Genomic DNA, 72,089 nt, shown 5'->3' with positions numbered 1-72,089 from the left:
CTATGTGGCTGTTGAGGATGAGGCCACCTCAAAGAAGAAAGTTCTGAAGAAGGAATATGGCACAGCTGCTACCACTAAGTCTGGACTGAAAACTAAGATGCGAGCAAGAAGACAGCCCATGTCTAAGCCAAGAAAAGTTGCCACTGGTGAAACCATGAAGTTCACCATTGAGTCTGATAATGAAGCTGCTGGCCAAGATAAGAAGAAGAAGAGAGTCAGAACTACTACTGCCAAAGTACTTGGCAAGCCCTCAATAAGGAGAGACTCTGAAGATGAAGAGGAAGAGGATGCTGCACCAGCTCCTAAAGCTCAAAAGCTGATGGGAGATGCTATAAGGTCAGGGGCTGCTCCATCTAAGCCCAAAGGTGCTCCCAAAGCTGCTGCTCCTAAAGCCAAGTCTGCACCCAAGAGAAACACCAGAAATATTCCAGCTGCAGAGAAGAACAAGGCCCCCTAGTGCCTGAAGCTGCTGAAGAAGAAGATGGAGACTCACTTGTCTTGAGAAAGCTGAAGCCCAAGATCCTAGATCATAATGATGCTCACCCAGTTGCAGAAGATATGAAGCTCAGGAAGGATGCAGGTCTGAGACAGTGGAGATTGACTGACCCCTATGCAGTCAGGAGAAGGACTGCTGTGGACTACAAGTTTCACACTAAAGAACAGCAGGATTTCTATGGGACAGTGCTGCTTGACAAGAAGCCCATAGTTTGTGATATGAGATGGGTTGACTGGGAGTATATCAGGAAGAATGAAGAGCACTATCCTGGAGTTTATGACAGTTTCAAGTCTTGTGGAGTAGTAGGCTTTGTTGGGCAGAAGCTCACAAAGTGGAATGATGAGCTCATTATGCAATTTTACTCCACAGCTCATTTCTACCCAGATGGGAGGATAGTCTGGATGTATGAGGGTACAAGGTACCAATCAACAGTTTAAGAATGGTCTGAGTTGATAAATGCTCCAAAAGAGAATGAGGATGACTTGGATATCTATGCCAAGAAGAAGAAAGACCACAACTCTATGGCTCACATGTACAGAGGGATCCCAGATGCTGCACTTGAGACTCACAAGTTTGGATTTGTACACTATTTGTTGTCAGGACTGCCCACTATCAACTGGATTTTAAGGCATACTTTGCTGCCCAAGTCAGGTTATCACAAGATGATCAGAGGCCATGCAATTAATTTGCTTCACATATTTGATGTGCCTCAGAAGTTCAAAGTCAAGAGCCTGATTGTGGAAACAATGAAAAGGACTACTGCTGATCAAAAGAGGAGTTTTGGGTATGCCCCACAGATTCAGGAGCTTATAAACTCCAAGATGGGCACTGGCACATATCTCTTGGACAAGGAACACCTGCCCATCGACCCTGATTTTGAGGACAATACTGTTGTGATGGATGACAATGAACCATCTTCTGTGCAAGCACAAGAGAAGAAGGAGAAGGCTGCAAAGATGCTAACTGCTGAAGAGGCATCTCTGATTCTTCTGAGGAGCAAGCAAGATCAGCTTGGTTACTTGATTGCCTCCACTCTGAGGATTGAGAAGGGCTTGGCCACCCTAAATCAAAACCAGGAGAGCTTGGAGAGAATCATAGAGCAGAAGTTTTATGCTCTTGATGTCAAAGTGACAGAGATCCAAACTTCGGTTGAGCAACTTCAGGAGGATGTGGAGGAGAAGAAGGGCATGTCTACCACAGATGCTTTTGCTAGAGTGCCCAGAGGTCAGAGATCTGCTGCAGTGCCTGTTCCAGACACCAGAGCTACATCATATGCACCAGCTACAGCTTCAGTGCATCCAGCTCCAGCACTATGCATTTTTTATGAACTTTTTGGTAACTTGTTGCCAAAGAGGGAGAAAATGTATAGATCATAGGCTTCGAGAGAGAGAGAGAGTGTTGCTTTTGGTCTCTCTTGTATTTTTGGTGGTTGAATTTCGTTGTTTGCCCGTTTGCTTAATACTCCATGCCTTTTGTGATACTTGCATGATCATGTGTCTGATCATATGCTATGCTACATTAATGCTTGTTGGATGATATTATCTCCTATATCCTCATATGATCATTCACTTTGCTTGGTGATGAGTGCATGAATTTAATTATTTTCATTTTGAGCGCTCCACCAAGATGTATGTGACATGGAAGAGTAACCCATGATCCTGACTCATTGTGCATTTGCAGTCCAAAGCAAATTTTAAATAATGCACAAATTTAGGGGGAGCTCTTACTTTTCACATACTTCTCAAAGCGACAATGTTTCTCAATCTTATTATCATTTGTCGAAGCTTTGATCTATATGTTGTCATCAATTACCAAAAAGGGGGACATTAAATGTGCAACTATCCCTGGGTGGTTTTGGTAATTCCTAACAACATATATCTCATTGAGCTAATGCTACTTCAAGATAAATATTTCAGGAAAGCTCAATGATTGGCATGGCATGGATGAGAAAAGTGGATGCCCCAAAATGCTAAGGACAAAAGGATTGGCTCAAGCTCAAAGCACAAGACACTACATCTTCTATTTTAGTGATCCAAGATCACATTGAGTCTATAGGAAAAGCCAATACTATCAAGGAGGGATGAGGTGTTGATTAATGGCTTTCTTGCTCAAAGTGCTTAGTGATATGCTCCAAAGCCCTCAACTACTTTCTCATATCCACATATCACCCAAACCAAAAGTCTAACTCGGCCCTACCGATTCTTTCTATCCGGCGCCACCGAGTTCAGATGTCATAGCCACTGCCACAAACCCGAGGCAAATCGGTCTCACCGATAGGGATCTCGATCTCACCGAGATGGGGTTGTAATCTCTCTGTTTCCATTCGTAACGTTTCGGTCAAACCGAGATGAGCGATCGGTCCCACCGAGATTACAATGCAAACTGTCTGTTTCCCTTTCGTAACATTTCGGTCTTACCGAAATGAGCGAATCGGTCCCACCGAGTTTGCCTGACCAACTCTCTAGTTAGCTTATTACCAAAATCGGTCTCACCGAGTTTGAGTAATCGGTTTCACCGAGATTACGTTATGCCCTAACCCTAATTATATCGGTCCTACCGAGTTGTCATGTTGGTCCCATCGAAAATCCTAACGGTCACATTATTTGCTAAATCGGTCCGACCGAGTTTCACGATTCGGTCCCACCGAGATTGGTAAGTTGTGTGTGACGGTTAGATTTTGTGTGGAGGCTATATATACCCCTCCACCCACTCTTCATTCGTGGAGAGAGCCATCAGAATGTGCCTACACTTCCAACATACATTTTTCTGAGAGAGAACCACCTACACTTGTATTGAGACCAAGATATTCCATTCCTACCGTATGAATCTTGATCTCTAGCCTTCCCCAAGTTGCTTTCCACTCAAATCTTCTTTCCACCAAATCCATATCCTGTGAGAGAGAGTTGAGTGTTGGGGAGACTATCATTTGAAGCACAAGAGCAAGGAGTTCATCATCAACACACCAGTTGTTACTTCTTGGAGAGTGGTGTCTCCTAGATTGGCTAGGTGTCACTTGGGACCCTCCGACAAGATTGTGGAGTTGAAACTAGGAGTTTCTAAGGGCAACACTACAGGAAACAGGTAATTTGCCGTCTGTAGATTATAAACGGCAAAGACCTAAATCCAAACGGCAAAGATTTTGCTGTCAGGAAGCAAACGGCAAAGTCAGACGGCAAAGATAAGTCAGCAAAGAATACTTTGTCGTCAGCTTTTCATCGGCCAGACGGCAAAGACTTTGCCGTCAGCAAAATCTTCTTTGCCGCCAGCCTTATAAATCACAGACGGCAAAGAAATGCAGTTCTGCCGTCAGCTATTCGCATCTTTGCCGTCAGCCTCGTATATCACAGACGGCAAAGAAAGGGGTCAAATTAAAAAAAACACAGCAACTTTGCCCCCGAGCGATGCGGTCAACTCATTTGAGTGCAATGCCTATCTTTCTTCTTTTTTAACAAGGGGAAGGCCCATCCGTGTGTAGTGCCGTTTCATTCAACGTCAGTGGAGTACAAAATGCAAACATCACCCAAAAAAACCTAAACTTATAAAGTAGTCCTGGAAATTAACACAAAGGACCCTAACAAGTAAGACCAAAAAGCAATCGGGTCCTTCTTCTCCACTCCGTTGCTCTGCCCACCCCGCCGTCCAGCCAACGCTCGCCTCGCCCCTGTGCTGTTCTGCTCGCCTCGCCGCTGTGCCGTTCTGCTTGCTGCGCCGCCGCCCGGCCCTGCTCAGCCGCGCAACTCCGGCCCAATCGCGCTCAGAAGCTGACTCGCTCCAGCGCCGCGGGGAGGCACGCGAGGGAGGTCGGGGTTGGTCGGTGCTCGACCGGTGGAGCGCCCGGCTGCTCTAGCGGCGGAGCTCGCGAGGCGGAGAGGAGGAGCTCGGGGTGTGGACGGGATCGGGGGCGCGACCGGAGGAGCTCGAGTGCGCATGGCCGGCCGGTGAGGACGAGCTCGCGAGGGGTGGAGCTTCACGCGGCGCTGGCGAGGTGGCGGATGGATGGGCAGAAGGGCGCTGGGCATGGCGGCGGACGGACGGCCTCGCGGGCGCTGGGCGTGGCGGCGGACGGACGGCCACGCGGGAGCTGGCCACAGCATGCTGCTGCCCGGGGATGGGCGGGCGCCGGACGGGCGGGCGGCGTTGGCCGGCGGCGTGTGGTTGCTCAGGGGAGATGGAGGGATGAGGGCGCTGGCTGGAGGTGTGCTAGTGCTTTGGGAGATGGAGAGATGAGGCAGCACGGGGGAGAAGATGGGAATCGTGGGTGGGGCAGGTACGGGGGTGGCCTCATGGGTGGGGTCGTGGGTGGGGGCGCGTGCATCGTGGGGTGGGTTTGGGCATTCGTACGCTGGTCCAGAGTGGGGGATGTGCGTCTCATATGTTGCCAACTCATCAATCCGCGTGATCGATCCGCGTGGTGTGCTTCTTATTTGCCGTCTGCGGAAACAAATACAGACGCAAAGAGCTTAATCTGCCGTCTGCCAAAAAAACATAGACGGCAAAGATTCTTTGCTGTCTGCCAAAACAAACACAGACGGCATAGATTCTTTGCCATCTGTGATTTTTGTTGCAGACGGCAAAGTGAGCTCTTTGCCGTCTGTATTTTGTTTCACAGACGGCAAAGTTTATTTTGCCGGTAGTTTTTCCTTGCCATCTGCAGATGACGGTAAACCCTTTCTTTGCCGTCTGCCCGACGAAAAGCTGACGGCAAAGACGTCTCCTGACAGCAAATTAGCTGTTTCCCGTAGTGCAAGGAGATCGCCTACTTCGTGAAGATCTACCCTAGTGAGGCAAGTCCTTCGTGGGCGACGGCCATGGTGGGATAGACAAGGTTGCTTCTTCGTGAACCCTTCGTGGGTGGAGCCTCCGTGGACTCGCACAACCGTTATCCTTCGTGGGTTGAAGACTCCAACAACGTGTACGATAGCACGACCTATCGGAACCACGGGTAAAAAATATCCGTGTCAACATTTTGCTCCCTCAAACTCCTCCCCTTTACCTTCATATGCAATTGTTTTACATTCCGCTGCTATACTCTTAGAATTGCATGTTTAGGTTGATTGCCTGACTTGTGCTAAGTTTCTAAAATCTATCAAGAACTAAAATTGGGAAAAGGCTAGATTTTTACTTGGTCTAGTAGTCTAATCACCCCCGCTCTAGACATACTTTCGATCCTACAGCGGCTTCACCACCTTCTTCGCCGCCGCGGCTCTCGCCTGACGCGCGGACTCCACCAGAGATTTAGGCCGCCGTGTGGCCTCGCCGGGGCGGACTAGATCACCAGAAGTGGCCCGGCGCAGAACTCGTAAAAGTGGGTGGTGAGGTGAGGAGCGCGCCCGCGGTTATTCCTTTTTACGGGAAGATGCAGGCTGCCTCCTTTCCCATTAACTGCGACGTGACGCACGCGTGCAGGAACTACCCCACGCATGCCCCCCACGTCACGCACGACCCCCACGTCACGCATGCAACGCGGGTCGTGGGGAAACGCAGCGGACAGAAGTTTTACCGCGGTAAAAACCGCCCCGCCTGCCCGCGCACTGTTTTGGGCCTGGCCCAACAACGTGTTGCGCTTATGTGTGGCCCAGGCCCGGGGGCTCCTGTCGGTGTATAAAAGTAGGGGCTCTCCTTTTGACCCCTTTACTTGTGCACGGGCAGTCGGAGCCACGCGCCACGGCCGCACTGGGCAAGGCAGGGGAGATTAACCGAGGTAGAACCAAAGCACGAGACAAGCGAGACGACGCCAAGATCAAGACCACAGAGGGCAGAGGGACGAAGCAGGTTCCCCCAGCAAGGCCCTTGCCGGGGTAGCTCGCCCCAACACCAACGGAGCGGGCCACCCTTGAGCCCACGGTTTCCAACACCATCTACTACGTTGGGCCAGGGCTCGCGAGGCACCTCCATATGGTGGTATGCAGATCTTTGTAAAGACAAGAACAACACTCTTAATCAGAAGAGTGGAAGACGACGAGCCTCGGCGAGATCCTTGCCGAGGAAGCCCACAAGACCCCCGGCAAGATCCTTGCCAGGGACGACCGCAACGCCATGGCAAAACCCTTGTCGGGGCCCCGGCAAGGCCCTTGCCGAGGGCGTCCGCGAGGCCGCAGCCGGTCCCGCACCCGCCAAGCCTTTCGCCACCAATCACATGCAGCTGCCAGCCCACTAGCCGGGCAGGCACCTGCATGTCGACGCAAGGCTCCTCCGACAAGTCAGCGCGTGCCTATGTGGTGGCATGCAGACCTTATTGAAGGCTCAACCACCGCGCCACCTCAGCTGCTTGCTTGCCTACATGGCGCCACCGCCTTGCTGGCCCAGGCGCGTGTCAAGACGAGGCGAAGCGGTGGTGAAGTGGAGGGGACACGTCAGGGGCGCATTTAATGCGTCTTGTCCCGTAATGGCTAGCGATAAGCTTAGCCACAGTACCCCGATGCCACCTCCTGGTGCCACTGTGGCGATCCCTTCGCCTATAAAAGGAGACCCATGGCATCCAGGAGAAGGAGTCGGATTCTTGGACAAGTTACGCCCCCTGTAGCTAGTTCGAGCTCCTCAAGAACACAGATATACACATCCAAGCAGGACTAGAGTATTACGCATCTCTGCGGCTCGAACCTGGGTAAACGATCTGCGTGCTTGTACTTACTATTGATCCTGCTCTCCTCACCACTCCAGCGCCCCGCCACCACAGAAGGGATCCTCGTGGTCCCATAGGTGTCGTTTCCCACCGACAAATGCTAAAATATCCGATGCAAGAACATGAAAGATCAACTTTTGACGTGTAGTCACACGTATCAAAAGTGTATTTGTAGGTTTCTACTTAAATATTAGTGGGTTGCAATGGTCAACAATGCTGATAGATAAATTTTATAGATGATACAAATAGAACGTTCAAAACACGGATCTATCGTTTGACAATCAAGTTTAAGCAATTTCATCGACCAGATGGTGAATAACTGTTTGATATCATAATTTCGTCGATCAATCAATGATTAAAAAACAAACTTTACACACAAAAAAACATATTGTATAACAATCACATTTAAGTAAATTCATTGACCATTTAATATCACAACAGGTTCAATTTTTATTTTTTTGCCGGCACAACTGGTTCAATTTCTCTCTGTAACTTACGATTAGCAAGCAGTAAGTTAAACACACACACACACACATGAGTGCCCACAGTGAAGGTGGCCTGCACAAAATAAATCTATGTTTTTTATAAGACAAAATAAATCTATGTTAATTTGAATCAAAGTACGTAATTTTTTTAGCTAGCTCTAGACTAACTAATGTCAGTAAATAAAGCAAGCGATTGCACCCGGCTCTAGACTAGCTGATCCATGCATGCATGCTCGTAACTTCCTAGTAGTTGCCTAGAATGAGATATTATGCATGTCAGATTAGGAATGTACTCCCTCCGTTCATAAATATAAGTCTTTTTAGACATTTCAAATGAACTACAATATACGGATGTATGTAGACATATTTTAGAGTGTAGATTCACTCATTTTGCTCCGTACGTGGTCACTTGTTGGAATCTCTAAAAAGACTTATATTTGGAAACGGAGGGAGTAGCATGCATGGATTCATTATGCTTGTCTTATCTCTTCTTTCTTTGCTTAGCATGGCCATGACGACGATGATGGTGCATGCATGGTGGGTCCTTTCCGATGGAATTCAACTGTGGCATCATTACATGAGTGCAATTCAAAACACGGCAGACTCACCTCCCCGTCCACAATTTGACCTCCTCTCCGTGGTCTGCGGCAGCGGGGACTCGCACCAATTCTATGTCCTTCGATCAATTGAGAATATGGAGAGCAAGGCATACTCTTATTCGATCAATTCGACATGGACGTGACGCGAACTTCAACGGACATGGGTCCGATGCATTTTTTTTCTTGTGGGTTGATTGATCTTTTTCTTTGAAGGATTGTGGGGCTGATCGATCTAGCAGGGCTAGTTTTTATTGTCTTCACATGTACGTGCAGTTAGTTTAACCAGAATCTCAATCATCAGTCGAGATTGTTATCCTCTGCTCTCTGCCTTTCTTGCATCTACGCCTCTGTACGCCTTCGATTTGTTTCCCTGCCGCTCACCTCCCCTTCCGAGTTGAGTCAACATCTTCCACGGCATATGCAACATACTTCCTCCGTCCGTAAATACTTGTCGTAGAAATGAATGTATCTAGACTTATTTTAGTTCTAGATACAACCATTTTTATCCATTTTTTTAACAAGTATTTCCGGATAGAGGAAGTACATGACATACGAACCATCCTCCACATCAGAGACACCTCCATCGTCGTCGACCAGTACCGTGGCAGTTGGATACCCTACCTTGTCCTCCACCTCCTGTTTGCAGATTATGTCCGAACAACGTTTTCTATTCAGATTTTAGACATAGCGCTTTAAGACCGACATGAAGCAGCAGTGCTCCATGCACCGACCGACGCCCCTGCACTGAAAGTGTCCTGGAACTGCGATCATAAGAAACTAGCTCCACATAAAACCCATATATACAGTATATGGAAATGATTCTGCAGGCGCACGTACCTAGAGATCGATGCTTGCAGGGCCCTGGTTTTCGAGAATGACATGTACGACCAATCTGACTTGTGACTCAGTAAAACACGCAACCATCTGGTCCACGGATAAGGATGTCGTCCACTTTACCCGTTCGGCCCGCCAAACACGCACTATTGCATGTAGTATACGCGCCGTATCCTCTTTTCCCGTTGCTTCTACTGTTTAGATGTGTCTAACTGAATTCTTAGAATCCCAAGACAGGAACTCTCCATAGACGTGCCAATGATAGGTTGTGTACATGATTTATATTTCACATAACGTTATGTAGGTCTACTTTTAAATCTCAACGTTAATTTTTATGGTTAATAAAAAAATCAACGGATATAAAGGCAATGACGTATGAAGAACTAGGAAACCTCCGTCTTTTAATACTCCCCCCGTCCTAAAATTCTTGTCTTAGATTTGTCTAGATACGGATGTATGAAGACAAATCTAAGACAATATTTTTGGGACGGGTGGAGTATTAGGTATAGATATTTTCCAAATAAAACATCTATAATATGAGTAAAATGAACTTTAACAATATTTCGATTTTCTTATCCCAACCTCAAGACGAGGTCGGACGTCGAGCTACACTAGAGTCTGCAATGATAGATAGTAGCCCACGTTGCAAATCTAGCCATCCTTGGACTACCGACTAGCTATGATGCAGCGGGAAAAGATATAGATAGGTATCGTTCATCTCGTATATTAAAACATTTTTTAATATCTTGCTGGTGTTCTATCGTTATCGCATTCGCGTCTTGCTAGTACTATGTCGCTTTCACATGGCATCCGATGCTTTGTTAGAGGCGCCAAGAAGATTAGATTTGGAGCCACCGGTGCTCTCTATCTCTCTACATTTGGTCATGTAAACTGTATGAGCATCTCCAGCCATTCAGCGCACCGGGACCGAAATAGCGTCTCCTGGAGACTAACCGGCGCTATTTTCGGCATAGAGCGGTTGGATTCCCAACCGCCAACCCAGGTCGGCCTCCAGACGACATGTTTTGAAATGTAGTTCGGCTGGAAATAGACAAAAAAGCCATGAATTCGACTAAAATTTGGCGGTTTTCATTCCTATTGGGAGGTTTTTCATTCATATTTGTACATCATATAAAAGATATAATAAAAAGACATAACGAAAACTTAAAGAACTACACTGCCCGCCGCCGCCCGAGCCTTCTTGAAAGTGCTAGTATTCGACTAGAGGGGGGGGGGGGTTGAATAGGCGATTTTTTTGAAAGTCTTCAAAACATGGGTCCTTTGAAGACAAACAATAGAAATGAACCTATTGATATGCAGCGGAAGGTAGACTACACTAGACAAGCCATAGTCAACTAAGCAATGTAGTGAAAGCACGAAGACTATCAGCAACTAGGTAGTATGGATCAGGATGGAAGATAGTATGAAGCCAAACAGTAAACAATCTTCACACAGTGAAGTCAATCAGATCAGGCAAGTGGGCAAAGACTTCACGAAGACACACTGTAAGTAAAGAGAGAGAGGAAGGACAGAACCAGTTGCTCGGAGAGGACAAGGGATTTGTTGGACCAGTTTCAGTTGCTGTGACAACTGTACGTCTGGTTAGGGAGGCTGAGATTCAACTCAGAAGACCGCGTCTTCACCTTATTCCCCTTGAGCTAAGAACACTTAGTCCTCGTCCAATCACTCTCGTAAGTCTTCAAGGGAGACTTCCAAACCTTCAAAGACTTCGTTCACCGGCAATCCACAATGACTCTTGGATGCTCAGAACGCGACGCCTAACCGGATGGAGGATTCACAGTCCTCAAAGGTAATAAGTCTTCAGATCACGCGGACAGAAATACTTCAGTGATGCCTAACCCTCTTTGGCTCTGGGTGTATTGGGCTTTGTCCTCGCAAGGATTACTCTCTCAAAGGCTTCGGAGGTGGGTTGCTCTCAAACTACAAAATCTGTGCACTAATTCTGAGCAGCCACCAATTTATGGTGTAGGGGGTGGGCTATTTATAGCCAGGAGGCAACCTGACCCGATTTGTCCAAAATGACCCTGGGTCACTAAGGAACTGACACGTGTCCAACGGTCAGATTTCAAACACACGCGGTAGCTTAGCTTGGGCTACAAGCAAAGCTGACTCATCCAACTCTGGATAAGAATTGCTCTCATTGTCTTCGCTCGAAGACATAGGATTTGGTTGAGCATCACTTCAGTCACTCTGACTTTGTTCACTTGGACCCCACTTGACAGCACGGTGGTTCCTATGACTCAACAATGAAGAAAAGTAAACTACGAAACAACTATGTCTTCGCACTCCATAGTCTTCATGGGATGTCTTCTCTTGTCATAGTCTTCAATGTGAATATCTTCACAGACCACCATTGTCATCAATGTCTTCACACATTTTTAGGGGTCATCTCTGGTAGGTAAACCAAATTAATATGGGACTACTACCAGTGTTATCCTGCAATTCCCACAAACACATTAGTCCCTCAACCAAGTTTGTTATCAATACTCCAAAACCAACTAGGGGTGGCACTAGATGCATTTACAATCTCCCCCTTTTTGGTAATTGATGACAAACTGGTTGAAGTTTTCAACAGGGATAAAAGTATGAGAAAGTTTAGTGTTGTGATTATTGTCTTCATGCATATGAGGAGGCTCCCCCTGAAGATGTGCATATAAATGATTTGCTTTTGAATGCAAATGCACATGGCAGGTTTTGCTTTGTGGAGGCCATCTTCAAAGTGTGAAGACAATACATTATGCATATAAGTAGATAATGAAGATAATGATGTGCATAATGGAAAATGGACGTCTGCAGAATGACTTCATGCGGAATCTATCATCGCAACACAGAGTAGCAGAAAAGGCAGCAGACGACCATTAGTTTAAGTGTTACAACTCAAAGAACCAAATGTATCAAAAGACGAGAGTTGTAAAAACTTGGCAAAATAATGCAACCACCCATAAGGACCCGCTTGAAGACTATCAACTCATATGCTTCTCCCCCTTTTGTTAGTAACGAAAAAAAAGTTTTGAAGACATAGAGCGTCTACTCGTTCCCATAAGGAGCAGGGTCGGCGTCGGAGTTTGGTGGTGCAGAGTTGAGATGAAGTGTAGCCATGGTCGGTGAAGTGATGTCGTCTTCTTCATCGCCAGCTTACAGTTGCAGCCGGAGATGAATACTCAGAATCTTCAAGTGAGGGAGTGCAGCGCCAGCTTGCATTTGGTGGAGGCCTGGAATCAAACTTGAAGCTTTCGGTGAAGCCATCTGCTCGAATATCGTCTTCAGAACACAGCAGAGTGAGGCTCTTCCAGGACCGCTGTCGGTGTCAAAACCAGCGGATCTCGGGTAGGGGGTCCCGAACTATGCGTCTAAGGCTAATGGTAACAGGAGGCGGGAGACACAATGTTTACCCAGGTTCGGGCCCTCTCGATGGAGGTAATACCCTACTTCCTGCTTGATTGATCTTGATGATATGAGTATCACAAGAGTTGATCCACCACGAGATCGGAGAGGCTAAACCCTAGAAGCTAGCCTATGATTATGATTGTTGTTGATGGTCCTACGGAGTAAACCCTCCGGTTGATATAGACACCGGAGGAGGCTAGGGTTACACATAGTCGGTTACAAAGAAGGAGATCTACATATCCGAATTGCCAAGCTTGGCTTCCACGCAAAGGAGAGTCCCATCCGGACACGGGATGAAGTCTTCAATCTTGTATCTTCATAGTCCAACAGTCCGGCTAAAGTATATAGTCCGGCTGTCCGAGGACCCCCTAATCCAGGACTCCCTCAGTAGCCCCCGAACCAGGCTTCAATGACGATGAGTCCGGCGCACAGATTGTCATCGGCATTGCAAGGCGGGTTCTTCTCCAACTCCAGAGTACCAATTGCAACGAGTAGTGTCCGGCTTCCCATTAATGTTGCACTCCTCGGCTTCTGTACCTTAATAATGGCAATCTCCACGTGTCGAGCGAATGCGAGAAGTCGGGACATTTTTTACATTTGCCACCCGGACCATGTTAGTAAATCGTCTATTAAAGAGACGGGGATCCTCACATCCAAATCACACCATCTTCTCCATGCAAGGAATCACCAGAGCGCGCCCGAAAAACCATCCCATCATGGCCGGCCCCCGCAGCTCCTCCTCTCGCTCCCGTAGCGCTAAGCCAGGCGACTGGGTGAAGTGTACCGTACCCCACGGCCGATTAGTGGAGTTGCAGACCCAGGGGTTTCTCCCGCCCGCATACATGGTCCCTGTCCGAGCCGGACTAGCCACCTACAATGCCGGGGAGCAAGCAGAGAGTTTTCCCAACCCATCCAAGGGGAGCGTGTATGCCTCGTCCCTTACTTGCTGAGGGGCCTCGGATTTCCAATCCATCCGTTCCTCCGCGGGCCTCCAGCTGCATAACTTCACTCCTGCCTCCCTATTACACATCGCAGGTTATGTCGGTCTGTGTCAGCTATTTCTGGGCTGCGAAGCTCATTTCGAGCTATGGAAGAGGCTATTCTGCCTCATCCCTCGCAATCATGAGGGATCAATATATCAAGTGGGCGGAGCCGAAATATGGCGCATCGCCAGGACCGGATACCTATCCGGTACTCCGAAGAAGACATCCAAAGACTAGCCTTCAGAGTGGTTTTACATGGAGGACGTTCCCCTTCCGGACCCTATTCGGATGGGCCTTCCTGAGTTTGCTAATGCCCTGTTGAAGAAACACCTCAGCTGGCGCCCCCGGAGCCCCAGTAGGAAGATAACAGAGAAGTCCTTTACCTGATGGGCAGGATAAAAACGCTGGCCCAATCAGGACTGACAACAGTCGAGGTTATGTCAATATGTATAATGTGGGGGGTGCAACCACTTCAATATCGAGGGAAACCCATGTGGCACTTCAATGGAGAAGACCATGCCACCCGCTGCGGTCGTAAAGGTCCGGACTCCGCCACCGCTCTGGTGAAAATATTGTCCGATTTGTACAAAGGAGAAGAGGAGGAGTTCATCCGTATTAAGCCACGGGGTGGATTTTCCATGTACAACCCCCCAAGCTGGGTGAGCCGCTATCTTTTACTCAACTCCATTCATTCCCGCGTCCATCACAAATATTTACCTTGCTAATTCATAGCAGGAACTGCGAAGAGCTGTGAGGGAGATCCACAGCCCGTCTCCACAGCCAGAGGACCCTGACCGGGCCCTCGACCCCGGACTCGAAGAAGATCCGGACATATTTGTGGAGCTCGTCGACAGGACGTTTTATCAGTCAAGCCGTGATGGTGCCTTGGTGGTCATCATAGATGATTATCCCGGCCTACCCCTGCATTGCATGTAAGTAAAACCAGAGTCCCAACTTCCGAGAAGGATCCCTTGTTTGCACCTTACCCACCGCACATGTATTGCGTTTCACAGGGAAGGCAATCGGGGCGCCGTGGCGAACCCTCATTGACTTGCCAACAAGGGGTACCGAAGCCGGGTAGGCTTAAAAGGACGACAGTTAGGACCGAGACGCCGTCGCAAAGGTATGATTTAAAACCTGCTCCGTAATTGTCGTCTTTAAAATGTAACAGTGTCCCTTGTCCCCTAGCAAAAAAAGTGCTCGCCGGACTGTGACCCGAGATCCTGCCAGCCATGCCTCCACCAGCCGGACTCAAGAGCCGGACTCGAGGGCAGAGGCCAACGTGGGGACAACATCGGACGGTACTCCTACAGAGGATGCAGACAGAATATCCGGTACAAATTCCGAGGTGGAGAGCGCCATGAATCACAGGCGTCGTCGGGCCGTACTCCGTGACCCAAATTTCTCCGAAGAGGCGTTTAATGCCTTCAACTCGGGAGAAGCGTACATCCGAGCTGCTCAAGGTGGACTTGCTAGAGCCACATACCAGTATTTAAAGGATATACGGGTAAGAAAAATCTGACGATTATGTATATCAGTAGCCCCTGAGAACAGTTGGCGCAACTGATTTAAGGATCATTGTATGCCTAGGTCCTTACGGATAAGAATACCCATTTGTCTCAAGAGCTGGAGGAGTGCAAAGCCCAGCTAAAGGCCGCAGTTGCCGAAATCGAAGAATCCAAAAAGGCCTCTTCTGGTAATACTTGTCTTTGAGGAACAAGAATGTAATAACGTGTACGAGTTAGTACTCGGCATGCTCGCAAATCTAATAATAGATTCTGCAGGCAATCCCGGAGTGAATCCGGAGATAGTACCAGGGGATGGGCAACATGCTCAACGACAGCTGGAGGATGGCGAGCGCGTGCTTGCACGGGTTATTCGAGAGAAGAATGATCTCCAGGATGCCCATACCCGGTTGGGCGTTGAACTAAAAGATGTTCGGGCCCAGCTTTCTGACTCCGTGAAGGAGAATAAGAGGCTTCGACGCGGCATTTTTAGTAAGTGCTCGAACGAACCTTTATATAGTTTCGGCGAAGAAGCGGGCTAACAAAGTTATGTCTGTAGGTATGCTGACAGGTCGCCCTGGAGTAGAGATGCCCGAATCCGCGGGCGATCTGCTACAAGAGCTCTCGCAATTGCATGAACAAGTTCGACAAGTGATGCAAGCCTTGTGGCCATCCGCCTCTCTGCCAGGAGGCATGGGAGAGCTTCTAGAGAAGCTCAAGGGAGCGCGGCGGCGCTTCCGGTTATGGAAGATATCAGCCTGCCGACAAGGTGCGAGGGAAGCCTGGGCGATGGTGAAAACGCGGTACACCAAGGTGGATCCGAATCACATGGCACAGGTTGGACCTATAGGGTCAGATGGGAAGGAAATTCCCGTAAGTCTGGTATATGACCAGGTAGGATTAGCCGCAAAGTATTCTCATCAGGATTGTAGGCTAGACAGGCTGTTGGATGGTATAGAAGAAGAATTTAGTCAGTCTAAATGACTGTGTACTTCAATGGACATATTTTGTCCCTAGCCAGATTGTAAATCATTTGTCATGGCAGACCTTTTCGCTTCAACCTCCGGACCCGACAGTCCGAAGTGTATCCGAATACCCGCTCGGTTATTTAAACCAGGGTATGCGTGGAAACCAGGCGTAGGGGTCATAAGTGCTTGAACAGACAAGTACCCAACTAGTTATGCTATATTACATGGATAGTAAGAAACATCTTCCAGGGAGAATAGTTCCGTTAAGGGTTCCTTTCCCTAGGTACGCATGCGTGAATGAGCATGACCGAACTGCGAACAAAGACGCAGGACATAAAACATCTGGGGGCTTATGTTGTAATAAGTAAGAAAACATCTTTTGTTCACCGACCGAATATTCCCTTAAGAACGCTAGCTTTCGGCTTCACCCAGTCTGAGGTACACATCTGGCTGACCCGACAGTAACAATCGCAGAGGTGCTCCCCTTATGCCCTAGCCGAATTAATGGGAACATAGGGCATAAACACAAGAGCCAGGCAACCCAGCTTGGCCAAAACTTAAGTCATATCGATGCATATAATGGTGAAGAAAAGGTACATATGGAAAAGTGACACATATGTAATGGGCATGAAGCCCGGAAGATAATTAAATTAAGCTTCTCTATATGAAGCCCCCAGGTATATTGAGCGCGCATAGCGCGGCAAGACTGTGTGGTCGAGGCACACGTGAAGCCTGTAAGGCCATAAATAAAAGAAAGGACAAAAAAGAGAAAGAGGATAAAACTTAAAAAAAGAAAGGCGGAGGTAAGGGGACGAACACGGAGTTCCGCAGTAGGCGTAGAATCTTCGGAGTCTGGCCGCGTTCCATGGGTTCGGATCGAGTCAATTATCTGATGCATCTCGCAGACGGTACGCTGCTCTGGTGAGAACTTTATCAATGATGAAGGGACCCTCCCATTTGGGCTTGAGCTTGTCCTTTTTCTTCTCCGGTAGGCGCAGAACGAGTTCACCAACATTATAAGTTTTGGCCCGTACTTCCCTGCTTTGATACCTTCAAGCCTGTTGCTGATAGAATGCGGAACTGGCTTTTGCGACGTCATGCTCCTCCTCCAGGGCATCTAAACTGTCCTGCCGACCCAACTCGGCTTCTCTTTCTTCGTACATGCGCACTTGAGGCGAGTCATGAATGATGTCGCAGGGCAATACCGCCTCTGCGCCGTACACCATGAAAAATGGTGTGTATCTGGTAGTGCGGTTCGGCGTGGTCCGCAGCCCCCACAGTACGGAGTCAAGCTCCTCGACCCAGTGCGTATCTGATTCCTTCAGGGATCGCACTAGTCTGGGTTTGATGCCGCTCATAATAAGACCATTTGCTCGTTCGACTTGACCGTTTGTTCGGGGGTGATAGACGGAGGCATAATCGAGCTTAATGCCCATGTTGCCGCACCAAGTTTTCACCTTGTCGGTTGTGAAGTTAGAGCCGTTATCGGTGATGATGCTGTGGGGGACACCGTAACAATGTACGACCCCGGATATGAAGTCTATCACAGGTCCGGATTCGGCCATTTTAACTGGTTTGGCTTCTATCCATTTGGTGAATTTATCCACCATGACCAATAAGCACTTTTTCTTATCGCTTCCTCCTTTAAGGGGTCCGACCATATCGAGCCCCCAGATCGCAAAGGGCCAAGTTATGGGGATTGTTTGGAGAGCGGTAGGTGGCATATGGCTTTGATTTGCGAAAAGCTGGCAACCGACGCAACGTTGGACGAGGTCCTGTGCGTCTACTCGGGCTGTCGGCCAATAGAAACCTGTACGGAAGGACTTGCTTACAAGGGCCCGAGTTGCGGCATGGTGACCGCCGAGTCCAGCGTGAATTTCAGCCAAGAGCTGCCGCCTTCCTCTTCGGAGATGCATCTTTAGAGCACTCCGGTCGCGCTTTTCTTATAAAGCTCTCCCTCGTGAACCTTGTAGGCTTTAGAGCACCGCACGATGCAGCGTGCCTCATTTTGGTCCTCGGGGAGTTCTTGCCTATTTAGGTAGGCTAAGAAGGGTTCTGTCCACGGGGCAATGACAGCCATGATCACGTGGGCCGAAGGTGTTATTTTGGTGGCGGAGCCTCTGATTAAGTCAGAGTGTTCGGGATCAGGGGTTGTGTTCGGATCCGGACTGGTATTTCCGGTCTCTCCTTCCCACACCACGGATGGCTTGAATCTCCTTTCGAAAAAGATATTAGGTGGGACGGGGTCGCGCTTAGCGCCAATGCGGGCGAGGATATCCGCCGCTTGATTCTTTTCTCGAAACACATGGTGGAATTCGAGCCCCTCGAACCGAGCTGACATTTTGAGGACGGCATTGCGATAAGCCGCCATTTTGGGGTCCTTGTCGTCGAAGTCTCCATTTATTTGAGATATTGCGAGGTTCGAATCCCCACGCACGTCTAGGCGTTGAATGCCCATGGGGACTGCCATCCGAAGACCATGCAACAGAGCCTCGTATTCGGCGGCATTGTTGGAGTCTGTGTATAATATTTGTAGTACGTATTGGACTGTATCTCCGGTGGGAGATGTTAGGACAACGCCTGCTCCCATACCTGCCAGCATCTTAGAGCCGTCAAAGTGCATGATCCAATTGGAGTACGCGCCGTACTCTTTAGGGAGTTCGGCTTCTGTCCATTCGGCGACGAAGTCAGCCAGTACTTGTGACTTAATGGCTCGTCGTGGTTTGTATATGGTGTCGAACGGGAGGAGCTCGATAGCCCACTTAGCAATCCGGCCCGTGGCATCGCGGTTATTTATTATATCGTTGAGTGGTACCTCAAAGGCCACCGTGATCGAACACTCTTGAAAGTAGTGTCATAGTTTTCAGGATGCCATGAAGACCGCGTATGCTATTTTTTGATAATGCGGGTACCGTGATCTGCATGGTGTGAGGACTGTGGATACGTAGTATACCGGCTTTTGAAGCGGGAACTTATGTCCGTCCTCCTCTCGTTCGACGACGAGCACCGCGCTAACAACTTGATGTGTTGCAGCTATATATAACAGCATGATTTCGCCGATGTTTGGCCCGGCCAGGATTGGGTTGCTGGCCAAGAGGGCCTTTATTTCTTCCAGTCCGGCCGTGGCCGCATCCGTCCACTCGAAGTGTTCGGTGCGTCGAAGAAGGCGATAGAGAGGTAGTGCCTTTTCTCCCAATCGGGAGATAAAGCGGCTTAAGGCAGCCCCACATCCAGTTAATTTCTGGATTTGTTTGAGGTCTGTTGGGATAGCCAACTGTGACAAGGATCGAATTTTAGCCGGATTTGCTTCAATTCCTCTATTGGAAACGATGAAACCCAGGAGCTTTCTGGCAAGAACGCCAAAAAAGCAATTTTCAGGATTGAGCTTGATGTCATATGTTCGAAGATTGTCGAACGTAAGCCTCAGGTCGTCTATTAAAGACTCGACGTGTCTGGTTATGATGACTACGTCGTCTACGTATGCCTCCACTATTTTGCCGATTTGTGCTTTCAGGCATGTCTGAATCATGCGTTGATAGGTTGCGCTGGCATTTTTGAGCCCAAAAGGCATGGTGTTAAAACAGAAGGGACCGTATGGAGTTATGAATGCCGTTGCGGCTTGATCGGACTCCGCCATCTTGATTTGATGGTATCCGGAGTATGCGTCGAGGAAGCACAATCAGTCGTGTCCTGCGGTGGCATCGATTATTTGATCGATGCGAGGGAGAGGGAAGGGATCCTTTGGGCAGGCCTTATTGAGGTCCTTGAAGTCGACGCATAGGCGCCACGATTTGTCCTTCTTTGGTACCATCACCAAGTTTGCTAGCCAGTCGGGGTGTTTTATTTCTCTGATGAATCCGGCTTCGAGTAACTTGGCTAGCTCCTCTCCCATGGCTTGTCGTTTAGGTTCTGAAAAGCGCCGTAGTGTCTGCCTGACCGACTTGTATCCCTTTTGTATATTAAGGCTATGCTCGGCTAGCCTGCGTGGGATCCCTGGCATATCTGAAGGGTGCCAGGCAAAGATGTCCCAATTCTCGCGTAAGAATGCCCGCAGTGCGGCGTCGATTGTGGGGTCCAGTTGTGCCCCAATGGTTGCTGTTTTTGTAGAGTCCGTTGGGTGGACTTGGAATTTGACGATTTCCTCCGCTGGCTTGAAAGAGGTCTATTTGGATCATTTGTCGAGTATCACGTCGTCCTTATCCACTGTGGAGCATAGTGCAGTTAATTCTTCGGCCGCTAGGGCTTCGGATAATGCCTCAAGGGCGAGGGCGGCGGTTTTGTTTTCGGCGCGGAGTGCTATGTCCGGGTCACTGGCTAGAGTGATGATTCCATTGGGCCCAGGCATCTTGAGCTTCATGTACCCATAATGGGGTATGGCTTGGAAGCTCGCGAATGCATCCTGCACTAAAAGGGCGTGGTATCCACTATTGAACGGGGCCACTTGGAATGTTATCTCCTCGGACCTGTAATTTTCCGGCGTGCCGAATACCACATCAAGGGTGATTTTTCCTGCACATCGCACCTCCCGACTAGGGATAATCCCTCGAAATGTAGTGCTGCTTTGCTCAATGCGTCCTTTGTCTATTTCCATCTTGTTGAGAGTTTCCTCGTAAATGAGGTTTAATCCGCTGCCGTCGTCCATGAGCACTTTAGTAAGCCGGAAGCCGTCCACAATTGGACTAAGGACCAAAGCGGCTGGAGCTCGGACAGTTCGGAATGGCGGTTCGTCACTGGCATTGAAGGTTATAGCCGTGTCGTTCCAGGGGTTTGTCCCTGCAACGCCGCAGACTTCGGCGAGGCTGCGGAGTGCTCGCTTGCGCCTGTTATTTGAGGCAAAAGTCTCGAAGACTGTCAATATTGTATTGTTGTTTTCTACGGGATGATGCTCTGCGACATTGTTGATGAGGAGATCCTCACCGCTCTTGGCCACTTGCTGATGTACCCAACATGCTCTAAGGCTATGTATTGGTGTGGTATCCGGTGTGGTGTGAATTTTGCATGGCCCATTGAGCCATCCCTCCAGTACGGTTCCACGCCTTGTAGTGGGCTTTAGTTTCTTTTTGATTGGATCGGGTGACTTTTGAGAGTGCACCCTTTTAGTTCGGACAAGGGGTTTATTGAGGGCTGGTGGATCCCAGAATTTTGCTTGGGTTTTCCAGGCGCTTTCCATCGCACAGTACTTCTGTACTATGGCCGCCAAGGCAGCGTAGTGTACTATGTCACGGCGACGTGTGGCGTTGAGGATTCCCTTGTCCGTGCAATTTTTGCATAATAACGAAATTGCGTCTTCCTCGCGACAGTCCTTGACCTTGTTCATTACAGGGAGGAATCTGGCCCAAAAGTGATGTACTGTCTCTTGGGGCTCTTGTCTAATGTGGGAGAGATCACTTGTATCTGGGCGGGTGGGTAGATTTAAGTCCGAACCCTGACCCGATATAAGACTCGGAGGAGCTTCCGAACTTGACAGTTCGGGATCTGGGATATTGCCCAATTTTTCTGGCCCGCTGTCCGATTCTAAGTTCGGAACTTGGGGCCTGTCCTCCCGCAAACGGATATCCGGCTCGGAGAGCTCATGGATCCGGAGATAGTTCGTCCTCAGAATAGAGGAAGAATCGCTGCATTGCTCCTCCACCACCGCTATCTGATGGGTCACCGACGGAGAGTTAATCTCTCTTTGGTCGGGTTTAAGCCCGATCTGATCATAGTCTGTAGCGACTCCCAGGGCGGCGATGCGATCCAAGAGCTCGTTCAAGGACGAAAGCTCCATTGGATCCATCCGCTCGGCGTATTCCGAGCTGACGTGGAGGTTGTTTTTGATGACCCGAGAAGACATCATCGGCGCGGAGGCCGAACGGGCGGTCATGAGGAAGCCGCCTAGTCGGAGAGTTTGGCCTACAGCCAGAGCTCCCAGAGAGGTGATGTTGTCCTTGATAACATGGCGAGCCATCAAACCTTATCGTGACGACATAGTGGAACTCTCAATGGAAGCACCAATATCGGTGTCAAAACCGGCGGATCTCGGGTAGGGGGTCCCGAACTGTGCGTATAAGGCTAATGGTAACAAGAGGCGGGGGACACAATGTTTACCCAGGTTCGGGCCCTCTCGATGGAGGTAATACCCTACTTCCTGCTTGATTGATCTTGATGATATGAGTATCACAAGAGTTGATCTACCACGAGAGGCTAAACCCTAGAAGCTAGCCTATGATTATGATTGTTGTTGATGGTCCTACGGACTAAACCCTCCGGTTTATGTAGACACCTGAGGAGGTTAGGGTTACACATAGTCGGTTACAAAGAAGGAGATCTACATATCCGAATTGCCAAGCTTGCCTTCCACGCAAAGGAGAGTCCCATCCGGACATGGGACGAAGTCTTCAATCTTGTATCTTCATAGTCCAACAGTCCGGCCAAAGTATATAGTCCGGCTGTCCGAGGACCCCCTAATCCAGGACTCCCTCAACCGCCGCGCATTCTCATGGGCAACAAAGGAGTTCTTGGTGTCCAGATTACGAATGCGATTGACATCCACCAAGAGACTATGCATCTGACGCTTCAGCCAGTCGTGGTGCTTGTCCTGCTTCTGATGTCAGGCCACAAGCAGCTCTCAGTCATTGAGTACACGAGAACGCTTCTGAGGCCTTTGAGCAATTGTACTGGCAGTGGCTTCGGTATTTGCTCGATGATGCATACGCACATTCACAGCCAGAGGATAACCAGGAATAGCAGCATTTGGAACATGAACTCCTTCTATGGGCTGCGTGAAGCTTTGATGATCAGCGTTGTGAAGATATATCGGCTCCTTGGCAGGCTCGGGGTAGATGGCTTCAACTGATAGATCAACCTCAGGCAGAAAGACAAGATGATTGCGTGGTGAAGGCTGATAGTTGACAGAAGAATGATGTTTGATTAGGCGCATCACCCATGGAGCATAAAACTTCAGGCCAAACAAATCAATCCCAGATGCAGCAAGTTGTCTGATGAAGAAATCCTGGGAGTTGAATCTGATGCCATTGACAATATAGAATACCAAAGTCTTCATAGTGCCTTCAAGTTTGGCTTCAGAAGAATGTCCCTTGATTGACCATAGAGTATGCCTTAGTGTATGATAGATTGTGCGGGGCAAGTACTCGAGGTCCTGGACAAAGAATTCCTTGGGATATTCTGCATCTTGAGGCAATGGCTTCATCATGCTGAGCATCTGACTCATATTGGGTTCAGGCCTTTGAAAAATGCTCTGCAGTTCTTCTCTATGACGCTGACAACCAGGCTCATACAGTTCACCTGGAGTGGAATGGAAGGTAAGCTCGATGATGTCTTGAGCTTTAGCTTCATGGTGCACATCTCATGTCATCTACTCGAGGATCCATGTCTTCAAATCCCTGTTGTAGCCACGAATGTGAAGAGTAGCATAGAATTGCAGTAGAACCTCTTCATTCCAGTGCTCTTTGGCAGTGTCAAATTGCAGAAGACCAGCATCCCGAAAGTAGTCCAGAGCTTCTTCAAGACAGGGGAGCCCAGCAATAGCTTCACAATCAAGACGCATGTGAGGAAAGATTCTCTCTTGATTATAGAGGACACAGGAGTAATAGCTGCGTTGTTGACGGCTCCAGAAGCGATCTGAAGAGATCTTTGGCTTTGAGTATGGATTCTTGTCACTGTCAAAGAAGGTATTGTGTGCTCTAAAGCTGTTGACATTGAAAGATCCTGGTGATGTAGCAGCACCTAGAAGCCTTGGCAGCCTGGGCTTTGGCTTCTGAACCTGTGGTCGCTGCTCCACATGATAATCATATTGCGGTCCGGGACCAGTGGGAGGAACCAGGATTGGCTAGGGAATTGTGACCAACTCCCCACCATGATTGTAAGCCGTTTCCATAGTGTGAGGCCTCGGGGGAGGAACAGCGCCGTCAGTGGGGACCGGCGTCATAGAAGCTTCAGGATTCACATTAGCTTCAGGCACAACATTAGCTTCTAACTCCACATGATCTTCAGCCAAGACAGGGTCATTGGCTTCAACAGTGTTTGTGGCAGCCTCATTGTTATCAACCTCCATTTGGTCAACGACTGGACGGTCTTGCACAATCACATTCTGATCGAGAATCACTTGTTCTGGGGCAGGGCGTGTGGAAACTCTCTCTTCTCTTCTTTCTTCTACATCTTCATCGGCTGATGCAGCCGGAATGTCTTCAGCAGCTTTGGCTTCAGACTCTGGAACCGTCACAAAAGGATTCTCTTCAGGGAACACTTGACGTGCCACTGAGCTGGATTGTTGTGAATCTTCTTCTAGGATGGTTGACATGGAGACCAATGGCCTGAGACCTTTCTGAAGTCGTTGGAACACGGGCGACGCCTTTGGCGATGGAGTGGTCTCCATGTAGTTTTCGTCATTCAGTACTGGATTGGTGACTTGCGCTGGTGGAGTGCGGGGTGTTTCATCATGAAATGGTGTTTCTTCTTGCCGGCGCTCATCCCATGAATCATCTTGAGCAATTGGCGTGAAAGGACGACCAATGCTGATGTATTCGCTACTCGTTGGAGCAGGCGATGATACCAACTGATGCTCGAGTTGAGGAAGGACTTCATCATCAACAACATTGTCTTCATGACCAATGTCTTCAGCTGCGTTGGGGTCAATAGCTGGAACTTGTTCATCTTCATGAGCCTCTGTGGAAGCAGGCTGGTGGAGCACAACACGTCGTTCTTGATTTATGGCAGCAGGAGGAGCAACTAAGATGGGTTCAACAATGAGTGGCGGAGAGGCCGCAGCACGCTGTTTCTTTGAAGACTTAGTTCCCTTAGTCTTCAACTTCTTGGAAGGGGCATCATCAGATGCGTCCTTGTGCTTGCGCTTCCTGGCTTCGGCTTCAGCTTCCCTTGTCTTCTTCAACTCTGAACCTGCTGAGGGGACCTTAGGCTTCGAGCCTGTCATACTGGCAGGGAAGACAACGCGAGGTTCTTCCCGCCTTGGTGCAGTTTGGGTCTCAGCAGGCTTCTTCTGTTTGGCAGCCATCCTAGGATCGATGCCAAGGCGCCCAAGAGCTTTTCGCTTCTCAGCTTCATTGTGGGCTTGAACGCATTTCTGAGCAAAATACTTCATGCGCTCGCGTTAGCCTTTAGCTTGAATGCGCTTCTTGTGGAACTCCTCCTTGAGATCGTGCAACATCTGCTTGAAGATTTGAACATCTGCCACGCTGAGCTTGGCCATGTTCTTCTTGAAGTGAGCCTTCTCATAATCAATCTTGTTTTTCAGCTCAACAATCTTCTGAGCCAAAGCCAATTCACCAGCAATGGGTCCATGGAAGGTGACGCTGATGTCCACAGGGAGCTGAAGATCATCAATACTGATGTCCTGGTTATCGAACCAGTCATCAATTAAGTTATTCAGAATATCAACATCAAAGAGGACATCAGTATACTGATGTCCTGATAATGGTCACACGAGAGTCTTCCTTGTTGAAGCTTAAGAAACGCGAGATAAATCTTCAGACTGCACACTGGATTTAGGCGGTGCAGTCTTCAGTGAAGAAGATGGCTTTGAAGCTTTGGCCTTTTTCTTCTTTTGCTCCTTTGGAGGTGAGGTAGCATCATCAAAATCAGCTTTTCCCGCAGATTGCTCCACAGCTGCCCTCTGGGCAGCAATGTGAGACAGAAGCCCATCAAAATTGGCGAAGGGGCCAATTCTGTTCTCGTTAGCTTCACGTGTCCCATCAGATCTTGGAGCAGAGGGGACATGGTTTAAGTTGAGGCCAAACTCCTTATGGTTCTTGGCAGCCAAATCTTTAGAAAACTGATAGTTGCGCTTGAATAGATTATTGTCACGACACCATAACAGAGAAGATGGGTCGGCGGCTTCAGGCTGTGGTCCTGTGACCATGCAAGGATATAATTTCTGCTTAATGGCTTCAGCCTTGCTCAGGCCTCAAGTTCTGTGGACTGTCTAGCGAACTCCTGCTTGATGGCATTCTTTTCAGCATATTCAGGCGTGACGAACCTGTACTTGAACCATTCCTCAGCCCAATATCTTCAGATCCACTGAATCCGGTTCTTGTATTGGTTGTAGTTTTCTTCTGCATCTTACTTGCATTGTTCATATAGATCAGGGGGCAGGTCGAGGGCAGTGTTGCCACGGCGTTGCCTGCCACCCTTGCGTGCAGACTTCTCTGAAGCCATAATATTCAGACTGATTGGCTTCAACACAGTGAATGGCTTCCTTCTACTGGTCAGACAAGAACTGGCTTCAGGTGATTGAATGTGACGCTGTAAGTATTCTGGAAATGAATGCAGACTATGAGAACCAAGGGATTCTCCCACGGACATTTACCAGTGACAACATTACAGATGCGAGGGAAGGGGAAGAGGTCATGTGCATTCTTAGAAGATTTTGAAGATAAATCAGTTTAGAAGACATTGACCTCATAGTGCGAAGACATTCACTTATTTGGAGAGAGTTGGTTCCAGATTTGTAGGAATCCATGAATAAGTACAAGTGAGGAATCTAACTAGTTATGAAGCATAAGTGAATATACTTGGCATGGTATGAGATGTAGAGGAGAACAAATCCAGATTTGGAAGTGAAGAAACCACCTTTGGTTGAAGTGGATGGATTTGACGGATCAAAAAGGCAGTAAAAAGTAAGATTTTAATTACCGTCGATGAAATGCTAGACGGGGTTGGAAGAGAGACCGAGCAGTTCAATCTCCAACACACTAATTAACTTGGCGGCGGAAGACACCTACGGCGGCGGTGGAGAGGACGAGGTCCGTGGCCAGCGTGAGGACGGCGTCGAAGAGGTCACGGCAGCTAAGCGCTTCGTCTCCGGCGTCGACGCGAGCTAGCGGACGCGCTAGGGTTTGTGCGAGGTGGCGAGGTGGAAGAACAGATATTGACCGCACGGGTGAGTATTTATCAGAAGGAGGAGGGTAGCGCAGCGCAATTACACAGGTGTCCCTGGCGGTTCACATCTGAGAGACACGTGGCATGCATGCAACTCATTGAAAGTTGTTCCATGTTCCCATGCATGCCTGGATTGTCGAGTGGTCGTTCCGGCTTCTCCGATTTTCAAGCAATAAGGATACATCATTAAAACAGATTTAATGTTTGTCAGATTGTCCTCTGCTGACAATGACTCAGAGAAGACAATCGACAGGTCTCAATAGAATGCATATGATTTGGGCAGATAGAATTGAGGTAGAAGCACAATATAGGTTAGGGTCCGATCACATTCACTTAGATCAATAAGGATTCAAGAATGAAGACATAGCTATAAGTGAATGTTGTAGAGGACAGAACACAAATATATATATATATATAAGGACCAACCCAACATTGTGAAGATAAACCATGAAGACAAATCAATGTTGAAGACAAACCAAATGCGAAGACTATGCAACCATAACGCTAAGAGAAACACTTCAATAAGAATTTGGTGGTGGCGTTACCTGATACGTCTCCAACGTATCGATAATTTATGAAGTATTTGCGACATGTTTACTATTGTTTTATATGATTTTGGTATGATTTGATTAGAACTAACCCGGACTGACGCTGTTTTTAGCAGAACTACCGTGGTGTTGTTTTTGTGTAGAAATAAAATTTCTCGGAATGCACTGAAAATCAACGGAGAATTTTTCTGGAAAATAAAAAAAACTGGAACAAAATCTACCGGAGGGGAGTCCCGTGGGCCCCATGAGGGTGGGGAGCACGCCCACCCCCTGGACGCGCCCCTGTGCCTCGTGGACTACCCGTGGGGCCCCCTGACTTGTTCTCGACGCTGACCTCTCCTATAAATACCCAAACCTCCAGAAAGTAACCTAGATCGGAAGTTCCGCTGCCGCAAGCCTCTATAGCCACGAGAAATCAATCTAGGCCCTCTCTGGCACCCTGCCAGAGGGGGGCCATCATCACCGGAGGCCATGGAGGATGATCCCGGAGGGGCCATCATCGCCATGAAGGCCAAGGACCAGAGGGAGAACCTCCACCCATCCAGGGGGGAGGCCATGGAGGAGGAAGCACAAGGGGGAGAACCTCTCGCCCTCTCTCTCGGTGGGCCGCAGTGCCATCAGGAGGGGAATCATCACCGCGGTGATCGTCTTCATCAACATCAGCATCATCATCACCATCCTCATCTCTTTTACGCGGTCCACTCTCCCGCACAGCGCTGTAATCCCTACTTGTACATGGTGCTTTATGCCACATATTATGATCCAGTGATGTGTTGCCATCTTATGATGTTTTGAGACGATATCCTTTGTCTTTGGGCTGATTGATGATCTAGATTAGTATGAGTTGTATGTTTTACTTTGGTGCTGTCCTATGGTGCCCTCCGTGTCGCGCAAGCGTGAGGGATTCCCGCTGTAGGTTGTTGCAATATGTCCATGGTTTACTTATTGTCTGTGTTGCGTGAGTGATAGAAACACAAACACGGATAAGTGGGACATGGCGTATGGGAATAAAGAGGACTTGATACTTTAATGCTATGGTCGAGTTTTACCTTAATGATCTTTAGTAGTTGCGGATGCTTGCTAGAGTTCCAATCATAAGTGCATATGATCCAAGAAGAGAAAGTATGCTGGCTTATGCCTCTCCCTCATATGAAATTGCAATAGACAATTCCCTAAGATAATTCCGCACACCGGTCAATCAATATTCCACACTCGCTATTTATAATATTGTCACGACCGGTTTTTCAATAAAAATATTTATTGAGAAAACGATCCCTTTTACGGACTAGTAGAGAAGAATTCCTCCTCACTGGTAGACAATGTCTTGATCACAGAAGAAAAACCAGGAGTACTAAATATAATACAAGGTTGAGCGGAGACCTGCTCAACAATTTATTACAAACACGCCGATATTACACATAAAGGCGGATAGGGTGGCATAACTACTGACTCACGATAAAAGCGGTGGTGAAAATATCACAGTGAAGTGGGTGACATGACTCCTGAATCTAACAGCTCTTCGAGCGTCGGAGTGAGGCTCGAGGATACTTATTGTGGGTGGCGGAAGCGAATATAATACAAGTGACCAATATCCAGGATCGCACGGGACTAACTGGGACTCCTCTAGGCGTCGGACTCGCTATCAAACTCTTCATCCATGAGATCGCCTTCGTCAACATCTGGCCAAATCAACAAGCCAGGTGAGTACTATGAAAGTACTAGCAAGACAGTTCGGACACAAGATATAACAAATGTAAACATGATGCATATGAACAGATTATCAAGCGCACTCAGACAGTGAGATAGCAATGCATGGAAAAATAAAAGGGAAGTCGGGCGGTAGTCCTCCCGAAATCCCAAAGTAATACTGAGGGCCAATCGAGTGTCTGAAAGACTCCTCGGAAGGGTAAAAATGAAATAACAATGCCGCAGTCGGGCGTCAAGGCGACACCACATAAAGGGCTTATAATAGAATATAAAAGACAGTGCGTGCCACAGTCGTACGTCTGGAGCGACATCACATAAAAGGCTTATAACAAAAATAAATAACAGATATGCCACAGTCGGACGTCTGAGCGACATCACATAAAGGGCTTATATTGAAAGTAAATGACAAGAGTGCCACAGTCGGACGTCTGAGCGACATCACATAAAGGGCTTGTATCAAAAGTAAATAACAAGAGTGCCACAGTCGGACGTCTGAGCGACATCACATAAAGGGCTTATATTTCACAACTTAATAATTTAGTAGCTCATGAATTTTGACTCATTTCACGGGAATATTCAAGTACGAGATAAAGTGAAGGTTAGTCCATCCACAGGAATAATAATACAAACGGTTATACCACTTAAGCTTGTTCACCGGGGATTTACCACGAGGACTGACATAGATATGGATATACTGGCCATGGTCCTTGATCACGGACACGATGACTCGGAAGGATTTGACTCTGCAGAGTTTGTACTACAACCACAGCCAACGGATTTCAGTAGTCACGGGGACTAGTTCCGTTTACGGTGTTTTAGGAGAAACACATCTAACCAGTACACACCCATTCAACATTCCGATGCCAGGAATCACCCTCGGCAACGTTCAAGAAAAACCTTAAGACGGGGAGGCTACAACCTCGCGTAGCATGGGATCAAATTTATATACGCGCGCTCTAAGGGGTGCCCCCCTCTCGGTCCCAACCAGAAACACCCATGCCCCCTGACTGGATGACTGGCTTTAATCCAGGGCCATGGAACCCTCATCCCGGCCCCTCTATTTGGTGTGTACAAGGAAAGAGGTTAACAACTTACTAAACCGTATTCTTTGCAGAAAATATGTGGCAGCACGAAAGGGGAAGAACGGTAACGTGACTCAGTCAACGTTAACGTCGGGGTTTAACGGATGACGTAAGGCTGGCTTGCTACAACAATACCACCTCACTACCTTTCATGTCACCACATGATCAGGTCATCTCTCATCAAAGATCACGATAACTTCGGAACACACGGTCAGTTGCCTTGCATGCAACGAGATACTCACCGATGCTCATATGCCATGCACAACCATACAAGCAAACGTGCAAAACACCTATCATATCAAAGGTTCAAACATGCTTGCCTGGTTCGGAGAAGTCGGAGTCTAGCTCGGCGAAGTTCGCGGCTCCGTCACCTCCTCCGGAACCTACGGTATAGCGAAAACGTACACTAACGTAAAAATCATCGCGTGCAAAAAAATTGTTCCAATTTTTTTTCCAAATAAATACTATAAAAAACTAGACAAAAATACAAGACTGACAGAAAAAGAATCAATCAAAAATAATCTTTTATTAAAAAGTTATAAAGGTTTTAGTCCAGGGACTAATCTGTGATGAAACAGAAAAGAACCAGGGACTTAACTAAGAAAACAGAAAACGGTTCGGGATAAAAGGCGCCAGCCCGAAGAGCAAGCGCACTTTGCCCGAAGGCGCCAACAGAAAACGGTTCGAGGGGGAGAAAAGAAGAGAGGCTGACGGGGGGGGGGGGGGGGGTCCACACGTCAGGTTTAAACTTCGCTGGCGCCCGAAGGCTGCGGTGGTCGCCGGCATTGAACCACGGCGAGGCAGGGAGATCGGAGGTTACCAAGAGGTTCAGTGTGTTCTTCCGCGTCGGTGGGTGGTGGACTTGGCCGTCGGAGAGCACCACATCGACAGCAACACTTTCTCCGGCGGACGGTGGTTCGGGCGATGGTGGAGAACTCCGGTGGGTGCTGCAAACTCCAAATTGAAGCGCGGGTCAGGAGAGTGGATGCATTAGGAAGCTACTGGCAAGAGATGAGGGGTAGAGGTGCACGCACGGGAGTGAATGGTGCTGGATCCCGTGGCGGGGCGAGGCGGCCGGAGTTGGGGAAGAAGGCTCCCTCAGGGCTCTTCCAGTGGCTTGGCGTCGTATTGGTGGAGTGCAGAGGTGGTGTGGGTTCGAGTTCGAGCTCGGGGCCTCTATTTATAGGCGATCCGAGGTGGTGGCCGTGAACGGGATTGCTCCGGGGAGCGATTACGGCGAGGCAGGGGTTGGGCAGGGAGTTTAAGTGGTCAGGCAACATCAGGGAGGTTCACTGGTGCCGTTCCCCCGCTAATCCTCGGTCGGGCTTGGCGTAATGCGCCGATCATCGACGGGGCGGCCGTACGGGCACGGCGGCGGCAGAGAGCGCGCTCCGCGCCTAGCAGTTCACGACGAAGGGTGGCAGCGCGCACGGGGGAGTGGATGGCCACGCGGCGACCTCCGGTGGCTTGGGCGGCGCTGGACGGCGCCGTCCACGCTGCGCCTCTCACTGGCAGCCGCAAAGCCGCTGCTGCCGTCGCTCACGGGTGGCGCACCTCCTCCTGCTCGTCGCCGACGCCCGCAAGACTCCAAGAGCTCGTGCGGCGTAGGGATAAGAAGGAGGGGACGGGGAGCAAGGTGCCACCGCGGTACTGGCGAGATTGAGAACGGTTTCTGAAGAAAACGACAGTGTTCCTGAAACTGTTTAACTGAACTTTCTGAACATGATAGCAACAGTGCCAGTCAGGTGTTCGACGAAATGATTTGGCATGAAGAAAATTTTTTCTGGAGCTGGGACTTGGTGAGGTGACCTCTCAATGCATCCAGAGGCTGCCTGAATTTTCTCAGATTTTTAGGAGAAGAATTCAAATGAATTTCATCAAATTTAGCAATTAAGGTCCAAACTTGCAGCAAGTACAATTTGAAATATTTGAACTGGAGACCAGTAGATCTTCATGGATCCTGGTTGAGGGCTCAAAGGACTAGCTAGGGAAACTTGTTTGGAGGCCAAACTCAAAGTAGAAATGGTAGTTCCTTTGAAAACCTCCAAGGGTCAAGATAGAAGGCAGAAATTGTTTTTGATGAGAAATAATTGAAAGAAAATTTTATGGGGAGGTTCAAACTGCTGGATTTGAAATATATCATGATCCAAAGATGGGGAAAGGCTCTTGGGAGGGGATTTTCACTTGGGTCATGGCAAGAGGGATTTTTTTGAAAGGGGGAGAAAATCACTCCAAATGCCATAGGGCTATTTTTAAAAGATTTTCAAAAAAAGACTTTTCCAAATGAAAAACCATTGAGCCAACATGGGATGAAAAACCTCGAAGACCAACAATCAAGTCTAGGGTGAAACCAAACAAACACTTGTCACAAAAAGGAAATTTTTGAGAGGGAGAGTTCTTTAGAAGAAAATTTAAATACCTTCCTCAAATCAAATAAAAGATTTTAATAAAACCAAAAATAAAATTTTGGGTGTCACAGCACCTACCCCCTTAGGAAAAATCTCGTCCCCGAGATTTCTGCTGATCCTCAAATAGATATGGATACTCTGCGTGGAGAAAATCTCCCCTTTCCCATGTAGCTTCATCCTTAGTGTGGTTGCTCCACTGAACCTTGAAAAATTTAGTTGTTTTCTGACGGGTCCTCCATTCAGACTCTTCCAAAATCCTTACTGGCCGCTCTCTGTAGGTGAGATCTGGTTGCACATCAATGCTCTCATGAGATACATGCTTTTCCGGGTTACTCACACATTTCCTCAACTGTGAGACATGGAACATGTCGTGGACGTCTGACAGCTCTTTGGGTAGGTCTAGCTGGTAGGCTACTGTGCCTCTTCGTGCAATCACACAGAATGGTCCAATAAATCTTGGGGCTAGCTTCCCCTTAATTTTGAACCGTTGTAGGCCCCTCATAGGAGATACTCGTAGGTATACGTAATCACCGGGTTCAAAGCTGACCTCACGATGTTTTTGATCGTAGTAGCTCTTTTGTCGGCTTTGAGCTGTCTTGAGTCTGTCCCTGATCTGTTTAACCTTCTCCTCGGCTTCCTTGAGCATGTCTGGGCCGAAGATACGACTGTCACCTGTCTCTGACCAATTTAGTGGGGTACGACACCTCCGTCCGTACAATGCTTCAAAAGGTGCCATTTGCAGGCTGGCTTGGTAACTGTTGTTGTAAGCAAACTTGGCATACGGCAAACTTTCTTCCCAACTGGATCCATAGGTGAGCACATAGGCTCTCAGCATGTCTTCTAGGATTTGGTTCACGCGTTCTGTTTGTCCATCAGTCTGAGGGTGGTACGCTGTACTGAATGCTAGATGCGTGCCCAGAGCTTGTTGTAAGTGATCCCAGAATTTAGAGACAAATAGAGTGCCTCGGTCAGATATTATAGTCTTTGGGACTCCATGCAGACAAACTATACGGGAGAGATAAAGCTTGGCAAGCCTTTGAGTGGAGTAGGTTGTCTTCACGGGAATGAAATGTGCTACCTTGGTTAGCCTATCTGTGATGAACCATATGGGTCATTTCCGCGTTGAGATCGAGGTAGTCCGACGATGAAGTCCATTCCAATTTCATCCCATTTCCACTCAGGTATCCGGTTTGGCTGTAGCAGCCCTGCTGGCTTTTGATGCTCGGCTTTTATGCGCTGACATGAATCGCAACAAGCAATGAATGCGGCTATATCCCTTTTCATACCGTGCCACCAAAATCTCTCCTGAATGTCTTTGTATATTTTGGTTCCTCCAGGGTGGATCGAGTATGGAGCGGTGTGGCTTTCGGTTAGGATTTGTTGCTTGAGTTCCTCAATGTTTGGCACGCAAAGTCCGTCCCCGTACCATAATATTCCTTCACTATCTGTGACGAACTCTGAAGCCTTGCCTAGGCTCATTTTTTCTCTTTATACCTTCGATGCTGGGATGTCCCTGCTGAGCCTTCTTAATTTGTTCCATTCGGGTGGGATGTATCTCCAAATTTGATACGTTGCCCTTAGAAACTAACACCATGTTGAGTCTAGCGAACTCCTGCTGAAACTCAGGCCTCAAGTTCTGTGGACTGTCGTTGCCCGGGCTGGTGTTCCGACTAAGAGCATCTGCTACTACATTGGCCTTCCCTGGATGATAGTGAATACCGACATCATAGTCCTTGACCAATTCCAACCAGCGTCGTTGTCGTAAATTTAGCTCTGGTTGTGTGAAAATATATTTGAGGCTCTTATGGTCCATATATATTTCGCAACGGTTTCCCAACAGAAAGTGCCTCCATTCTTTGAGTGCACGGATGACGGCTGCTAGCTCCAAGTCATGAGTGGGATAATTTTCCTCATGCTTCCGTAGTTGCCTGGAAGCATACGCGACAACTTTGCCATCTTGCATCAGTACGCATCCGAGGCCCTTCCGAGATGCGTCACAATACACTTCGAAACTCTTGTGTATGTCTGGCACGGTCAAAACTGGTGTTGTTGTTAGTTTCTTCTTGAGTTCTTGGAAGCTTTTCTCGCATGCTTCCGTCCATGCAGACTTCTTGTCTTTCTTGAGCAACTGTGTCATCGGTTTTGCCGCAGTGGAGAATCCTTCAATAAATCTTCTGTAATATCCGGCCATTCCCAGGAAACTCCGTACATCGGTCACATTGGCTGGTGGTTTCCAGTCAAGTATGGCTTTGACTTTTTCCGGGTCTACGGCCACGCCTTCTTGGGTTAATATATGGCCTAGAAAACCAACTTGTCTCAGCCAAAATTCACACTTGCTAAATTTGGCGTACAATTGATGTTTCCTTAATTCTCCCAAAACAATTCTGAGGTGTTCGACATGTTCTTCTGGTGTCCTTGAATATACCAGGATGTCGTCAATGAACACCACAACAAATTTGTCCATGAATTTCATAAACACTTTGTTCATGAGGTGGACGAAATATGCGGGGGCGTTCGTCAGTCCAAACGGCATTACCGTGAACTCATATAATCCGTATCTGGAGGTGAATGCCGTCTTAGGGATATCTTCAGTCCATACTTTTAATTGATGATATCCCGATCTTAAATCAATTTTTGAGAACACCTTGGCTTGCGCGAGCTGATCAAACAAATCATTTATCCATGGCATCGGATATTTGTTTTTGATGGTGACCATATTGAGAGCTCGATAGTCTACACACAATCTCAGTGTCCCATCCTTTTTCTTGGCGAATAATACTGGCGAACCCCATGGTGAGGAGCTGGCTCGAATAAATCCTTTGTCCAGTAACTCCTTTATCTGCTTCTTCAATTCTACCAATTCTGAGGGTGCCATTCTATAAGGTTTCTTATAGATGGGAGTGGTGCCAGGTGCTAGTTCAATGCTGAACTCTATCTCTCGGTCTGGTGGCATGCCTGGTAGTTCTTCAGGAAATACGTCTGGAAACTCGCACACCACTGGAACTTTTCTCAATTCTGAAATATCCACTTTGTTCAGCTTTGGTTGTCGTGACCGTGGTCTCTCTTGAGCTATAACCTTTATTGTCTTGCCGTGATGATGAGTGAGAATCACAGTCCGATTGAAACAGTCAATAAATCCTTTGTTGGTGGTCAACCAGTCCATCCCTAGGATGACATCCAGTCCTTTATTTTCCAACACGATGAGATTAGCCTGAAACTTTAGTCCTTCGAACTCAATGATCACTCCTTGGCAGTAACTCTGAGCGATCTGCTTATTTCCGGGGGACTTGATGATCATAGATTTTTCCAAGTGGAGTATCGGAAAACCATGTTGCGAAACAAAACTCTTCGAAATGAACGAGTGAGAAGCTCCAGAATCAAACAAAACCGTGGCAGGTACTGTGTTGACAGGGAACGTACCGAGCACGATGTCTGGGGCATTCTGGGCTTCTTCCTTGGTCACATGGTTCAGGTGGCCCTTCCTGTGATTGTTGTTGGGATTGAAATTGTTGCGCTTGGGGGCTGGATTATTTCCACCATTGTTTGGCTTGGGGGCCGAGTTCCTTGGTTTTGGGCACTGTTTGGCATAGTGCCCTTCTTCACCACAAGCATAGCAAGTGACCCCTGGACGGTATGTGAAGTCCTTGTCTCTGGAATGAAACTGTCTGGTTGGCCTTTGATCAGTCGTCGTGGGTTTTCTCGCTTCATTCCTCGGAACCTCAGTCTTGCTTCGATTGTTGCGAGCAAGAGTCGTCTTGTCCCTTTTCCGCTTACGGATATCCTCCAGACTGCGGCGCTCATTCTCCAAGGTAATGGCCTTGTCAACCAGAGTTTTGAAATCTGGGAAAGTGTGTACGACCAGTTGGCATCTTAATGCTGGCGCCAGGCCGTCCAGAATTTTTTCCATCCTTTTGTTCTCAGTCATATGTTCATCGTAGGCATAACGAGATAGCTGGGTAAACTGACCGTTGTATTCTGTCACTGACGTGCCTCTTTGCTTGAGGTCATCAAATTCTCTTTTCTTGATTTTTATGGTGCTCCTGGGGATGTGTGCCCCACGAAAGCCTTCCTTAAACTCTTCCCAGGTTATGTTGTGTTCACTGGGATGCATGTGTAGGAAGTTCTCCCACCATGCTGCAGCTGCTCCAGTAAGGTAGTGGGGTGCATAAAGAACCTTCTCATGATCTGAACACTGAGCAATAATCAACTTTCTTTCGATGTCACGAAGCCAATCATCGGCTTCAAGTGGTCTATCAGTGTGAGCAAACGTTGAAGGGCGCGTCTTCTGCAGTTCAGACAACTTGGAGTGGGGTTGATATGGCTCACGGTGGTTTCCCATATTGATGACGTGATTCATCATCTCTTGGTGCTGCTGTTGGCTTTGTTTGAAAAGGCGGCATACTTGAGATAAGGCTGCTTCACTGTCCTGTTGACTAGACTGTCCCTGAGTGAAGTTGTTGCTGGTCTGTGTTCCATAAACTTCTTCGGTTGGATTTGGCATGGAACGGGTCCAAGGACGAGACATTTTCCACTCTGGGGTATTATTTTGCAAAAATCATGAGAAGAACTGTGTGGCACAAGGAAAACCTTGCAAAGACAAAATTTAAAAGACCTCAAGATTTTTCAAGAACATAAACGATTTCGCACGGAGAAGGACTGCTTGGCACATATCTTACACGCGATACACAAACATACGATACATCACTCAGGATGTGCGTACACATTCCTGACATGTTATTAAGACTAGCACACTCCTCCGGAATATAGCGCACACAACTACTACAAACTTAAGTACATAAAAGATAACACACATGCAGGCACAACGCGCGGCTACTAAGCGCACTCAGTCGGAGATGGTGAAGATGTCCTTCCCCTTGCCGAGGGTAAGACCCAACGGTGTAGGAGACTCAACCTCCACCTCCTCCCTGGTAGGCTCCAGGCGCGTAGCACTGCACTGAGGTGATGGCGCGGGTGCGACAGGCGGCAGTGCAGGTGCGGCACGCGGTGCAGCTCTGACTGGAGTAGGAGCGATGACTCGGTCGAACTCCTCAGTGGTAGGCAGACGGCGAGCAGTGGCCAAAATGGCCGGTGAATAAGATGCTGAGGACGAGACATAAGTCAGTGGTGGTGCCATGTGGAGAAGCTCCTTCCTGCTGGCAGGACCGCCCCGAACTAAGTCCATGCGGGCAGCCACAAGATCGTCCACGAGGTTGTCGAAAGATTCCTCCAGAGCTTTGAGGTACTCGACAAGCATCTCGATAGCTTCATCCCGCTCTCCCCTATGGCAGACGAATGCATAGTGACAAGTATATGGCACATGGCATGGGAGGTAGCGGTAGCGACGAGTCTTCATCATAGGAAGGATATCCCGAAGGCGAGCTATTGCCTCACGGGCGGCCATCTGCTTGGCATGCCTCTCCGTAGGCATGGCCCTTCCCACAAAACGAAAGTGGCGTGACGCAGAACGTCCTCCCTTGAATTGCACCACGGCTTGGTGCATAGACACGTCGTCGCTGAGCTTGTGCTGGTAAAGCGTGAACTCCGGACGAGTCGCTGGCCCGATCGCGAGCTTGGTGATGGAGACGAGGAGTTTGACAAACCCCTCGCGCACGTTAGTGAATACCCGAGTCTCGCAGTCGTTGCCAGCCATCTACAAAAGTAGGCAAAAATTCTGAGTAGTCATGTCATAAATTTATGATGACCAACAGAAAGTAGCTACATTTGCAAAATGCTGAAAAAGCACTAAAGACGCTAATAACCGATTAGCGATCGCACCTAGTGGCTTCCTACAGTCAGCCTGGCTCTGATACCAAGGTTGTCACGACCGGTTTATCAATAAAAATATTTATTGAGAAAACGATCCCTTTTACGGACCAGTAGAGAAGAATTCCTCCTCACTGGTAGACAATGTCTTGACAACAGAAGAAAAACCAGGAGTACTAAATATAATACAAGGTTGAGCGGAGACCTGCTCAACAATTTATTACAAACACGCCGATATTACACATAAAGGCGGATAGGGTGGCATAACTACTGACTCACGATAAAAGCGGTGGTGAAAATATCACAGTGAAGTGGGTGACATGACTCCTGAATCTAACAGCTCTTCGAGTGTCGGAGTGAGGCTCGAGGATACTTATTGTGGGTGGCGGAAGCGAATATAATACAAGTGACCAATATCCAGGATCGCACGGGACTGACTGGGACTCCTCTAGGCGTCGGACTCGCTATCAAACTCTTCATCCATGAGATCGCCTTCGTCAACATCTGGCCAAATCAACAAGCCAGGTGAGTACTATGAAAGTACTAGCAAGACAGTTCGGACATAAGATATAACAAATGTAAACATGATGCATATGAACAGATTATCAAGCGCACTCAGACAGTGAGATAGCAATGCATGGAAAAATAAAAGGGAAGTCGGGCGGTAGTCCTCCCGAAATCCCAAAGTAATACTGAGGGCCAATCGAGTGTCTGAAAGACTCCTTGGAAGGGTAAAAATGAAATAACAATGCCGCAGTCGGGCGTCAAGGCGACACCACATAAAGGGCTTATAATAGAATATAAAAGACAGTGCGTGCCACACTCGTACGTCTGGAGCGACATCACATAAAGGGCTTATAACAAAAATAAATAACAGATATGCCACAGTCGGACGTCTGAGCGACATCACATAAAGGGCTTATATTGAAAGTAAATGACAAGAGTGCCACAGTCGGACGTCTGAGCGGCATCACATAAAGGGCTTATATCAAAAGTAAATAACAAGAGTGCCACAGTCGGACGTCTGAGCGACATCACATAAAGGGCTTATATTTCACAACTTAATAATTTAGTAGCTCATGAACTTTGACTCATTTCACGGGAATATTCAAGTACGAGATAAAGTGAAGGTTAGTCCATCCACAGGAATAATAATACAAACGGTTATACCACTTAAGCTTGTTCACCGGGGATTTACCACGAGGATTGACATAGATATGGATATACTGGCCATGGTCCTTGATCACGGACATGATGACTCGGAAGGATTTGACTCTGCAGAGTTTGTACTACAACCACAGCCAACGGATTTCAGTAGTCACGGGGACTAGTTCCGTTTACGGTGTTTAAGGAGAAACACATCTAACCAGTACACACCCATTCAACATTCCGATGCTAGGAATCACCCTCGGCAACGTTCAAGAAAAACCTTGAGACGGGGAGGCTACAACCTCGCGTAGCATGGGATCAAATTTATATACGCGCGCTCTAAGGGGTGCCCCCCTCTCGGTCCCAACCGGACACACCCATGCCCCCTGACCGGATGACTGGCTTTAATCCAGGGCCATGGAACCCTCATCCCGGCCCCTCTATTTGGTGTGTACAAGGAAAGAGGTTAACAACTTACTAAACCGTATTCTTTGCAGAAAACACGTGGCAGCACGAAAGGGGAAGAACGGTAACGTGACTCAGTCCACGTTAACGTCGGGGTTTAACAGATGACGTAAGGCTGGCTTGCTACAACAATACCACCTCACTACCTTTCATGTCACCACATGATCAGGTCATCTCTCGTCAAAGATCACGATAACTTCGGAACACACGGTCAGTTGCCTTGCATGCAACGAGATACTCACCGATGCTCATATGCCATGCACAACCATACAAGCAAACATGCAAAACACCTATCATATCAAAGGTTCAAACGTGCTTGCCTGGTTCGGAGAAGTCAGAGTCTAGCTCGGCGAAGTTCGCGGCTCCGTCACCTCCTCCGGAACCTACGGTATAGCGAAAACGTACACTAACGTAAAAATCATCGCGTGCATAAAAATTGTTCCAAATTTTTTCCAAATAAATAATACAAAAATGCAAGACTGACAGAAAAAGAATCAATCAAAAATCATCTTTTATTAAAAAGTTATAAAGGTTTTAGTCCAGGGACTAATCTGTGATGAAACAGAAAAGAACCAGGGACTTAACTGAGAAAACAGAAAACGGTTCGGGATAAAAGGCGCCAGCCCGAAGAGAAAGCGCACTTTGCCCGAAGGCGCCAACAGAAAACGGTTCGAGGGGGAGAAAAGAAGAGAGGCTGACGGGGGGGGGGGGGGGGGTCCACACGTCAGGTTTAAACTTCGCCGGCGCCCGAAGGCTGCGGTGGTCGCCGGCGTTGAACCACGGCGAGGCAGGGAGATCGGAGGTTACCAAGAGGTTCAGTGTGTTCTTCCGCGTCGGTGGTTGGTGGACTTGGCCGTCGGAGAGCACCACGTCGACGGCGACACTTTCTCCGGCGGACGGTGGTTCGGGCGATGGTGGAGAACTCCGGTGGGTGCTGCAAACTCCAAATTGAAGCGCGGGTCAGGAGAGTGGATGCATTAGGAAGCTACTGGCAAGAGATGAGGGGTAGAGGTGCACGCACGGGAGTGAATCGAGCTGGATCCCGTGGCGGGGCGAGACGGCCGGAGTTGGGGAAGAAGGCTCCCTCGGGGCTCTTCCAGTGGCTTGGCGTGGTATTGGTGGAGTGCAGAGGTGGTGTGGGTTTGAGTTCGAGCTCGGGGCCTCTATTTATAGGCGATCCGAGGGGGTGGCCGTGAACGGGATTGCTCCGGCGAGCGATTACGGCGAGGCAGGGGTTGGGCAGGGAGTTTAAGTGGTCAGGCAACATCAGGGAGGTTCACTGGTGCCGTTCCCCCGCTAATCCTCGGTCGGGCTTGGCGTAATGCGCCGATCATCGACGGGGCGGCCGTACGGGCACAGCGGCGGCAGAGAGCGCGCTCCGCGCCTAGTAGTTCACGACGAAGGGTGGCAGCGCGCACGGGGGAGTGGATGGCCACGCGGCGACCTCCGGTGGCTTGGGCGGCGCTGGACGGCGCCGTCCACGCTGCGCCTCTCACTGGCAGCCGCAAAGCCGCTGCTGTCGTCGCTCATGGGTGGCGCCCCTCCTCCTGCTCGTCGCCGACGCCCGCAAGACTCCAGGAGCTCGTGCGGCGCAGGGATAAGAAGGAGGGGACGGGGAGCAAGGCGCCACCGTGGTACTGGCGAGATTGAGAACGGTTTCTGAAGAAAACGACAGTGTTCCTGAAACTGTTTAACTGAAGTTTCTGAACATGATAGCAACAGTGCCAGTCAGGTGTTCGACGAAATGATTTGGCATGAAGAAAAAAAATTCTGGAGCTGGGACTTGGTGACGTGACCTCTCAATGCATCCAGAGGCTGCCTGAATTTTCTCAGATTTTTAGGAGGAGAATTCAAATGAATTTCATCAAATTTGGCAATTAAGGTCCAAACTTGCAGCAAGTACAATTTGAAATATTTGAACTGGAGACCAGTGGATCTTCATGGATCCTGGTTGAGGGCTCAAAGGACTAGCTAGGGAAACTTGTTTGGAGGCCAAACTCAAAGTAGAAATGGTAGTTCCTTTGAAAACCTCCAAGGGTCAAGATAGAAGGCAGAAATTGTTTTTGATGAGAAATAATTGAAAGAAAATTTTATGGGGAGGTTCAAACTGCTAGATTTTAAATATATCATGATCCAAAGATGGGGAAAGGCTCTTGGGAGGGGATTTTCACTTGGGTCATGGTAAGAGGGATTTTTTTGAAAGGGGGAGAAAATCACTCCAAATGCCATAGGGCTATTTTTAAAAGACTTTCAAAAAAATAATTTTCCAACTGAAAAACCCTTGAGCCAACATGGGATGAAAAACCTCCAACACCAACAATCAAGTCTAGGGTGAAACCAAACAAACACTTGTCACAAAAAGGAAATTTTTCAGAGGGAGAGTTCTTTAGAAGAAAATTTAAATACCCTCCTCAAATCAAATAAAAGATTTTAATAAAACCAAAAATAAAATTTTGGGTGTCATAAATATGCAGTAATATATTCTAACTTTATGATAACCGCACCTACTCTTATATGTTAGCTCTCCGATATCATGTAAAGTTATCCTCTTCATACCCACAATGTAGTTTTATTTCTCGTATCCAGTTGGAAACAAACTTTCGGTGTACGTAGAGTCGTATCAGTGGCAGATAGGACTTGAGAGAATATTGATCTTACCTTTAGCTCCTTGTGGGTTCGACACTCCATAATTACCACTTCCACCTTTAGAAATTGCTACGATGATTCCCTGCACTTGGGTATTATCATTACCCACCGTATAGGAAGTATTAGACCCAGAGACGGCGCACAATTATTGTGGCACTCCAAAGTCAAATTCCACATTAATGTATTCACACTCAGAGTGTAAGTCTTCATTGATTGAAGATATACGTTACTTCGTGTGTTGCACATCTAAGTCGTCAACATGCATAAGCATTAGGATGTGTGTCCAATTACAGGACATTTGAGGATTCTAAGATATTTAGCTCACACCACAACTTGCAAAACCATTTCTCATCCAAGGGCTTAGTGAAGATATCTGCCAATTGCTCTTCAGTGTTGACGTGAATGATATCAATATCTTCCTTGTTGACATGATCTCTGAGAAAGTGAAGACAGATCTGAATGTGCTTTGTCTTCGAGTGCTGAACTGGATTCTTGGAATGCTTGATAGCGCTTTCATTGTCACAGAAGAGTGGCACATTCTTCGTGTTGATGCCATAGTCCTTGAGTGTTTGCTTCATCTAGAGAAGCTGAGCACAGCATGATCCAGCAGCAATGTATTCAGATTCAGCAGTGGAGAAAGATACATAGTTCTGCTTCTTTGAAGATGAACAAACAAGTGATCGACCGAGAAAGTGTCATGTTCCTGAAGTGGACTTGTGGTCAACCTTGTCACCAGCATAATCACCATCAGAATATCCAAACAGATCAAATGTTGAGCCCTTTGGATACCATAATCCTATTGTTAGGGTGTAAGCCAAATATCGAAGTATTCGCTTCACCGCTAGGTGATGCGACTCCTTTGGTGCCGCTTGGAATCGGGCACACATGCAAACGCTAAGCATTATATCTGTCCTAGATGCACATAAGTAAAGTAAAGAACCAATCATGGAGCGGTATACCTTTTGTCGCACCCCGGCTCAGAGCAACCGGTTTACCTTGCATTGCTAGCCTAGAGATCATGTCTTCTGGCTACACACAACAATCTTGGTACAGAAAACAACTGCTTTATTGATGCTAGCGGAACATGGTTCATGTTACAACAAGTTAGGAGGCCAAGCGGCACACACGGTGTGGCTGAACAATATGTACATTATTTAATGAATATAACGGGGCCTCGATCATGACAACTATGCGGCAGCGGAACGACGATGAAGCGGGACTCCATAGCACAGGGACACCGATGTGAACACGATCTAGACTCGGATTGCACTCCATTCCAACGAGACTTTCCTGAAATCTGGCATGACACGCCAGGTCAGTACATTGAATGTACTTGCAAGCTCACAACCAGCATAAACATAATGACAAACAATATCATGATACTAACCAGTTTAATCATTAATGCAAAATCATACTAGGGATGCAGTGAATGAAATCTCGTGCCTCAAGTCCCTCGGACTTGCTTACCAAACGGGTTCCCTCGTAACCAAACGGTGATCTATCTCGGGTCACAAACGGACCAACAACATGGTCATCGAACGGGTTACCTCGTAACCAAATGGTGATCTTTCTCGGATCACAAACGGGCCAACAACATGGTCATCAAATGGGTTACCTCGTAACCAAACGGTGATCTTTACCGGATCACAAACGAACCAACAACTTGGTCATCAACATCAACATGGTTTTCCAACCATCCTCTTTCCAACAGTGCCATATTATTAACTTTAGTGTGCAAGATTATTTAAACGTTGACCCATGGTGTGACCTACTTTCGATCGTGTCCGTATCCGTGGACTCGGCTATCGATAGATTAAATACACTCTGCAGAGGTAGCGCACTGTACCCACACCAAGGAACCCATGGCCTCGCACTACCATTCGGGTGGACCAATGACATTCCAACAGAACCCCTCCATTGCCATGACACTCTCCCAGCCACTCCGACTAACTCCCCACTGGGATAAGTCATGGGTGGCCCCATGTCTACCAAAGACACCAACGGCCACCGTCGTGGCAAAACATAAATGGTCCCAAATGGGGACAAGGTACCATAACAACATCAACGGGCACACAAGGTTATATCTGCTTACCGGGCCAGGGTACCGCACGGCCATAACCTTTCCTCACTGGAGGCACCGACCAGAGGCATGACAACGGACCGAATAAAGGCCTTCCCATAAAGGAAAATGTGGTTGCACTTGGAAAAACTCGATTCAGTGGCCCCATGACCCGATCAACGATATGTTCAAGTTGAGATATTATCAGGTTCAACTTAAAGTAAAAATAATCGGTGTCATGACATGCCATGCAAATGCACTCATATAACATGCATCACTTATCATAAGAACAATATTGGGTCAACTATACCAAGCACTAACCAAACATATCAGAAACTCATAGCACTATTCTGGCCATGATTATTCAGCAAACTAACCATGGCAATATCTTAGCATAATTATTTTCTTACCCGAGAAAATATTATCCAAACTAGTTCTTTTTCAGAAGAAAATTATTTATTCATAATCTAGGATAACTTCTAATGACTTAAACTAATTTGTTAACTTTAACTTACTCTAAACCGACATGTCAACATAATCAAGCATTCAACAAAATAAAAATAGTTATTTATGTTGGTGATTTGAATGCATGAACTAAATTATTCATTCAAGTTGAAAATAAATCATAATTATTGCAATGGCACCATGAAAATGTTGTTGTGGCTTGCCTTAGTGATCCTCAAGAAAATCTTCAACTTCTGAAATCAATTAAAAACACAAAAAGAAAACATCAAGAGACATTCTGAAATTCACCAGAAAATCTAGGCAGCAGAGAAAAATCTCATCTTTGGTGTGCTGCTAGAGATTTTCATACAGAACACAATGCAAAAAGAATCAATTCATTTGGACTTACGGTTAAAAAGTTATGGCTGTTTGAAGTTCTCTGGAAATATTTGAATTGAATTTAAATAAAATAGAACTGGGGGGTGACGTCAATGGCGTAAACCCCACGGGGCGCCTCCACTCGTACCGCTTCAGGCGCGGTCAGAGTGGCCGACTGCGGGCCGCGCTAGTCAGGTGAGAGGGAGGGGAGAGGGAAACAGGGCACGGCGGAGCTTCGCCGGAGCACACGCCGGCGAGGAGGGCATCTTGGCCCGATCTGGAGGGATAGATCGAAGGGGAAGAGGGAGGCGCACCTGCCCGTACCCGTAGAATAGCTAGGGGTGGTCGGGCGGCGTCGGAACGAGCCTCTCAAGTGGCAGCAGAGAGGAGCGATCGCCGGAGTTGGGGACGATGGCGACGAGGGGCTGCCCCAGTGGCTCCAACCGAGTCGGACGGCACCACTGAAGCACGACAAAGGCTCTGGAAGAGTCGCCCGAGCTTGGGAGGGGCTGGAGCGGTGAGGACGGATAGAGGGGATCGCCGGCGAGCTCGAGTTCGGGGACGGCGGCCCGAGGCCTGCCCGGCCGGGCTATGGCTTCCTACTGGCTTGTGGAGTGTGTGAGTGGAGCTGGTGATGCTCGAGAGGGCTGGGGAGGGCTAGCTTTATAGCCGAGCGAGTTGAGGGGTTCGGGTTCCGGCGAAGGACACCTGGACACTGCGCTCGGCGATGAACGACATCAGTGAGCGAGTGGGAAGGCGACGCAGCTCGCACGGGCACTGTGAGGGGGCGGAAACGAGCACATGAATGAGTGGGTGGCGACCACTAGTAGAAAAAGGGCCTAATGTGAAGCACATTAGTCCCGGTTTGTAACAAAACCGGCACTAATGTGATCATTAGTGCCTGTCCCAATGGCTAGGGGGGGGGGGCGGAGATCATTAGTACCGGTTCGTGGCGACCCTTTACTAGCGGTGCGCGCCACGAACCGGTACTAAAGTGGCTGTTGCAGGCTGCGGTCACACAGGGGGCCCACCAGCACCTTTCGTACCAGTTCGTGCCACAAACCGGTACTAGAGGTTCCTAGTTGACAGCGGTTTTTTAGCCCCACCTTGCTCCGCTAACAGAGTTTTTACCACCTTAAATATGTTACTTCTCAAACTATCACCACCAATTGGTCTTCATTGAACTCTATGTGTAGAATTTGTGGCCACAATATGAGTCTTCTCCGGTTCCGAAACCGGTGAGGACTCATATTGACAATTTAGATTGTACACAAAAAGATCATTTATGATCAATGTATTTTTTATGTACTTCTCTATAGCAGTAGCGCGTTTTGGCTGAAAGGCGGTACTAATCAATGTATTTTTATGTATATTTTTACATGTTTACACATGAGCCGGTTCGAACGGGACAATCTCTTACGAAGTATCTGGGTTTCGGACGAAAACTCATCTGTTACACTGGCTATTCAATATTTTAATAACTTAGTACAAGTACGGACTTTTTTTGCGTTCGGATGCACAATTCAAATCCACGTCATCAACTTTCAACCCTTTATGACATAATTTGCTATTTTCGATGCATTTACTGATTTGTTTTCAGAGCTAAATCACCGTGAAACTGAAAAGCACTACAAAATGAACTCTGAAAAGGTTGAAACTTGGCAAGGTATCATCATTTCACCCGCATAGCATGTGCAAAAAAGTAGAGAGGGTTATGGCAAAAACTGGATGCACTTCGTGTACAAACTGGACAATCTCTTACGAAGTATCAGGGTTTCGGACGAAAACTCATCTGTTACACCGGCTTTCAATATTTTAATAACTTAGTACAACTCCGGACTTTTTTGCGTTCAGATGCACAATTCAAATCCACGTCATCAACTTTCAACCCTTTCTGACATAATTTGCTATTTTCGATGCATTTACTGATTTGTTTTCAGAGCTAAATCACCGTGAAACTGAAAAGCACTACAAAATGAACTCTGAAAAGGTTGAAACTTGGCAAGGTATCATCATTTCACCCGCATAGCATGTGCAAAAAAGTAGAGAGGGTTATGGCAAAAACTGGATGCACTTCGTGTACAAACTGGACAATCTCTTACGAAGTATCAGGGTTTCGGACGAAAACTCATCTGTTACACCGGCTTTCAATATTTTAATAACTTAGTACAACTCCGGACTTTTTTGCGTTCAGATGCACAATTCAAATCCACGTCATCAACTTTCAACCCTTTCTGACATAATTTGCTATTTTCGATGCATTTACTGATTTGTTTTCAGAGCTAAATCACCGTGAAATTGAAAAGCACTATGAAATGAACTCTGAAAAGGTTGAAACTTGGCAAGGTATCATCATTTCACCCACATAGCATGTGCAAAAAAGTAGAGAGGGTTATGGCAAAAACTGGATACACTTCGTGTACAAACTGGACAATCTCTTTCGAAGTATCAGGGTTTCGGACGTAAACTCATCTGTTACACCGGCTATTAATATTTTAATCACTTAGTACAACTCCGGACTTTTTTTGCATTCAGATGCACAATTTCAAATCCACGTCATCAACTTTCAACCCTCTCTGACATAATTTGCTATTTTCAATGCATTTACTGATTTGTTTTCAGAGCTAAATCACCGTGAAATTGAAAAGCACTACAAAATGAACTGAAAAATCACTACAAATATGCATATAATGATAAAGCACACTAATATTAAACATAAGAAACTCTAAATACAGCAAAAAAGTACTCATAAATAAATAGAAGAAAATATATAAGGTTAAATTTCCGCGCTGCCCAGTGGGCCTGCTCGGCCTTGGGCGTGCTTATGCAGGCCCATAAGGTCCAGCAGGCTCACAGGGCAGCGGGGCACAGTTAGGCCCAGAGGTTTGCATTAGATAGGAGCTTGAAGGAGCAGCCGCGGCTGGGTTTATAAACCAGTGGGGCTGCCCTTCGCTCGGCAAGGTGGGACTAAACAATGAGCACCGTGGAATGGGAGCGCACCCCTTTAGTACCTGTTCGTGGCTCCAACCGGTACTAAAGCGTGGGCCTTTATTACCGGGTGGAGCCACGAACCGGTACTAAAGGGGGTCGCTTCCCGCCGCTTGGCCTGGCCAAATTTAACCTTTAGTGCCGGTACCTGTCTCTAACCGGTACTAAAGGCCTCCCCTATATAACCAGCACTTACGAAAATTTCAGTTATCATTTTCATCTTCGTCGCGCCCGTCCCCGCGCCGCCCCCGTCACCGCCTCCGTCGCCGTTGTCGCCGTCCCCATCACCGCCCCCGTCCGTGCGCCGCCCCCGTCTGTGTGCCGCCCCCGTCGCCCCCGTCGCCTTACGTCGTCGTTGTTGCCGCCCCCCTCCCCTCCCCCCCCCGCTGTAAGATCGATCGGGTGCCCCGGGCGGCCCCCTGGCGCTCACCGGCAGCCTCCTGTGCACATGTGCACACACACGTACGCACACACACAAACACACACACACACACACATGTTTAATGTCAAAATGTTAGATTATATAAATGTTCGATTATATATTAATTAGATAATGTTAGATGAGTTAGTTTTTTATATTTTTAGTTACAGATGAATTTATATTAATGTTAGATGAATTAATATATATTAAATTTGGGTATATGAGATTTGATCATCTAATTGAAATTTTAGTATATAGAACTAGCTACTTTATTTTTAGTAAGAAAATTAATAGAACTAGTTTAGTTGAATTAGTTGAATCAGTTGAACTAGTTAGTTGAACTAGGAGCTACTTTATTTAGGTATATTTTTAGTAAGTGCTTAGTTGAATTAATTAGTTGAACTAGCTAGTTGAATTAATAGAACTAGTTTAATTAGTTGAATTAATATAACTAATAAGTGTTTAATGTTTCACCTATGAACATCGGAAATGTCATCTGACGACGAAAACGATTTCATTATGTGCGAAGACTGCGAAGACCAACGCGGCCTGTGCGACAAAAATTTCCTAGTTGATGATAGGCGCTTCGGCATCAAGCTGGATGAGACCTTCGAAGTGGATACAGTAAGTCACAACGACAAGTTTTTTTTCATAATTAAGCATGACTTATATATGCTTCATTTGCTTCAACTTATTATTTTAAATTTTCACTATTCTACTAGCGTATCCCCTGCCATGCAAGAATTTTTGTCTTGGATAAGATAGGTTTCAGTCCTAACAAAACTATGGAGGTAAAGAGAGTTTACTTGAAGACCAAGCATGGTTATACCTTCAACGTCAAATTATACAATCAAGACACCTACAACCATTTTGAATGCAAAACTTGGCAAGCACTATGCAATGCTTATGCATTTGAGCCTGATATGTTTATCACCATTGATATTCGTCCCAAAGATGATATTGAAGGTAATAGAGACATTTGGGTCGATGTGCAAACGCCTCCAGTTCTACCATTATGTGAGTTTCTCAACCATATTTATGTCTTCGATATTGTTTTTTCAAAAATAGTTGACAACTAATTTCTATTGATAGCTTATTTCCATTCAAGCAAACATGTCCAGCGCTTGGTAGACAGGACCGTCCACTGTCCCGGGGCTGAACTAAACTGCGAGGAGATAAGTCATTCTTTTCATGGCATGAGGATCTTGATGCTGTCAAGAGAAATTATTTTCCTGAATTTTAAAATCTTAGTACTCAAAACGTGCGACCAATAGTGATCGTATTGAACCGTGGTCACATCTATTTAGGAAAGATGGTAAGATTTTTACTATTTTTCCTCAGTGCATCTTTTGCATACATTATTTTTTAAGCTAAACTTCATTGCTAAGTATGTTACTATACGATGTTTTTCAACAGGGACTCCCGATGACTATTGTGCCTCAGTGGATCGAGGCTAAAGGTCGCATGAGAATAGTTAGCTTACGGCCAAGACATCCTACAATGCACTTTAGTGCATTCATGATTTCTAATAGCGAGGAATGCTTAATAGTGAAAGACAGGAACAAAATTGTCCACGGTCACAGAGAAGTACTAGGGGGCAGCAATCAGAAGCGCAGCCCATGATTAGGAGACATGTTCATCTGCATGCTCCAATATGATGAATCAGGAGAGCTATACATGTTCTATGCTATTTTACCTGAGAGAGCAGCAGCAGGAGTGATTAGCATGCTCTTAGTACTTGTCCTCTCATGTTCGTGTTCTTCGTCCTGAACTTAATCTCAAAGAGTGATCATGCTGAACTCGATGATATCTTTCCTTCTGGTACAAGTGAATGTTTCTTCTTTAAGCTGGTATTGGTGGTGATTTGATAGCGGTAATGACTATGATGATTAGATAGTGGTAATTTCAACTATAATGATTTTTAGCTAGCTAGTATACCGTTAACTTGTTGGTGATGATATATATGATGCAATAGTTTTTATATTAATATGATGATGATGAGTTATTATATCATTTATGAAAGAAACCGCAGAATAGTTTCAACTGGATGGACCCTAGCTAGATAAGTGATCAAGTATATGCCATATCCATATTACTTGCTCACCTAATATAAGTGATCAAGTAATATATATGGATATGGCATATATACTTTGATCACTTAGCTAGGATCCATGCATGCATCTAGTTGAAACTAATCTACGATACTTTCACCTAACGATTTAACAACTCATTATAATGTAAAAAAAATCTCTAAAATAAATTGAAAACACAAAAGTAAAGGAAAAATAAAAAAATAAAACCAAAACCCCCCAAACATTTAGTACCGGTTGGTGTTACCAACCGGTACTGTAGGTCTCCCCGCACCAGGCCCTGGCTCGTCCCACGTGGTGGCACTTTAGTGGCGGTTCGTGCCGAACCGTTACTAAAGGGGGGGGGGGGACCTTTAGTCCCCACCCTTTAGTGCCGGTTACAGAACCGGCACTAAAGGCCCTTACGAACTGGTGCTATAGCCTGGTTCTGCACTAGTGGATGAACACAGTGCGCAGCGCACTGTTGGGTTGGCCGGACCGCGCCCGTGCTCGCTGCGGCGAGCTCCGGTGTCGGCAAGTGCCAGGAGGGAGTTAATGGAGTCGAGACGATGATGGTGGCGAGGTTTGGCGAGGTTAGGCAGGCGGGGAAGCGAGCACGTGCCGAACAGAGCGCTCGGTGACAAGCATGCTGGCACCATGCACACGCGTGGTTACCGCGTGCACTTCGGCATAGAGCCACGGCTGGCCCCATTTTCATGTCTGGCGTGTAGTCTTTAGTGTTTAGGGTTGTGCCAATACTTTGAGTCGAGCTCAGGTGCTGTAAGTTTGAGTTTATCTTCATGGTAAGTTTCTGGACAGTAACTTTGAGAGCTTACTGTGGTCAATCGGCTAGGAGTTGGGAGCTGTGCTTTGGGGGTTAGCAATCATCTAGGAGGTTAGTGATGCACAAGAAAATGCAGCAGCATTGGAGCAAGTAAAATGGTAGTTGCTGTAGAAACTACCAATTCTGTCCAGAACATAAAATATTTTCTGTAGCAAAAATATTCCAAAAAGTGATGCAATATTCTTACTCTGGGAGGTGCCCTAGGGTTCAAAGGATTTTTGTGAATTTTCTCAGATTTTTGTGGGCAAGAAAAATTAGGGTTGCTTTGGAACACAAGTTTCTGGTTAGGGTTTTAGAGAGGAAAATGAATATTTTTCATTTGAGAAAAATATTCATGATATTATTTTGAGGTAGACAAGAGAAGAAATGATGGCTAGGGAGAGAAATGAGTCACTTGGGTGAAAGCCAAGGTGATGCCCAAGTGTTTAATTCCAACTGAAGTGATTCAAACTCCAAGTTTGAAATCAAAACCAAATGAAATTCAGAAAAAGAAAGGAGGGCAAAAACCAGGCTGTCACAAACCTCCCCCACTACGGATGAATCTCCACGTCGAGATTCAGTTGCTCGGGAAAACAATTCTCGATAGTTTACCTTTAGAAACTCTTCTTGCTCCCAAGTTGCTTCTGCCTCTGTGTGATGCTCCCACTGAACCTTGTAAAATTTTCTCGTTTTGCTACAAGTGACCCTTTCCATCTCATCCAAAATTTTGAACGCTCTCTCCTCATAGGTTAAATGCCTAGCCAACCCTATTTCTGTCATAGCAGTCTTTTTCTTGGGCGGTGATATACATCATCTCAACTGGGAGACATGGAACACATTGTGCACTTCTGACAATTCTGGGGGTAGTTCCAACTGATATGCAATAGTACCCACTCTGGACATAACTGGGAACAGACCAATAAACCTGGGTGACAATTTCCCGCGAGTCTGAAACCTTTTGACTCCCTTCATAGGAGTTACTCTGAGGTATACATGTTCTCCAGGCTCAAAACTGACCTGTCGGTGCTTTGCATCATAATAACTCTTTTGTCGGGATTTGGCCAGTCGAATCGGTCTCGGATTTACTGGACTTGCTTTTCTGCTTCCATCATGAGATTTGTTCCGAAAATGCGGCTATCTCCGGTTTGAGACCAATTCAACAGGGTGCGGCACTTACGGCCATGCATAGCCTCATAAGGTGACATCTTTAAACTGGCTTGGAAATTGTTGTTGTAGGAGAACTCAGCATACGGCAGATTGTCTTCCCATTTAGGCCTTGGGCTAGGGGACATGCTCGTAGTATATCTTCAAGTATTTTGTTTACCCGCTCAGTCTGTCCATCGGTCTGAGGATGATAAGTGGTACTATATTTCAGTGTTGTTCCCAAAGCTTGATGGAGTCGGGACCAGAAAGCGGAGGTAAATAGGGACCCCGGTCAGAAGTGATTGTTTGAGGTACTCCATGTAGACTGAATATTCTAGACACATACAATTGTGTGAGCTGATCAGCACGGTATGTGGTTCTGATGGGAATAAATTGAGCTACCTTGGTTAAAATGTCCACTATGACCCATACTGTGTCGTTGCCTCGCTGAGTTTTTGGTAGCCCCGTGATAAAATCCATGCACATATCATCCCACTTTCATTGTGGAACCGGCAACGGCCGGAGGAGCCCGGCGGGTTTCTGCTGTTCTGCCTTTACTTTGTTGCATATGTCGCAACAGGCCACAAAATAGGCAATGTCTTTCTTCATCCCATCCCACCAGAATATCTGTCGAAGGTCTTCATACATTTTAGTACCTCTGGGGTGAATAGAATACAAGGATTCGTGTGCTTCGGACAGTAATTTCTTCCTTAAATCTTCTTGACTTGGTACACAAATCCTCCCATGGAATTGCAATGTACCTCGTTGATCCTTGGAAAAGTCTGGGGTCTGTCCTGCTAACATTCGCTTGACGTGTTTTTGTAGGACTGTGTCATTCGGCTGGGCCTTGCGGATCTTATCCTCAAGGGTAGGAGTAATTTCCATAACATTAGCAAGACCAGCATCAATTATGACCAGATTGAGCTGAGCAATCTCTTCTTGGAGTTCGGGAGGCAAGGATTCCAGCATGGCATTTAAACTGACAGGCTTTCTGCTGAGCGCATCGGCAACCATGTTGGCCTTACCCGGGTGGTAATTAATTCCAAGATCATAGTCCTTGACTAATTCAAGCCATCTGCGTTGGCGGATATTCAAATTTGGCTGAGTGAATATGTACTTGAGACTTTTGTGGTTGGTAAATATTTGGCACCTTTTTCGAGTGAGATAGTGCCTCCACATTTTTAGAGCATGAACCACCACGGCCAATTCCATATCATGAGTAGGATAGTTCCCTTCCTGGGGTCACAGCTGCCGAGATGCATAGGCTACCACCTTGCTATCTTGCATAAGTACGCATCCAAGGCCTTGTCTGGAAGCATCACAGTATATATCAAAGCTGTGGTAGATGTCTGGAAGGGTCAACACAGGTGATGTTGTCAGTCTGGTTTTCAGCTCATTAAACTTTTCAAGCAATCTTCAGTCCATTCAAATTTCTTATCTTTCTTGAGAAGGTCTGTTATTCGCTTGGCAATCTTAGAGAAACCTTCAATGAAACAACGATAGTATCCTGCTAGTCCAAGGAAACTCCGGATTTGAGATACTGTCGTGGGTGCCAACCAATCAAGTATGTCCTTTACCTTGCTTGGGTCTACTGCTATACCTTCCGTGGATAGTATATGCCCAAGAAATCCAACTTGCTTCAGCCAAAACTCGCATTTACTGAATGTGGGGTATAGTTGATGGTCACGGAGTCTTTGTAGGACAGCTCGGAGGTGTCCTTTGTGCTCGTCTTCACTTTTTTAGTATATGAGAATATCATCGATGAAAACCACCACAAATTTAATGAGGAAATCCATGAGTAGTTTATTCATCATATGCATGAAGAAAGCAGGGGCATTGGTAAGGCCGAAGGACATAACGGTATATTCGTAAAGACCGTACCGAGTAGTGTACGCGGTCTTAGGAATATCTTCCTTTTTAATCTTGAGTTGGTGGTATCCTGTCCTTAAATCAATTTTGTAGAACACTTTTGCCCCACTGAGCTGATCAAATAAGTCATCAATCCTGGGCAGTGGATATTTGTTTTTGATGGTGACACCATTCAGCTAACGGTAATCCACACACATACGGAGAGTACCATCTTTCTTATCCACGAATATAGCTGGTGATCCCGATGGTGAGGAGCTGGGACGGATGTAACCTTTCTGGAGCATCTCATCAAGCTATTTCTTTAGCTCCGCTAATTCTGACGACGGCATCCGATAATATTTCTTGTATAACGGTGCGGTTCCGGGCATAAGATCTATTGCAGATTCAAGATGTTGGTCTGGCGGCATGCCTGGCAGCTCTTCCGGGAATACATCGGGAAACTCACTGACCACATGAATTAATTCCAATTCAGCCACAACGGTAAAGACCATTTCTTTCTGAGGTGTGCTCCTGCGGGCATAGAATTTTGTAGCCTGCCCTTCTAGACTTGTCAAGGTGACTTCTCGGGTCGCACAATTAATGCATACTTGATAGTGAGTCAACCAATTCATCCCCAAAATAATGTCCAACTTAACAGACTCAATGACTATCAAGGAAGTTAGAAAATGGACTCTGTTGATAATTTCCAGATTACGGCAGATCAGATTGCTTCTGGGCAAAGATCCCGGGGATTGTACCAGCATATTCTTGCTCAAAATTGAACAAGGAAATTTGTTTTGGGCAACAAAACTCCGCGAAATAAAAGAGTGGAAAGCCCCATAGTCAAATAAAATTACGGCAGGTATGCTATTAATGAAAAACATACCAATGATGACTTCAGGGTTCTCTTGGGCTTCGTCTGCAGAGAGGTGATGGACTTGCCCGGTGATGTTTTGCTGGACAGGGTATGATCCCATAAAGTTGACTTGTGGCCTGAATGGAGAATTAGTCCTCCCGCCCCTGGGACACTACCTGGCGTAATGTCCGGTTTGTCCACAACTGAAACAAGAATTGTTGTGCTGGAACTCTTCTCGAACCGGGTTGGTCACGACATTCTTGACTTGTGTAGTGGTCTTTCTAACATTCTGCTACCAATTGGGCTTGTACTCTACTTGAGTCTGCTGCGGTACGAGCCTTTTGCATTGGCTGAACCTCCTTCCTTGGCTCGAACTTCGCTTGTGATCATAATTTGCAGGCTAATGTCATGTATCAGTTTGTGCTCCATCTCAGCAATGAGGGCCTTGTTTACCAGAGTTTGGAAATCGGTGAAATCAAATATACTGAGGGTGCATCGCAGATGCTGGTTTAATCCTCCAAGAAACCTGTCAATCTTCCTTTCTTCGGTGGTCACATCATAAACGAAGTAGCGGGCCAAATGATTGAACTTATTGAAATATTCACTCACAGACTGACTTCCTTTGAGGAGAGCGAGAAATTCACGCTGCTTGACTTTCATAATTCCAGCAGGAATATAGTATTTACGGAACTGATCCTTTAGTTTTGTCCAGGCGATTTCTTCATCAGCAGGCCACATGGCTTTTACATTTTCTCACCATATGGCGGCAGCGCCTTCAAGATAATGAGTTGGAAATGGGACTTTGTCATTGTATTTAGTATGAGCAATCTCAAGCGTTTTCTCAATAGTTCGTAACCATTCGTCTGCGTCCAAGAGATCAATAACCTGACTGAAACTGGGAGGGTTGGTTCTTTGAAAATCTGACAGTTTGGAGTGATGACCGTTCTGATTTCCATTCTGTCCAACCATAGCTTGCACACTTCTCAACATTTCAATCAGATCATTATTTCTCTTTTCTTCAAACATACGGAGAATTTGCTCGGTGGAGGGCAGATTTGGCGGTGGATGCGGTGGTGGAACGTACGGCTCGGGGGAGTGTCCTGCCTGTCGTGCGGAATGACGAACAGGGACATGCTCACAAGCGTCGCTACTGCTGCCTCCCCACGTCATCCTATTGTTTTTCCCAAGACAACGCAACTGAGATGAGCAACATCCAAAAAAATTTGTGGGGAAAGCCAGCGACAAAACCCGAAAGAAAGCGCAATTCCGAAGGAAACACATCGAATAGAAGAAAGTTCCAACATAATTATACATATACCCGTACATAAAAGATAAATGACATAATAAGTTCAACTACTTTCATACATCGAACGGAACATCATGACTCGTATGACTACATCCGTACATCAACCTAACAACTGCGAAAACTCAAGTGCTCTAATGCTCTGCTGGTGCTGCGGTGTCCTCTCCTGAAGCGGACTCGGATCCTGAACTGGCGCCGTTAACCGAGACCTCTGGGTTAAAAGTAACACGACGACGCTGCCTCGAGGGTTCTCCCTCCGGAGCAGGTGCAGGATGGGCTGAAGCATCGGGGCTATGGGGGTAGTGAGAAGAGAAACCCACTCTGCAGGATCACTAAGAGGGTTCTTGGTCGAGGTGTCCGAGCTACTCGGAGGAGTAACTGGGGAAATAGGTGAGCTAGATCTAGATGGAAGATAAGGAGTAAATCCTATAGACGATGGAGTAGTGAATGCTCTAGTAGCGGCTAAAGCAGTGTGAGCACGAGTTAGCTCTCGAGCCAGCTCCTGAATCAGAAGGTAGCTAGCAGTGATGTAGCGAGAAAGGTGGCTAGCAGTACTATCAGACTCCAGATCAATGGTAGGAAAACGGACACGACCATTGTCGTGCAGGGAGGGATAGTAGTAGAAACTTGGATGGTTGTGCATTCGGACCTTGTTATAGCACAGCATCGACGAGGACCTCAAATGCAGCAAACTGGACAGCCTGAGAAGCGGTAGAAGCGAAACCGCTCCTGGAGGTACGAGTGTAAGAGCTGGAAGATTAACTGGTGTGCAGAGTAACCACGGCGTGATACTCATACACTGAGTTGGCTAGACGCTCCCGGTACACACGATAGACTGGGTCGTCACTGTGAGGATACAATCGATGCCACACGTTGTGAAGGAGATGCGGCGACGTGTACGGCATCAGCTGCAACTCGCACGGATACGGCACCGGAGCCATCTACACTCACAGCTATTAGTAGGTTAGAAATAAAATAACCAAGTGCATGCATTGCAACAACCAGCAACAAACACTATCATCACTCAACTTTAACTCTAACTAATGTCCAGTAACGCGGCAGTAGTCTAGCGCGTCCTGCAGTCAGCGTGGCTCTGATACCAAGCGTTGTGGCACCCCGGCTCAGAGCAACCGGTTTACCTTGCATTGCTAGCCCAGAGACCATGTCTTCTGGCAACACACAACAATCTTGGTACAGAAAACAATGATACGTCCATTTTGCATCATGCTTTTATATCGATATTTATTGCATTATGGGCTGTTATTACACGTTATGTTACAATACTAATGGCTATTCTCTCTTATTTTACAAGGTTTATCACGAAGAGGGAGAATGCCGGCAGCTGGGATTCTGGCTGAAAAGGGGTAAATATTGGAAACCTATTCTACACAGCTCCAAAAGTCCTGAAACTCCACGAAAGTCATTTTTGGAATTTATAAGAATTATTGAGCGAAAGAAGTACCAGACGGGGCCCACACCCTGGCCAGGAGGGTGGGGGGCGCGCCCTCCCTTACTAGGCGCCCCCCTGTCTCCTGGCCCCCCTGGTGGCCCTCCGGTGTCCCTCTTCAGCTATATGAAGGCTTTTACCCCGAAAAAAAAATCATAAGCAAGCTTACGGGACGAAGCTCCGCCGCCACGAGGCGGAACCTTGGCGGAACCAATCTAGGGCTCCGGCGGAGCTGTTCTGCCGGGGAAACTTCCCTCCGGGAGGGGGAAATCACCACCATCGTCATCACCAACGATCCTCTCATGGGGAGGGGGTCAATCTACATCAACATCTTCACCAGCACCATCTCCTCTCAAAAACCTAGTTCATCTCTTGTATCCAATCTTGTATCAAAACCACAAATTGGTACCTGTGGGTTGCTTGTAGTGTTGATTACTCCTTGTAGTTGATGCTAGTTGGTTTATTTGGTGGAAGATCATTTGTTCAGATCCTTAATGCATATTAATACTCCTCTGATCATGAACATGAATATGCTTTGTGAGTAGTTATTTTTGTTCCTGAGGACATGGGTGAAGTCTTGCTATTAGTAGTCATGTGAATTTGCTATTCGTTCGATATTTTGATGAGATGTATGTTGTCTCTCCTCTAGTGGTGTTATGTGAACGTCGACTACATTACACTTCACCATTAATTGGGCCTAGAGGAAGGCATTGGGAAGTAATAAGTAGATGATGGGTTGCTAGAGTGACAGAAGCTTAAACCCTAGTTTACGCGTTGCTTCGTAAGGGGCTGATTTGGATACACTAGTTTAATGCTATGGTTAGGTTTAACTTAATACTTCTTTTGTACTTGCGGATGCTTGCAATAGGGGTTAATCATAAGTGGGATGCTTGTCCAAGAAAGGGCAGTACCCAAGCACCGGTCCACCCACATATCAAATTATCAAAGTAACGAACGCGAATCGTATGAACGTGATGAAACTAGCTTGCCGATAATTCCCATGTGTCCTCGGGAGCGCTTTTCTCATTATAAGAAATTGTCCAGGCTTGTCCTTTGCTACAAAAATGATTGGGCCACCTTGCTGCACTTTATTTACTTTCGTTGCTTGTTACCCGTTACAAATTAGCTTATCACAAAACTATCTATTACCTACAATTTCAGTGCTTGCAGAGAAAACCTTACTGAAAACCACTTGTCATTTCCTTCTGCTCCCCGTTGGGTTCGACGCTCTTACTTATCGAAAGGACTACGGCAGATCCCCTAGACTTGTGGGTCATCAAGACTCTTTTCTGGCACCATTGCCGGGGAGTGAAGCGCCTTTGGTGAGTGGAACTTGGTAAGGAAACATTGATATCGTGTGCTGAAATTTTCTGCTACTTGTTACTATGGAAACTAATCCTTTCAGGGGCTTGTTCGGGGCATCTTCGCCCCGACCAGTAGAGCAAAGAATTTCTCCTCAACCTTCTGGACCTATTGAAAATGTTCACTTTGAGATTCCTTCGGGTATGATAGAGAAACTGCTAGCTAATCCCTTTGCAGGAGATGGCACATTGCATCCCGATTTACACCTTATCTTTGTGGATGAAGTTTGTGGATTATTTAAGCTTGCAGGTATTCCCGGTGATGTTGACAAGATGAAGGTCTTCCCTTTATCTTTGAAGGGAGATGCATTGACATGGTATAGGCTATGTGATGATATGGGATCTTGGAACTATAAAAGATTGAAATTGGAATTTCACCAGAAGTTCTATCCTATGCATCTTGTTCATCGTGATCGTAATTACATATATAATTTCTGGCCTCGCAAAGGAGAAAGCATCGCTCAAGATTGGGGGAGGCTTAAATCAATGTTATATTCATGCCCCAATCATGAGCTCCCAAGAGAAATGATTATTCAAAAATTTTATGCTCGGCTTTCTGACAACAATCGCACCATGCTTGATACTTCCTGTGTTGGTTCTTATATGCTGAAGACTACTCAATTCAAGTGGGACTTATTGGAAAGAATTAAACGCAACTCTGAAGATTGGGGTTCCGACGATGGTAAGGAGTCAGGTATGACACCTAAGTTTGGTTGTGTTAAATCTTTTATGGATACCGATGCTTTTCATGGATTTAGCGGTAAATATGGACTTGACTCTGAGATAGTAGCTTCTTTCTGTGATTCTTTTGCTACTCACGTTGATCTCCCTAAGGAGAAGTGGTTGAAATATAATCCTCCCACTGAAGCAAAAGTAGTTGCACCTATTACAGTTGAAGAAAAGACTATTACTTATATCGATCCTCTTGTTCCTACTACTTATGTTGAGAAACCACCTTATCCTGTCAGGATAAAGGATCATGCTAGAGCTTCTGTGGTTCATAAGAGTAATACTAGAACATATACACCTCCTGAGCAAATTAAAGTTGAACCTAGTATTGCTATGGTTAAAGATCTCCTGGATGATAATATAGATGGGCATGTTATTTACTTCTGTGGTGAAACAACTAATATTGCTAGACCCGATGCTAAGATACATAGACCTGTTGTAGGCATGCCTGTTATCTCCGTTAAAATAGGAAATCATTGTTATCATGGCTTATGTGATATGGGTGCTAGTGCTAGTGCAATACCCCATGACTTATATAAAGAAATTATGCATGATATCGCACCTGCTGAGTTAGAAGATATTGATGTTACTATAAAACTTGCCAATAGAGATACTATTTCACCGGTTGGGATTGTTAGAGATGTTGAAGTCTTATGTGGGAAAGTTAAATATCCTTCTGATTTCCTTGTTCTTGGTTCCCCACAAGATAACTTTTGTCCCACTATATTCGGTAGACCCTTCTTGAATACTGTTAATGCTAGGATAGATTGCAAAAAGGATGTTGTCCCGTTAGCTTGGGGGATATGGAACATGAGTTTAATTTTGGTAAATTTCGTAGACAACCCCGTGATAAAGATTTGCCTATTAAGGATGAAATTATTGATCTTTGTTTTATTGCCGTACCTCCTACTAATCCGTTAGAACAATATTTTGCTAGACAATGAAAATGATATGTTTATGAATGAAAGAAGGGAAATAGATGAAGTATTCCTTCAACAGGGTCCTATTCTGAAACACAACCTACCTGTTGAAATCTTAGAGGATCCCCCTCCACCCAAGGGTGAACCCGTGTTTGAGCTCAAACCCTTACCTGATAATCTTAAATGTGCTTATCTTGATGAAAAGAAGATATATCCTGTTATTATAAGTGCTAACCTCTCAGAGCAAGAAGAAGAAAGATTATTGAAAACTCTGAAGAAGCATCCGGCTGCTATTGGATACACTCTGCATGATCTTAAGGGCATTAGTCCCACTCTATGCCAACACAAAATTAAATTGGAGAAAGATGCCAAACCAGTTAGAGATCATCAACGACGATTAAATCCTAAGATGAAACAAGTGGTAAGAAAGGAGATACTAAAGCTCCTTGAGGCAGGTATAATTTATCCCGTTGCTGATAGTGAATGGGTAGGCCCTATCCATTGCGTTCCTAAGAAGGGAGGTATTACTGTTGTTCCTAATGATAAAGATGAATTGATTCCGCAAAGAATTATTACAGGTTATAGGATGGTAATTGATTTCCGTAAATTAAATAAAGCTACTAAGAAAGATCATTACCCTTTACCTTTTATTGATCAAATGCTAGAAAGACTATCCAAACATACACATTTCTGCTTTCTACATGGTTATTCTGGCTTCTCTCAAATACCTGTGTCAGCGGAAGATCAATCCAAAACTACTTTTAATTGCCCTTTCGGCACCTTTGCTTATAGACATATGCCTTTTGGTTTATGTAATGCACCTGCTACCTTTCAAAGATGCATGATGGCCATAATCTCTGACTTTCGTGAAAAGATTTGTGAGGTATTCATGGATGATTTCTCCGTCTATGGATCCTCTTTTGATGATTGCTTGAGCAGCCTTGATCGAGTTTTGCAGAGATGTGAAGACACTAGTCTCCTCTTGAATTGGGAAAAGTGCCACTTTATGGTTAATGAAGGCATTGTCCTGGGGCATAAAATTTCTGAAAGAGGTATTGAAGTTGATAAAGCTAAAGTTGACGCTATTGAAAATATGCCATGTCCCAAGGACATTAAAGGTATAAGAAGTTTCCTTGGTCATGCCGGTTTTTATAGGAGGTTCATTAAGGACTTTTCTAAAATCTCTAGGCCTCTGACTCATCTATTGCAAAAAGATATTCCTTTTGTCTTTGATGATGATTGTGTAGAAGCATTTGAAATACTTAAGAAAGCTTTGATCACTGCACCTATTGTTCAGCCACCTGATTGGAATTTACCCTTTGAAATTATGTGTGATGCTAGTGATTATGCTGTAGGTGCTGTTCTAGGGCAAAGAGTTGATAAGAAACTAAATGTTATTCAATACGCTAGTAAAACTCTTGATACTGCCCAGAGAATTTATGCTACCACTGAAAAAGAATTCTTAGGAGTAGTATTTGCATGTGATAAGTTCAGACCTTACATTGTTGATTCTAAAGTTACTATTCACACTAATCATGCTGCTATTAAATATCATATGGAAAAGAAAGATGCTAAACCTAGACTTATTAGATGGGTTCTCTTGCTCCAAGAATTTGATTTGCATATTATTGATAGAAAGGGAGCTGAGAACCCTTTTGCAGACAACTTGTCTAGGTTAGAGAATGTTCTTGATGACCCACTACCTATTGATGATAGCTTTCCTGATGAACAATTAGCGGCCATTAATGCTTCTCGCACTGCTCCATGGTATGCTGATTATGCTAATTACATTGTTGCTAAATTTATACCACCTAGTTTCACATACCAACAAAAGAAAAAGTTCTTTTATCATTTAAGACATTACTTTTGGGATGATCCACACCTTTATAAAGAAGGAGTAGATGGTGTTATTAGACGTTGTGTACCAGAGCATGAACAGGAACAGATCCTACGCAAGTGTCACTCCGAATCATATGGAGGACACCATGCTGGAGATAGAACTGCACATAAGGTATTGCAATCCAGTTTTTATTGGCCTACTCTCTTCAAAGATGCTTGTAAGTTCGTCTTGTCTTGTGATGAATGTCAAAGAATTGGTAATATTAGTAGATGTCAAGAAATGCCTATGAATTATTCTCTTGTTATTGAACCATTTGATGTTTGGGGCTGTGATTATATGGGACCTTTTCCTGCCTCTAGTGGATATACACATATTTTAGTTGCTGTTGATTACGTTACTAAGTGGGTAGAAGCTATTCCAACTAGTAGTGCTGATCATAACACCTCTATTAAGATGCTTAAAGAAGTTATTTTTCCGAGGTTTGGAGTCCCTAGATATTTAATGACTGATGGTGGTTCACATTTTATTCATGGTGCCTTTCGTAAAATGCTTGCTAAGTATGATGTTAATCATATAATTGCATCTCCTTGTCACCCTCAGTCTAGTGGTCAAGTAGAATTGAGAAATAGAGAACTCAAATTAATCTTGCAAAAGACTGTTAATAGATCTAGAAAGAATTGGTCCAAGAAACTTGATGATGCATTATGGGCCTATAGAACTGCTTATAAAAATCCTATGGGTATGTCTCCGTATAAGATGGTTTATGGAAAAGCATGTCACTTACCTCTCGAACTTGAACATAAAGCGTATTGGGCTATTAAAGAGCTCAATTATGATTTCAAACTTGCCGGTGAGAAGAGGTTATTTGATATTAGCTCACTCGATGAATGGAGAACCCAAGCTTATGAGAATGCCAAGCTGTTTAAAGAAAAAGTTAAAAGATGGCATGATAAAAGAATACAAAAGTGAGAATTTAACGTAGGTGATTATGTGTTGCTATTCAACTCTCGTTTAAGATTTTTTTGCAGGAAAACTTCTCTTTAAGTGGGAAGGTCCTTACGTTATCGAGGAGGTCTATCGTTCCGGTGCCGTAAAAATCAACAATTTCGAAGGCACAAATCCGAAGGTGGTGAACGGTCAAAGAATCAAACATTATATCTCAGGTAATCCTATAAATGTTGAAACTAATATTATTGCGACCATATTCCCAGAGGAATACATAAGGGACACTTTCCAGAACGTTTCAGACTCCGAAAAGGAATAGGTATGTGGTACGGTAAGTAAACCGACTCCAAAAGAATTCTAATGGCAATTTCTATCGGTTTTGGAATATTTAAGAATTTTCGGAAGCAAAAAGTAATCGGGGAAGGACACGAGGCCTCCACGAGGGTGGAGGGCGCGCCCTCCCTTACTGGGCGCGCCCCTTGTCTCGTGGGCACCTCGTGTGCCCCCCGGACTCTGTTTTCTTGCATGTTACGTATTTTGGTCGGTAAAAATACATTATATAATCTCCCAAAAGTTTTGACCACCGTATCACGCAAAAATCCTCTATTTTTGTTTCGTGCTGTTTCTGTCGCAGATTTAGAGCAATATGTCGTCCCAGGATTCGGAGGGAGAAAGCTATGTAGTCGATTACCTTGCAGACCCTAAGGTCTATGGGGACTTGGAGCATTGTGGATGGACCACAGAGGAAGAAGAAGACTATGAACCTAAGAGAAGGGACGAGACGAGCTCAGATGAAGATGAAGCCCTTTTACCTCAACCGGGGGACATGCATGTGGAGTTTAAAAAGTCAAGCCTCCCTGATAAGGCAAAGAAACCCAAGATCGAGTTTATCCCTTTTCATCTCTTGCAGGAAAATAAACAGGAACTATGCAAAAGGATATTAAGTCTTGAGCGGGAAATCGATGATCTTTGGGAGCAAAATGTCATTCTCAAGCGGAAATTAAGGCAGAAGGACAACAAGCCTACATCATCAATAACTTCATCACCACCTCCATCTCCTTCGCCAGCAAAAGAGATATAATCACATGGGTATGGTACTCCCCTTGGCAACTGGCAAGCTTGGGGGAGGTGCCCCGGTATCGTATCACCATCAAACTCCTATCTTTACCGTTTTAGTTAGTTCGATTCTTTTAATAGTATCTTGATCAAGTAGAATAAAGTAGAATAAAGTTTTGGTATGAATTAGTGTTGAGTTTTGCTTTGTGATCTCTTTATGTAATCGAGTCCGTGAGCTATATAATAAAGATTAGTGTTGAGTCAAGGGCTTTGCTATTTTGCTATGATCATGAGAAAATAAAATAAAAATAAAAAGGAAATAAAGAGTTCATATTGATCTTATGGATAGTGATGACTTCACATATAAAGAGTATCAGGCATAAAAGTTGTTGAGAGTTGATAAACATAGTTTTGGTCATCGTTGCAATTAATAGGAAGTAATAAAGAAAGAGAAGCTTCACATATAAATATGCTATCTTGGACATCTTTTATGATTGTGACCATTCATTAAGTATGACATGCTAAAGAGTTGATGTTGGACAAGTAAGACAACGTAATGGTTTATGTTTTCTCACATCTCAGTTAAAGTATATTGTCATGGATCTTCCTAACATGTTGAGCTTGCCTTTCCCCCTCATGCTAGCCAAATTTCTTGCACCAAGTAGGAATACTACTTGTGCTTCCAAATATCCTTAAACCCAGTTTTGCCATGAGAATCCACCATACCTACCTATGGATTGAGTAAGATACTTCAAGTAAGTTGCCATCGGTGCAAGCCATAAAAATTGCTCTCTAAATTTGTATGACTTATTAATATGGGAGAAAATCAACTTTATACGATCGTGTGATATGGAAGTAATAAAAGCGACAGACTGCATAATAAAGGTTCATATCACAAGTGGCAATATAAAGTGACGTTCTCTTGCACTATGATTTTATGCATCCAACCCATAAAAGCGCATGACAACCTCTGCTTCCCTCTGCGAAGGGCCTATCTTTTACTTTATGTCTCTTATATTATGCAAGAGTCAAGGTGATATTCACCTTTCCCTTTTTCATTTTATCCTTTGGCAAGCACCTCGTGCTGGAAAGATCCTGATATATATATATATCCAATTGGATGTAAGTTAGCATGAGTTATTATTGTTGACATCACCTAAAGGTGAATACGTCGGGAGGCAAAACTATGAGCCCCTATCTTTCTCAGTGTCCGATTAAAACTCCATAACCACAAGTATTGCGTGAGTATTAGGAATTGTAGAAGATTATATGATAGTTGAGTATGTGGACTTGCTGAAAAGCTCTATTATTGACTCTTTCCGATGTTATGATAATTTGCAATTGCTTCAATGACTGAGATTATAGTTTGTTAGTTCTCAATGAAGTTTCTGAACCATACTTGACATTGTGAATAGATTGTTACTTGAGCATAAGAAATCATATGACAAAATCTATGTATGTTGCTGTTATGAGAATGATCATGATGCCCTCATGTCCGTATTTTATTTTTATCGGCACATTTATCTCTAAACATGTGGACATATTTTTTGATATCGGCTTCCGCTTGAGGACAAGCGAGGTCTAAGCCTGGGGGAGTTGATACGTCCATTTTGCATCATGCTTTTATATCGATATTTATTGCATTATGGTCTGTTATTACACGTTATGTTACAATACTTATGGCTATTCTCTTTTATTTTACAAGGTTTATCATGAAGAGGGAGAATGCCGGCAGCTGGGATTCTGGCTAGAAAAGGAGCAAATATTGGAAACCTATTCTGCACAGCTCCAAAAGTCCTGAAACTCCACGAAAGTCATTTTTGGAATTTATAAGAATTATTGAGCGAAAGAAGTACCAGAGGGGGCCCACACCCTGGCCAGGAGGGTGGGGGGCGCGCCCTCCCTTACTGGCGTGCCCCCTGTCTCCTAGGCCCCCTGGTGGCCCTCTGGTGTCCCTCTTCTGCTATATGAAGGCTTTTACCCCGAAAAAAATCATAAGCAAGCTAACGAGATGAAACTCCGCCGCCACGAGGTGGAACCTTGGCGGAACCAATCTAGGGCTCCGGCGGTGCCGGGGAAACTTCCCTCCGGGAGGGGGAAATCATCACCATCGTCATCACCAATGATCCTCTCATTGGGAGGGGGTCCATCTCCATCAACATCTTCACCAGCACCATCTCCTCTCAAAACCCTAGATCATCTCTTGTATCCAATCTTGTATCAAAACCACAAATTCGTACCTGTGGGTTGCTAGTAGTGTTGCTTACTCCTTGTAGTTGATGCTAGTTCGTTTATTTGGTGGAAGATCATATGTTCAGATCCTTAATGCATATTAATACTCCTCTGATCATGAACATGAATATGCTTTGTGAGTAGTTACGTTTGTTCCTGAGGACATGGGTGAAGTCTTACTATTAGTAGTCATGTGAATTTGGTATTCGTTCGATATTTTGATGAGATGTATGTTGTCTCTCCTCTAGTGGTGTTATGTGAACATCGACTACATGACACTTCAACATTATTTGGGCCTAGAGGAAGGCATTGGGAAGTAATAAGTAGATGATGGGTTGCTAGAGTGACAGAAGCTTAAACCCTAGTTTATGCGTTGCTTCGTAAGGGGCTGATTTGGATCCATTAGTTTAATGCTATGGTTAGGTTTACCTTAATAATTCTTTTGTAGTTGTGGATGCTTGCAATGGAGGTTAATCATAAGTGGGATGCTTGTCCATGAAAGGGTAGTACCCAAGCACCGGTCCACCCACATATCAAATTATCAAAGTAACGAACGCGAATCATATGAACGTGATGAAACTAGCTTGACGATAATTCCCATGTGTCCTCGGGAGCGCTTTTCTCATTATAAGAAATTGTCCAGGCTTGTCCTTTGCTACAAAAAGGATTGGGCCACCTTGCTGCACTTTATTTACTTTCATTGCTTGTTACCCGCTACAAATTATCTTATCACAAAACTATCTATTACCTACAATTTCAGTGCTTGCAGAGAAAACCTTACTGAAAACCGCTTGTCATTTCCTTCTGCTCCTCGTTGGGTTCGACACTCTGACTTATCGGAAGGACTACGACAGGTCCCCTATACTTGTGGGTCATCAAACAACCGCTTTATTGATGCTAGCGGAACATCGTTCATATTACAACAAGTTAGGGGGCCAAGCGGCACACACGGTGCGGCTGAACAATATGTACATTATTTAATGAACATAACGGGGCCTCGATCATGACAACTACGCGGCAGCGGAACGACGACAAAGCGGGACTCCATAGCACAGGGACACCGATGTGAACACGATCTAGACTCGGACAACACGTCGTTCCAACGAGACTTTCCTGAAATCTGGCATGACACGCCAGGTCAGTACATTAAATGTACTTGCAAGCTCACAACAAGCATAAACATAATGACAAACAATATCATGATATTAACCAATTTAATCATTAATGCAAAATCATACTAGGGATGTTGTGAATGAAATCTCGTGCCTCAAGTCCCTTGAACTTGCTTACCAAACGGGTTCCCTCGTAACCAAACGGTGATCTTTCTCGGATCACAAACGGACCAACAACATGGTCATCAAACGGGTTACCTCGTAACCAAACGGTGATCTTTCTCGGATCACGAACGGACCAACAACATGGTCATCAAACAGGTTACCTCGTAACGAAACGGTGATATTTCTCGGATCACAAACAGACCAACAACTTGGTCATCAACATCAACATGTCAATCCTCTTTCCAACAGTGCCATGTTATAAACTTTAGTGTGCAAGATTATCTAAACGTTGACCCATGGTGTGACCTACTTTCGAGCGTGTCCGTAACCGGACTCGGCTATCGATACACTAGTAGAAGACAGGGCTTTCGTTCGGGCCTGGCCAGCCCATTAGTCCTGGTTCAGTCATGAAACGGGACCCATGGGGGAATTCGTCCCGGTTCGTGAGCCCAGGGGGCCGGTTGGGGCCTTGTGGGCATTGGTCCCGGTTCGTTTCGACCCATTTGTCCTAGTTCTAGGCACAAAACGGGACCAATGGTCCTCACTCCTGGCCCACAGCCATTGGTCCTGGTTCGTGGCTCGAACTGGGACAGAAGGGGGAGCTTTAGTCCCGGTTCCAGCCATGAACTGGGACAAATGAGCTGCCTATATATACCCCATCGCCACAGCAGAGCACTCCACAGTGCTCTGTTTTTTGCTGGCCGGCAAGGGTGAGGGCATTGGGTGCTCTAGCTCACCTCCTATGCACATGAGGTGTTCGATGAAATGCCCGAGCCACGCTAGTCAAGCTTTCTCCTCTCGAAGCTCGACCTCCGAGCTCCATTTTTCCCAAGATTTGTCTAGGTTTATATTAGCGGTCCATCACGCCCCATCCCCGTGTTCACCGCCGTCGATCGCCCGCGCCAATCTCATCGCCGGCACCACCGTGGTGAGCCTCTTGGTCTTATATTCTTTCTGAAAGAAAAAAATTCTTACTTTACATAGATAGTTGTCTAATTTTCTTACTTTTGACACACATCATTATATATAATGCACGCAGATGAACCGGCAATGGATGTACGGTGACAGACACACCTCCGAGTACATTAAGGGCGTGCATGATTTTCTCGAAGTGGCTGAGGCAAACAAGCAGAATGGTTTTATGTGTTGTCCATGCCATAAATGTGGGAATACGAAGTCTTACTCTGACCAGAAAATCCTTCACACCCACCTGCTTTACATGGGTTTCATGCCACACTATAATGTTTGGACGAGGCACGGAGAAATAGGGGTTATGATGCAAGACGGCGAAGAAGAAGAGGACGATGACAACTATGTGCCCCCTGAATACGGTGATGGTGCTGAAGATCAAGAGGAACCAGATGATGTGCACGATGATGCTGCAATGGGGGAAGCTGCTGAAGATCAAGAGGACCCAGGCGATGTGCCCGATGATGATGATCTCCGCCGGGTCATTGTCGATGCAAGGACGCAATGCGAAAGTCAAAAGGAGAAGCTGAAATTCGATCGCATGTTAGAGGATCACAAAAAAGGGTTGTACCCCAATTGCGAAGATGGCAACACAAAGCTCGGTACCGTACTGGAATTGCTGCAGTGGAAGGCAGAGAATGCTGTGCCTGACAAAGGATTTGAGAAGCTACTAAAAATATTGAAGAAGAAGCTTCCAAAGGATAACGAATTGCCCGACAGTACGTACGCAGCAAAGAAGGTCGTATGCCCTCTAGGATTGGAGGTGCAGAAGATACATGCATGCCCTAATGACTGCATCCTCTACCGCGGTGCGTACAAGGATTTGAACGCATGCCCAGTATGCGGTGCATTTCGGTATAAGATCAGACGAGATGACCCTGGTGATGTTGACGGCGAGCCCCGCAGGAAGAGGGTTCCTGCGAAGGTGATGTGGTATGCTCCTATAATACCAAGGTTGAAATGACTGTTCAGAAACAAAGAGTATGCCAAGTTGATGCGATGGCACAGTGAGGACCGTAAGAAAGACAGGAAGTTGAGAGCACCCGCTGACGGGTTGCAGTGGAGAAAAATCGGGAGAAAGTACTTGGCTGAGTTTGCAGGTGACCCAAGGAACGTATGGTTTGCTTTAAGCACGGATGGCATTAATCCTTTCGGGGAGCAGAGCAGCAATCACAGCACCTGGCTCGTGACTCTATGTATGTATAACCTTCCTCCTTGGATGTGCATGAAGCGGAAGTTCATTATGATGCCAATTCTCATACAAGGCCCTAAGCAACCCGACAATGACATTGATGTGTACCTAAGGCCATTAGTTGAAGAACTTTTACAGCTGTGGAATGGAAACGGTGTACGTGCGTGGATGAGCATAGACATGAGGAATTTAACCTGCACGCGTTGCTGTTTGTAACCATCAACGATTGGCCCGCTCTCAGTAACCTTTCGAGACAGACAAACAAGGGATACCACGCATGCACGCACTGTTTACTTGACACCGATAGTATATACCTGGACAAATGCAGGAAGAATGTGTACCTGGGCCATCGTCGATTTGTTCCGACCAACCATCAATGTCAAAAGAAAGGCAAGCATTTCATAGGCAAGGCAGATCACCGGAAGAAGCCCGCCATGCGTACCGGTGATCACGTACTTGCTATGGTCAATGATTTACACGTAATCTTTGGAAAGGGTCCCGGCGGACTAGCTGTTCTGAGTGACGTTGAGGGACACGCACCCATATGGAAGAAGAAATCTATATTTTGGGACCTACCCTACTGGAAAGACCTAGAGGTCCGCTCTTCGATCGACGTGATGCACGTGATGAAGAACCTTTGCATGAACCTGCTAGGCTTCTTGGGCGTGTATGGGAAGACAAAAGATACAGCTGAGGCACGGGAGGACCTGCAAGGTTTGCACGAAAAAGACGGCATGCCTCCAAAGCAGTATGAAGGTCCTGCCAGCTAAATTCTTACCAAAGAAGATAAGGAAATCTTCCTTGAATGCCTAGTTAGTATGAAGGTCCCGACTGGCTTCTCGTCGAATATAAAGGGAATAATAAATATGCCAGAGAAAAAGATCATCAACCTAAAGTCTCATCACTATCACGTGATTATGACGCAACTGCTTCCGGTTGCATTGAGGGGGCTTCTACCGGAAAACGTCCGATTAGCCATTGTGAAGCTATGTGCATTCCTCAATGCAATCTCTCAGAAGGTGACCGATCCAGAAATCATACCAACGCTAAGGAGTGATGTGGTGCAATGTCTTGTCAGTTTCGAGCCGGTGTTCGCACCATCGTTCTTCAATATCATGACGCACGTCCTAGTTCATCTAGTTGACGAGATTGTCATTCTGGGCCCCGTATTTCTACACAATATGTACCCCTTTGAGAGGTTCATGGGAGTCCTAAAGAAATATGTCCA

The sequence above is a fragment of the Aegilops tauschii genome, chromosome 1 (assembly GCF_002575655.3).
Source record: "Aegilops tauschii subsp. strangulata cultivar AL8/78 chromosome 1, Aet v6.0, whole genome shotgun sequence".
Classification (NCBI taxonomy): Eukaryota; Viridiplantae; Streptophyta; class Magnoliopsida; order Poales; family Poaceae; genus Aegilops; species Aegilops tauschii.
The sequence above is the reverse complement of the archived record's forward strand: the minus strand, read 5'-3'. Positions refer to the sequence as shown.